Source organism: Anser anser (assembly GCF_964211835.1).
Source record: "Anser anser genome assembly, chromosome: 2".
NCBI classification, from domain to species: domain Eukaryota; kingdom Metazoa; phylum Chordata; class Aves; order Anseriformes; family Anatidae; genus Anser; species Anser anser.
Window position 1 is genome coordinate 67814395 of NC_139721.1, and position 58743 is coordinate 67873137.

Consider the following 58743-nt stretch of genomic DNA (forward strand, 5'->3'; position numbering starts at 1 on the left):
GGTGAAATTGTATTTTAAGTATGTGGATTACAATCCCTTAACTTAAACATCTCTCCTTAGCGATTGTATATACTTAGACAAAAAGCGCATCGGTTGCGGCTGCTTGTCTATATAGTTGTTTGTGTTGGTGATTTGTTATATTGCTTTCTGTAATTGCTCTAAGGGTATTAAGAGCTCCATGTAAATCAGTAATGTTAGAAATAGAAGTCAGAAGTAAATCTCTAGAAGTGATAGATTTTTTTTGTATCCTGGAGGAGGACCAAGACTAAGCATCTGCTTACGTTTAATTATGTACTATATAACTTCAGTGTTCAGCATCGTGTTGAAAGTATCAGGCATCTGTTCAATGGGACCACTTTCTAAACATTTTTGTAATTCCCAGCACCTACCCAGGTGTGCAAGACATTTCTAATTTGATCACAGGTACTAGTTCATCTTTTCTGAAAGAATAAAATGCAATATCAACAAGCTGAGAAATAATTCATAAGAAGTTTTTGATCTCTTGAATTACTGTTAAACTTGCATTGAGGACATAATTTATACATTTTTTAAAAAGTATTGCTATGTTTTTGAACACACTTGAGAATTTAAATGCAAAAAAAAAAACAAAAAGTTAACCTTTTAATGATCACAGTTTGGGATTTTCTCTCTCCGCTACTGAATCCAAGTTAGGCACTGCCATGAAGAGGATGCTTTTAGTTGAAAACCCGTGCTGATAGAGCAGGAAGTACAGTTTTGTAGGAACTCGTTCGCAAGGTATGATGTGCTTGTTCCATCAGTGGTACAGCTCCTGTTGACTTCAAGGCTGTTCAAGCAGTCGGTTTAAAGATGCATATTGGCTGCAAGCTTTTTCTTATAGCCCTTGGATATGCAGTGTAAACCTGTAACAATATATAGTGCTACTGGATGATGATAACGACCTGAATGCATTTTTTCTGCTGTATATTTCCCTCCTATGGCTCCTAAGGTATGTGTATATAGACTGTCTTTGCACTGAGCTGACTATACTTTGTAACTGAAAGGCAGGTAGTGTACTAAAGATGACTGTAGCTTGTGGTTCCGATTGTGGAAATACTTTCACAAAACGCAAAGTATAGCTTCAGTGCTACAAATTTTGATTTTTATATTTTTTATTAACATGCATGGAAGACTACGGATAATATTTTTAAAAGATGAACTTGGTTTTGTACATTTTTCAATGTTTAAAACTATATGATTTAACATTACCTCTGAATACCAGTGATCAGTAAATTCTTAAAGGAAATACCTCAATTTGAGTATTCTTTTCTTGCTAGTTTTTGTTGATAAGTTGAAATGGACTACAGTGTGTGATGAACTAACTGAGCCAAATAGCAATGACGTAAAAGCTTCAACTCTGCTGTAAGCTGTGTGATTTACTGAAAGGGAACTAAATGATACACTACAAGTGTTGATGTTGCAGTATACAATCACGGCTCGTTCTGCCCAACTGGACATTTTCTTTATGACTGGCTTGTAAATTGAATTTTCAGCGTGAAGCCAAATTAAAAATGAAAGAAAAAAATGTTCTGTTTCCTTTGGATTTTGTTCTTAGACATTATTTCAATAAACACCAAGGTAAAGGATACAATCATAATTGTGAATAAAACCAAGTCCATACAAGTTTAGACGTGCTTTATTGATGCATGTCCTCTGTTGGCCACGTGTACAGGAGACCAACATTTACCTGACAAGTGGGAGTATGAAATACAGAAAGGCAGGGTTTTAAGTTCTTTTTTTTGTTTGTTTTTGTTTTGTTTTTTGGGGGGATGTCTCTTTTTTCCCCTTTGGATGACAGATATATTGAATCCAATTCTATCTATCATCTGTGCTTAAAGAAGAGTATTGGAAGATCAAAAGAGATTCAGAAAAGGGGCTCTAGAGGCCTGGAGAACAAGACTATCTAAACTACACTGCAGTAGTTCAGGCTACTTCGTTATCCAGGGAACAGGCAAGAGGTGAGGTGACACTGCAGTTACTACACATGTGAGAAATGCATAACAGAAGGTGGGGAAAAAATGTATAATTAGGTCCAGTGGATATAAGCTTGAACTAAACCTACGGATGTTTTTGAGAATGAGGGAAAGGTGAAGTTTACCAATGACACATTCTTAATGACGTGAAGTGTTCAAGTGAAGACTTGTTAATGCTTTTCTTAAAATTAGTCACTAATTTCAATTTATGGTGTGCATGCAGGTTTTGAGTAATGTTCTCGGGGTTAGTCATGCAGTATGCATGAAGAAACACAGTGTGGAGGGCAGTAAACGCATTGTCAACCTGTTCAAAGGAAAAAAGATCAAACACTTTGATAATCACTTGTCCAAAACAAAATTTATTTTTTCAGTGACAACCTAATAGACATACACATTTAGTTATGAAGAAATGCTTTAAAACCTGAACCATTTTTGCTTGAATGTATTTTTTTTCATTTTCCCTCACACCCTTTTTGCTTCAATATATTTCTTTCGTTTTGCTCCAATATGCAAATAACGCATTTGTTTTATTCTTGTGGGAGTGCATTACATTAATAATGCTTTGGTTTTATACTTGTGGGTGTAGATTATATTAATAGTGCTTTGTTTTTTATACTTGTGGGTGTAGATTATATTAATAGTGCTTTGGTTTTATACTTGTAGATTATATTAATAATGCTTTGTTTTTTATACTTGTGGGTGTAGATTACACTATAAAAGGTTAAGGAAAAGAAGGCAAGCAGGGCAGCACTGCTCCAACTATCTGCTGGGGTATCTCCACTGTTTTCTTTAAGGTCTCTGTATTTCACAGAATCATCTAGGCTGGAAGAGACCTCCAAGATCACCTAGTCCAACCTCTGACCTAACACTAACAGGTCCTCCACTAAGCCATATCACTAAGCTCTACATCTAAACGTCTCTTAAAGACCTCCAGGGATGGTGACTCAACCACTTCCCTGGGCAGCCCATTCCAATGCCTCACAACCCTTTCCGTAAAGAAGTTCTTCCTTTCAGCTAAAGCTTACAGAAGCTTAAGGAAACCCTGAAGAAAACAGAGAGGCTTGGGGTTGGTGTTTTGTTTTGTTTATTTGTTTGTTTTTATAAAACTATCATCGCCCGAGTAGTGGGCCCCGGCAGGCCGCAGCGCCGCGCCGGTTGCTAGGCAGGGGCGCCCCGCCCCTTCCGCCTCCGCCCTTCCCGGAAGTGACGGGCGGGCAGCGGCTTCCTTCCTTCCTTCCCCGGCGGCGGGGGGGATGCGCGGGCGGCGGCGGGGCGGTTGCGGTTGTTGCCGGGGGGGTGGCGGCCGGGCAACATGCTGAGCCGCAGCTCGCTGAGCGGGCTGGCGGTGGGGCTGTTCGCCATCTACGTGGCGCACACGGGCTGGGTCATGTACGGCATCGTCTACACGCGGCCCTGCCCGGCCGCGGGGGCCGCCGCCGCCCACCCCGCCTGCGTCTGGCCCTACCTGGCGCGGCGGCCCAAGCTGCAGGTGGGAGAGCGGGGGGCGGCCGGTAACGGGGGGGGGGGCGAGGAGGAGGTACCGGGGCGTTTTCCCCGTTTATTGAGCCCACCGGTGCCCTGCCCAGCTTGTGGAGCTGGGTCGCGAAGCCCTGCCCTCACCTCGGTGATGTGCCAGCGTTGTGTTTCCGTGCCCTGATTTCCCGGTCGTCTTCTCCTTCATTCCAGCTAAGCGTCTACACTACCACACGGTCGAACATCGGAGCTGAGAGCAACGTAGACCTGGTTTTGAACGTGGAGGATTTTGATGTCGAGTCTAAATTCGAAAGGTAAGTGGCAATGCTGATAGTTTTTTGGTTAGTTCTGGAGCGTGTAGCCAAATTAATAGCCATTCACGTCAAGTACATAAATTGATAGTCACATAGAAAGAAATACGCATGAAGTAAGTAGGTATACTCTTGGTGACAGTATCGTTGGAGGAGCTGAGTTGTCTTTGCATTGTTTGGTTCCGGGTTGAAGCTATTGCTGCACGCTCTGTGGGCCATTCAGTTTGTACTTGTTTTCCATATTCTCAGTGCCAAGGCAGGAAAGCTGTCAGTTGGACTTCAGCTTTGGAGCCAAGGACAAAGCGCTACGGTAGATAAAAACTAGTTGTTTGTTTGTTTGTTTTCTTAATGGAAGATTCCTAGAATATTTCGTGTATCACAGATCAGTATAGCACCTGCCTTGACAGAAACGGTGTACTATGTTCTAAGAGCAGCCTCTTAGACAAACTTCTCTTACGTTGAATGATCGTCTCTCAGTGGCAAGAAAGAAATCTATGCTGAACAAAGATGTGCTAAGAAATATGTTTCTCGCACGTATATCTTACAGGCCTTGAATGCTGTCATCTGTTGTCTACTGTAACTTTCAGATCCCACCCTAAACACTTGTATTACAAGCTGTGCTAGATTACTTTAGCGTTGGTTGGTTTAAATCAACGTACTGTTTTAAGTCATACAAACAAATACTTTACAGAAGCATGCTTTGCTTGTGATAGTAAAAGTGGCTTTCCCTTGTGAAGATGTAAGTCAACACGTCTGGAAAATCTTTAAGACCTTTCTCTAATAACGTGCAGCCAGAATAGCTGTGGCTTCAGACCCTGAATAGAACCTGGAAGTTGTAGATCCCGTGTTCTCTCTTCTTGTATTGTAACAACGTGCTTTGGTATAACTGTTTCAGTGCCAACAATAGTAAAAGTAAACCTTTTTCTGGTGGTTTACTGTTTCAAGATTTTCTGAAGGGATGGTGGTGCTAAGATCATGCCCTTAGATGAATTTCTGAATATAACACTGCACTCTTTAATTATAAAGAGACACACATGATGGTTAGAACAACTGTATTAGCTGCTTCATTTTTTTTGTTGTTTAAAGTTGTTATCTCGTATCTGAGGTCAGAGGTTCACCCTGGCTCTTTCACATTCTGCATGTTTCATAATTAAAGAACGTGAACTTCTGCAGTGCAGGTCACGGTAAACTTTATCTCTGGCAGACATGAAAATAGAACTGTTTTACTGACGGTCTGCTGGGCCAGTGAGAGTATCCAGACAAAATCAACCTGATCAAATTAACAGGATGCTTCCCTGGCAGGCACAAGGGGAGTGACTTTGTGGTTGGAGGCTCTGTAGAGTTGTGAGCTTGGCATGCCGTAGCCGAGAAGATCGTCCTTAATGCAAAGTGCTTGGCATAACTGAATTTCCTTCTAATCTTTTTATCATGTATACGCTCTGTCGACATAGTGCGTGGAAGGTTATTTTCTACAAGTTCTGTCATAATTTGGCAGTATGACCTGTTGGCTGGGTTACAAAACTGATAACTCGGTCCTGTGTTATTTAGGATAATAAAAGATGAATTGGACAAAGATGAAAGTGTCTTAAGATAGCAGTAAAACTTTGGTAATGCAAATATTACATAACATACCAGAGTACATAAATTGAGCCACCTGGTCATGGCTCAGTAGGGCACATTAGCCCCAGCATGTTCTTGCTTGCTTTCAGAACATCTTAACATCTTCAGCGATCCTCATATGTAACAGCTTGGTATTCCAACATATGTCACCTCGTAACGTACTTATTTTGTGTTTTAGGACAGTGAATGTCTCTGTACCAAAGAAGACTCGAAATAACGGCACGTTATATGCATATATATTTCTTCATCATGCTGGCATTTTGCCTTGGCACGATGGTAAGCAGGTGCATATAGTAAGCCCTCTGACCACATACATGGTCCCTAAACCAGAAGAGATTAATTTGCTCACGGGAGAATCAACCACACAGGTACGTGGGTTTTCTATCTGTAGAAAAACTGGGGAAAAAATACATATAGTTTTACTGAAGAACCAAACTGTTTCTGATCCTCAAGTTAATACAAGCTTTATAGACACTTGTGGTTTTAGCAGCTGCAGCGCTTGCATCTTTAGAGTAATAATGATATTTAAAAAGTGGGGGGAGGGCGCAACCAAAACACCTCTTTTTGCTTGATTATCAGCTGGTACACTAATAGTAGACCTTTCAGCACAGCAAATGTGGAGCCCTCTATAATAGTGTCTGCTATTAAAACATTTCCCTAGTTAACATTAATTTCTTCAAGGATTCATTCCTTGTGGGAGAAATACTGTATTGTTCTGTAACAGAATGATGCTGCTTTCTATAATGAGTTAGATTCATGTGAAATAATTTACTTTGCTTTTGTAAAATAGAGATACTAACTCACATCGGTGAGTGACCAAAGAGTAGATTGCTTCTTTTTCTGTCGGATGTTCCTACTTTCCAGTTCAATTCAAGAGAATATGATAGTAGTATCCTTTGACAAATGCTGAAATAACTCACCGGAGGAAAAAATGCGGTGTTGTTTAACGAAACGCAATGGCTCTTGTATTTCACTTTCAAGGGGAGTTAGAGAATTTCACCTTGCTCTTCTTTGGAATCTGAAATACACTTGTAGCTCTCAGTGCTATTTCTAAATGTTGTTATAATAAAGTTGAAAACGAGTTGAAGCTAGAGTCCAGCATTAAAAGGTGATAGCAGGTGGTGGTCATCCAAGGAAAAGCGAGTAGGATGCCTTGGGGGGCAAGCATCTACTGAAAGCTACGGAAACTGTTTCAGCACTGCTTTCCACAGCATTTGGAGGCTCAGAAATTCAAAGCAAATGGTCAGATCTTTTTACTCCCCCAGATTAATACAGTCAATCATCCTTTTGACTGTTTTGAAGTAATATCTGAATACTCCACTGTTCTTACTTTCAAGTGACTGTTTTCAGAGCGTGCAGATGCATAAGGAATTAAAATAAATAAGCTGAATATTCATTCTTGATGAACGGGACTTTGAATAGGCAATGAATTGTTCAGTATCAAATTGCGGTTGGCATTTACAATATGTTCTGCTGTATTTGAGCAAAATACTTGGTCTAGTCTAAATTAAGGTAAAGTATTTCTTAATGAATGTCTGTTTTGTGATACAGCTAATGACTCAGTAGTTTCTATGAGTTAGAGTATTATCCTGTTCAAAATTCTGTATTGTTTAGCAGTATGTGTGTTTGTTGTATTTTTAAAGCAAATTGAAGCAGAAAAGCAGACCAGCGCTTTAGATGAACCCGTCTCTCACTGGAGGTCAAGGTTGACCTTAAATGTCATGGTGGAAGATTTTGTGTTTGATGGATCATCCCTCCCAGCTGATGTTCACCGTTACATGAAGATGTAAGTTGATGACTTAATTTTGCTAGATTATAAGCTTAATTGGTTTTTCTACAAAAATCTTGCCTGTCCTTTAGTATTTTATTTTTATATCGGAGCTTAGGAGACAAAAATAGGCACTCTTTAATGCCTGCATTTCAGTAATGACAGTTAGTAAGGTATTATGTGCTAGAACGCCTTGTTGGAAATGTCTTGTTATGGGCAGTTCAGAGTTTAAAATACCTTTTTGTATGGGAGTTACCAGGGTAACACAAAGCAGAACTGCAAAGACACAAGTAAAATGCTACAGCAGGTTTCACACCTTCTTGTTCTCAAATCATACTTCTGGCCTTTAAAGCAATTATTGTTCCTTGACCTTTGCAGTTAACCTTCACATCCAGTTGTGTCCAAACAGCAAGTGCTTAAGTGGCACGGCTGATCTCCCATCCCATCTTTTTCCCCCCTCTATGACTGGTTTTATTTCCCTTTGACAATGCGTTGTCCTACATAATTTAGTTTTCTCAAGAAAAACATAAAAAGCGAGATTTTAGGCAGGCAGTAGCTTCTGTTCACAGCTTGCTTAAATTTCTTCCAGTGTTAACCGTATAAATAGCGCTGTGTTGGCTGGTGCTGCCGTATGTTGATGCCTTTCTCTACAAGTATCCTGTTAAATCCAGAAGCAGTTGCTTAGTCAGCAGACTCTGGGGTTCTGGGATAGCTTCCCAAGCAGAATAGATAAACTTAGCAACTCCTGAGACAGACCCAAAACAGGAAGGGGTTGATGGATCTTTTCTGGTCATATCTAGATGCTCTTCAGTGCTGTTTTATCATCGCATTACGCAGAAAGTAGTTTGGATGCAATTCCACTAGCAGTAGCTTTGATTGTAATTGTTATCTAGAAATTTAACTCTCTTCAGTTGAAGAATCAAACTATTTCTGATCCTCAAGTTAATACTTCTCTGTATTACTGTTGCCCCTTGAGTATTTACTATGTAGTTACCGTACATAGAGACTTCTTCCTTTTGTGAACTACTAAAATTCAATTTCCAGACTTGAATAAGCTCAGTTGTGCTAGCTCCACAGACTCTTACTGAGTATACTATAGTGTAGATAACTGCCTCTCTAGTGAAGAGCTTTAAGAATTTGTCTCTTTCAGGGCCCTAGGCTAAATACTTTTCCAAAATACCAACAAAACAATTTTCCAGTGGTCGGTTTTGTCAAGGCCTCAAAGGTTGTTATTACTGGTTTTGTGCAGGCTGATGAGGTGGTAGAGCAATCCAAACAAGTGTTTCTGTTCAGGAAAAGGCAGCGAATGTAGATGCTCCTTGTGCACTCTCATCAGTAGTATCTAGCCATCTTGTGTGCATAGCAGCCAGTGTTTACATGGTCCCATGCTAGGTAGAGCATGTGCTATTGCTGAGCTAGTAGGTGTCACTGGGGCTGGAGAGGAGGGGGGGAGATGGTGGAACGTTGTCATTGCAGGAGGAGAGGGATACTTGAGACAAAGGATACAAATATATGGTGGTAAACCTCATCGTGTTTCTCTTTGGCAAACTTTTAAATTTCCTCTACCCTTGTTCATGCAACAGCTTCAGCATCATCACGGCTAATTTCATTTGTCTTTCATTCTTTTTTGCTTATTCTTTCTACTGAAAAGTAAAAACAAACTGAAAAGAGAAATATAACACGCACACTTCTTATGCAGACATCTCTCAATGAGAGATTCCAGGCTAGCAGTTGCTTCTTTCATGCTGTGTGTTAAAGAATAATGTGCCTGAAAAGATGGTGGGAAATACCTACACGGGTAGATCTGAAAGTGCTGATTGAGTGCTAACTTGAATAAAAGTAGTTTTCTTTTTAGATCACTACAGTTATAAAATCCATGTTTAAACATCCTAGGGTTCAGTTGGGGAAGACAGTGCATTACCTTCCAATATTATTTATTGATCAGCTAAGCAACAGAGTGAAAGATTTGATGGTGAGTAATAGAAAACCTTTAATTACATTTAATAGTTTTAACAGTAATCTTCAATGTTGTTATAATTAAGATTTTCTTCATAGGTTGTTTAATGAAAAACTATAAAGTCACGCAAGGACTATCAATGACTGTTGTTTAACTTAACGTGGTCAGTTGTGGCAACTGCAGAGTCTGAATCTGCATTTTGAAATATCTGCCAAACGCTCCCTTCTGTTCTGTCAAAGGATATTTGGATTCCATCGCTCCTGCCTTTTGGGTAGATATGAAGGAAATCTGCAGCAGCAGCTGTGGTGGGAGCAAGCACATGAGCAGTTTGACTCTTTAAACCGTTTGATGAAGTTGTGTTAGCGTTCCAGAACTACTCCTAGTATCTTCTAGGGAAATGAGCACACTGAATACAGCTGGTACTGCAGTAACATGGGGATAAGAGAATAGCCACTGACTTAGTTCAAACAGATTCACTTGTGGTTAAATTTTCCAGTGGTACCCTCTATCATATTAGAGTAACTTGAGCATACCTGCTGCCAATACACTAACAGTACATCTAACGAGTTTATGCACTCAGATCAGGACTTGAAAATGTCGTTGACAGAATCACAGAAGGATGAGGTTGTTAGGGATCTCTGGAGGTCTCTAGTCCAGCACACGTGCTCAGAGCTGGGGCACCAAGAGCAGGTTGCGCAAGACCTTGTCCATTTGGGGTTTGGATATATTCAAGGATGAATACTCCGCAACATCTCCGGGCAACCTGTTCTAGTGGTCATTCACCCCTGCAGTAAAAACAGGTGTTTTTTCATACATTTAAATTGAATTCTCTATTTAGCTTTTACCCAACTCTTCAGTTGGAGGATATCATGCAGTTTTGTTACTGCAAGTCATACATTGCAGCCCCCTGCATCTAAGCCATGTTCATCCAGCACCTTTTAGTTAAGCCCTGCATTTGTTTTTCAGTTACACCGACTAGAAATTAGGAATCAGTGACTGAGAACAAAAACCTTGAATGCTTAAGAATGTCTCAGAACTGTTAAATGAGCATATCTGGATTCAGCATCTTCTAGGTGGGAGCTTTGGTAGATGCATACTTTCCATAGACCTTATAAATCGCCTTTCCAATTCATAAACTTCAGCTTAGACAAAGAATTTTCTTCCTGAATGCTGGGGAGAATATCCTTTAAGAACATTTCTACCCCATCCCAACCTTGTTTGGCAAAATAAACTCCTCCGCATTTCAGTTACAAATTTTTGTACCAGATAGTTCTGTCCAGTATTTCATTAGATACTCTTGTAATGTCTTTACAAGCAGTCACTGTCCTTTGTTTTGAGTTTCTTACCACAGCTCATTGTTAAGTTCAGTACATTCATATGAGTTTCCAACCGGTCATGTGCCCTGTTTACAAATAAACTCAACGTTCTCATGTGGCTAAGAGCATTCCCACAGCTGTCATGCATGTCATGGTCAATGCTATTGCAACTCGCAGTGATAAAGATCTTGAGAACGTGCTGCAAAGACTAATCTATCAAAACTAGCAAAATTTCCCTTCAGCGCTGGCTTATGTAACTTTTCAGTAGCGAGGCAAACTGCTCGCAAGCCCTACAGAAAGTCTGGTCTAATGTTATGTGTCCCATGAGTTAATGAGAGGGGTATTTGAAGAACAGGAAAGAATAAGGGAGGAAGGTAATACAGCTTGTGTGTGGAGTAAGGCCAGCAGTTGACTGTAAATAGGGTATGTGTGTTATCTGCTTGGTATGCCTGACCTCGTCATGGTGCTGAAGATGGATTTTCCCTCGTTCTGCTAAGTTGTGTAGGTTTTGAACTGACTATGATTTTCACCCAGCTGTAGGTCTTAGAAGTACTAGAATTTAGTACAGTATGATGACTGTGTTTCTCATGTTGACTACTACATAATGCAGTGAGTGAACAGTGGGCTGATGGGTCAGGCTCAGAAGGTTTTACTAACTGGGGTTACACCAGGCTGGCAGCCAGTCACTAGCGAGGTTCCTGAGGGATCCATTTTAGGGCCAGTTCTCTTCACTGTTTTTATAAACAACCTGGATGCAGGACTCAAATGTGTACTAAGGAAGATTGCAGGTGATACTAAATTAGGAGGAGCTGTTGATTCCCTTGAGGGTAGAGGGACCTTACAGAGAAATCTTGACAAACTAGAGGGCTGGGCAATCAGCAGCAGCATGAAATTTAACAGGAGCAAGTGCCAGTTTCTGCACCTGGGATGGAGCAACCCTGGCTGTACGTACAGACTGGGGGACAAGAGGCTGGAGAGCAGCCCTGTGGAGAGGGTTCTGGGGTTCTGGTCGATGGCAAGTTGAACATGAGCCAGCAGTGTGCCATGGCAGCCCAAAGGGCCAGGTTTAGCCCTGGGGTGCCTCAGGCACAGCGCTGCCAGCCGGTCAGGGGAAGGGATTGTCCCGCTCTGCTCTGCACTGGTGCGGCCTCACATTGAGTGCTGTGGACCGTTTTGGGTGCCCCAATATACGAAGGACATGAAACTATTAGAGAGCATCCAAAGGAGGGGCTACAAAGATGGTGAAGTGTCTAGAGGGGAGATGTATGAGGAGCAGCTGAGGTCCCTTGGTTTGTTCAGCCCAGAGCAGAGCAGGCTGAGGGGAGGCCTCATGGCAGCCTGCAGCTCCCTCACGAGGGGAGCGGAGGGGCAGGCGCTGAGCTCTGCTCTCTGGGGACAGCGACAGGACCCGAGGGAACGGCATGGAGCTGGGACACAGGGGAGGGAAGTGTGAGATCTGTAATCTTATAGACAAAATAGGTTTAATTAACAGTGTACATAGATGAAGTACTTGTGACCACGTGAGAGTCAAAGAAGGGAATTCTGGAAGACAAGAGGTGTGGAGGATGAGAGTCACCGTGGAGCCTGAGGCATAGATAAATAACGAGATAAGAGCAAAGACTGCTACAAGGCCCAGGGGAAAAGAAAAGTAACAGAGCAGTACCAGAACCAGGCACAGGATCAGGGGGTTGCGAAAAGGTACGTAACAGCCCAAGAGATACATCAAGACAAAGATCAGCAGATGACAAGACAAAGGGACCAAAGGACTGTAAAGAGGGGTTGGAAGGTTTTTGAAGGAAAACATCTGGAAAGAAAGTGTATAAAAAGAATGTAGCCAGGTTGCAATAAAGACTCTTACTTCATCGCACTAAGAGTCCATGCAGATAGTCGCCGCAGGGAGGGTCAGGCTGGTTGTTAGGAAAAGGTTCTTCACCGAGAGGGTGGTCGGGCACTGGAACAGGCTCTCCAGGGACATGGTCCCGGCACTGAGCCTGCTGGAGTTCAAGACGCGTTTGAACGATGCCCTTAGATACATGGTTTACATAGTCCTGTGCAGAGCCAGCAGTTAGTCAGTGATCTTTGTGGATCCCTTCCTACTCAGGATATTCTGTGATGCTGTGTTCTTACACATTCTCCCCAGTACTCTGGGTTTGGGGATTACACAGGATTCTGAAGTAGTAAAGGGAATGCATTAAAATTCATACTGCAGAACTTGTTTGCTCTGTTTACACACTGCTTTGTAGCACTGACAGAGTGCTAGAAGTAATATGTGATGTTCTGAGGCCTTACTCCAAGAACAGGTTGTATTGCAGAGGATTGAAAACTTCCTAGTTTTCAAAGGCTTAGCAAGCCTCACGCACCTCAACTAGGTTGAGGCAACACTTGTAGGCTTGTAATTGTTCCTTAAGAAAGAGTTCATTCTTCTGATCTTGACAAATTCATTTAATTTGCTTTTGGTGTTCAAGAATTTCTGTCTTGTGTGGCAATCTAGTTGTCTCCCTGCACAACTCCTATCTCCTTAGTACTGCATTGTGTGCACAGAATGTTACTTGCCTATGTATTTGCAAAATTTGTGTGTTCTGTCTGTCCTGAATAGATAAAATTTCTTTCCATTTTCTGCCAGACATGTTGATGTTAATTTTGATAGGCTGAGAAATTGGAATGAGAATGGAGGGATTACAGGCATCCTTTAAAAAGGAGAAGCCTGGAAGACCTGCACGTAGCTTTTGATAAAGAGCACTAGAATCTTGCTAGCACCTTCAACCTTCAGCTCTAACCTAGTTGTTTTCATTCTGTTTTTCTTCAGACTGTTTGGAGATGCCTGACAGTTTTCTTTCTGCTGGATTTATAAAACTCTCACAACTTCCATTTCTTTCCCTCACATACATTTGTGTTCTGCCCCTCCCCCCCCCCTCCCATAGGGTCATGAGATTAAGAATCATTTGTACACACTGGAGGGAAGAGGGAATGGAATGGGAGAGTGAACAAAATCCCCGATTCACATCTGACTCTGATGTATGGGGAGGCTGAAAGCATTTTCAGTAACATTAGGATCAGAAGAAGCCCATTCATCTCTGATAAGCGTCAGCTAACTGATTACTGTAGAAACATACACAGTGTAGAGTAACAATTCTGAAATGGGAATTATGATTGAGTAGTAATTAGCATCTTGAACTGTTACCATTCAGAGTGCCTGCCTGTCTGTAGTCTTAAACTATCCTTGAAAGTTTAACACATACTGTGTGATCTTGTGCCTAAGTAGCTGTGGAGAGTTCTAACATCTCTAAGGACAATATTTTTTTCTTTTGTTTTAAAACTATTTCAGAGACAGTCAACAAAAGGAGCTGTGGCAATTTAAGACTTTTTTTTCAACTTAAGGAGTCCCCAGATAGTTCTCATTGTAATTAAAAGGTAGATGAGACAGGAGAATTAGGTTAAACTTACTTGTGACACTGTGTATGTCATGTTTTACACACAGGGCATCCTGCTTAGCTTTAGCTGTGGTGTTTTCAGCATTCTGAGCAGGCAGCAACATCTTGCTTCACCATCTTTTGTTTTTGTATGAATTGTTATAATCTTCACTTCTCTCAAAAACAGCCACAGATTAGTAAATTTAGTAAAGGTGTGACTGGGGCCTTCAGAATATGTTTTGCTTGTCTTGTCTTCTACCTTATCATAATCTTATCATATACATCCAGAGAAGAACTATCAGAATGGAAAACTACCTTAAGCACACTTTTCCCACTTTAGCTGAGACCAGCAGAGGGAGCTTAATGTACACAGTAACAGTGAGGTTGCTATAAGATCTTGAACAGAACAAACTGTTGATTTAGCACCTCTTGGAAAAAAAAACAAAAGCAAAGATTTCAAGACTTAAAGAGGTCAACTTCTTAAGTTGTGTGAAAGAATGAATGGAAATAATTGTTGCAAGGTTCTTCTATTAAAAATAAACTATTTCTTTTTGAAATTCAGGTTATAAATCGTTCCACAACGGAGCTACCTCTTACAGTGTCATATGACAAAATATCTCTTGGAAAACTCCGATTTTGGATCCACATGCAGGATGCCGTGTACTCCCTCCAACAGTTTGGTATGTTTTCATCTTTAATGAGTTTAGGTATCAAAAAAAGCACCTTTTTTTCTTGTACATATACAGGTGACATTTAATTGTGCCTGTTTTTTGGTTAGCTGGTGAAAATATTTAGTGCTACAAAACTTAAATTGCTTTACCTTAATAAGGTAAGGTTGGAAATAAAGTGTTGACGTGGTAGGAAACGAGTGCAGAAGTTAATTAACTTTTTGTTTAAGTATTAACTTTCGATTTTATTTGGATAGTACTACTGTGAAAGCATAACAGGTCAAAATAGAGGAGAATATTTCACCCACAGGTTTCCCCTATCATCCATGGAACAGAAAAGCTGTATCAGAGTTATATAAGCTTTATATTAGCTATTTATAGCCCGTCACTCTGGCCATATACCTGTGGTGAAATACAGCCAGGCATAGCAAAGACTTTGGGCTCAAGCTGAGTGTAAGGAAAGAATCTTGGTTCCAATCATACTACTTCTGACACTTCAGAACTGGCTTTCCTCTCACTTTGGCTCAGGTCAAGTACCTCAGTTACAAATATATAGGATAATTCAGATAAACTGGAGGCTAAACTGTTAAATTCTGTATTTGGCTTAAATGGAATGGCTTGGATTTGGATGGTGTTGGGGATTTTTTTAGATTTTTTAACAGGTGAATTGGTCGGACAATTTTTACTGCATTTTGATTTTATTTGGTAAGCTCAACTTTGATCATAACGGGCATCTGTGCTGAATTAAAATAAAACAAAACTCCTAAAAAGAGATGAAGGAAAGACCTAGAGAGAGAGACTGTTTCAGCTTCCAGTTACTGGAGTAAGTGTACGCTTTCACTGTGCAGTTCTTACACTCTGTGTCAGTGATGGTGTAGCAAAGCTTTTACTGCCTTTAAATACCTGTTCCATTGATGCAGACCTTTAGGAGTCTAATCATCCTCCTTAAAAGTCTACATCTTATTTTCAAGGTCATTTTCGCTGATTTAGTTTTCTCTCACTAGACTCTGGTTGGCTTCTTTAGGCTAGGGTAAAGAACTGTATCAAAACTGAAAACTGAACTGGTGTTGATGTATGCAAATGGTAGGGCTCTTCCTGATCATCGCTTTTTAAGTTCTTTAGACAGCAACTTGAACTTTTTTTTTCAGGCTAAGAGATCTTGTAAGCTTCCATGCTGGATTAGCTTAGTGATTCTTAAATCCTTTGCAATTCATCTTTTTGTATATAATTCAGGTAGGTGTGGTATTTTGCTGGTTTCCCAGGTGATGTACATAGGGGTGTTGCTGCATCTGTACTACTCAATGTTCTTGTTCACCAAAGTTTAGTCATTTTAGTAAGAGTGAGGAGTTGGTTAATCATTATGATCTGAGTTAGTATTTTACGATGGATGACATTCATTGCATTGATTCCTGAAAAAAAAAGATAGATACACATATTATATATATACGTACACGTGTTCTGATTCAGTCATATATATCATACACATGTTCTGATTCAAAATCCAAAATTCCAAAAATAAATAACCTGTGAGGACAGCTGATGTGACAAAATAAATTGGTGCTGAACTCAACAGTGTTATAACTCGAGCAAACTATTCAAATGTCAAAAAAGCATTACATTATGGTCTGAAAAAGAAACTTGGACAAACACAGCAACTGACTGGAGGGTATAATTGGAATAGAAGACCCTCATGGGATCAAAATGGATTTCAGGAACTTGACAATCTGATGCTGGCCGCAAGAGCTGTTCTGCGATCTATCTTAATGCTGACTGAAAGAGATCAAAAGCATACTGTATCATTTGGAAAACACAGTCCTTCATACTGGCAACCGTATTTATCACAGACAGCTCTAACTCTTTGAATTAGCGGTCGTCCAATAAGTAACAAGATGGCAACATTCCTCCTTTTTTGATGTGATAAGATGGTAAAGAATATGTACGCAGCTTACAGGTTGTGATTTCTGCAGGATGCTTTTCCTTTTACCATTTATCAAGGAGAAGCTGCCAAGTTAATTCAGTGAGCGCCAGCAAAAGAGCTGATGCCTAATCCATTCTCTGGGGTCTGTAATGCTGCATATATGGCCAAGTTTTTCACTGACCGTTGTTGTCTTCCACAGTGTACTCCTTTTTTCATTTTTCAGTCTTTATTGTGAAGCTCACTTTTCTTGCATAACTTCAGAGTTCAGAGTGAAAGTTGAGTAATCCTTATTCTTCTTACTTGGGCTAGAATGACCTCCCGTGTCTTGCCATTTGTGTCTCTGTTCAGCCTAGGTTGTATTTGTACAACGTGTTAAGAGAACACCAGTATGCTTGTAAATGATGGTTTTGTTTAAGGCTACCCAAATAACTAGCCAAAATATATGTAGATCGGGTTCTACCAGTAAAGCTGCCATCTTGTTCTGGATTTATGTTTTCTTACCAAAACCACATGCAGGTTGAAATAAGATTCCTTTCATACTGGACCTAACAGCAATTAACTGTCAACTACTTCTTGTATAATTACTTGTTCTTTCTCTTAGGGTTTTCAGAAAAGGATGCAGATGAAGTAAAAGGAATTTTTGTTGATACTAACCTCTACTTTCTGGCTTTGACATTTTTCGTAGCAGCATTCCATGTAAGTGGAAAAACTTGGGATTTTAGATACTATAGCATATAAGAAAAAAAAGAGGGTGTTTGAACTTCAGCTCTGTCATTTATTGAGAACTGTTCTTAAGAGTTGTAATTTCAATAGAGCAATAGAAGTGGTGTCTGGTGCAAGTCGGCTGTTATTTCCAGTAATACAAAAATCTCATAGAAGATAGGAATGTGAGATAACTAGGTATAAACTAACAGTCTTGACTGAAATATACAACATTTAAGTTTATTATAACATCTTTTAGTCAGAGTTCAACCGGAGACCTAAGAATTAATCACCTGTTAACAGTGGTTCAAGCTTTCTGCAGAGTTCTCACAAGATGTACCACTGCAGCTGCATAGACGCAGCACCAGTAGTAGGGTTTGAATCTCTAACTTCTAACCCCAGCAGAAATTTAGATCAGTCAAGCTAAATTACTTCACAAATTTACTGCTGTAAATCATGGAACTTGTGGTTATGGGCATGGTTGTTTCTTCTTGCTGTGTCCCTTGCCATTGGCATTGTGGGTGTGTTGGTTTAATGTGACTCTTTGTTACAGTGAACAATTTTTTTAGACCTCATTGTTTTACTTTAAACATTTTTGTCATCTACAGTTATGTGGAATACAATTCCAGTCGTCTGTGAGAGATGAGAATTTGCTGGGCATGTTATTTTACTTTATATTCCCATTAGATAAAATTAATTTGGTTGGAAAGTCATACGTTTCCCAGCCATATTCTTTTTTTTTTCTCTGTTATCAGATTGTAACATATCTGCAGTTTGGGACTAATTTTTTTTCTGAAATTTTTTATTTTGTGTACCATTTACCCAATTTAAAAGAAAAAAAGCTTTTTCATTAAAGTTCACTGACCCAAGAATTTCTTGAATCTGTGATGCCTTTTTTTTTTTAAAGTCAGTGAATAGATCTGTGCAAAGTATTTGACACTGTCCCTCACGATATCCTTGTTTCTAAATTGGACAGACATGAATTTGACAGATGGACCACTCAGTGGTCCATAATCTGTCAGATAACTTTCCTTACAGGGTGCAGCATTGTAGTAGTAGCAGTACATGCACTTCCTCCTGTCTTTTTACAGCGCTTTTGAAGCTTTGGGCTTTTAAAACAATTTTTCTTTTTTAGCTTTTATTTGTAGTACTTAATCATTTCTCTTGTGGGGCTATCTTAAATTTTAAGATTAACATTTTTAACAGTTCAGCTGACAGTCTTTTATTACTGTCTGTTTTCAGCAAATGAGATTTTTTCTTGCTATTTGCAGCTTCTCTTTGATTTCCTTGCATTCAAAAATGACATCAGTTATTGGAAGAAGAAGAGGAGCATGATTGGGATGTCTACAAAAGCAGGTATAGCCCAGCATGCAAAGTGGTATGTGTGTGTATAATATATACTGTCTGTTTTTATTCTTACTCGTTCTATGTATGAAAAGACAATGGCTAGCAGGCTGGTTCCAACTTTGTTAGTGTGATGCTCAAGTATTACTTCTGTCACTTCCAAGGTTTGACTGTCTTGCAATAGAGAATAAGTTTAAGTCAGTTACCATATTTCCCTTGCTGAAGGAACAGAAAAATGCTTTAAGAAAAGAATGAGGAGAGTGGAAATATCCTGTGGGTGGAGAGAATGTGCCGTCACGTAATTTTGTCCTGCAAGTCCTGTGTGTTCCTTGTAGATAACTACCAGAGAATTTCAGATTTAAGTTCTAAATGCCAGTTAAATAAGTGAGTAAAGTCAAATCGGAAAGACTGGGTGACAAGGCGGTTTCTAATCTTACTATCAAAGTGTCAGTCTTTCAGTCTTCAGTAATTGGTGGTTCCACTCTCTCATTAGCAAACTTTAGTCACCTTTCTGTATGTCTCTCTTGCCCTGAGTGAAAACTGACAGGCAATTGCTCTGAAATAGTGCAGCGTAATTGTTGATGTTTGAGTGTGTTGTAGCTCTTCCTCTTCCCAGTCCCTATTCAGTCTAATCTAAGAACTACTTGGTAGACATTTAGAAGCAGTCAGGATTTTGCAAAACCTGAAAAATAACCCTAAAATACTGTTCTTAAAATTTGCAAGCATTGAATTAGTTGTGTGAGGTTCAAAGACTGTCGTTATCTCACAGCCTTTCAGCTTTCATAAACTTAGTTCATAGTAATAGAAACACACGGTTGAATTGTCAATTTTCCTTCCATCTTTTGGGATAAAGATTTCTTTTTTTTATTCAGTATTTATTTGTCTCTTTATTTTATCTGTCTGGATATATAGATCACTGTCTGTTTCTAGGACTGCTTGATATATCAAGATGTGTATCCATAGAAGTTCATGCTTAAACTGCTTAGGACGGAATTACAATAAATAGGCCAACAGTCATCTGTCATCTCAACTGTTCATTTAAATATTAATAATCTCCTTTTTTTTCTCCCCATCTAGTACTTTGGCGATGCTTTAGTACTGTAGTAATATTTCTTTTCCTTTTGGATGAACAGACAAGTTTATTGGTACTGATCCCAGCAGGCATTGGTGCCGTGATTGAGGTGAGTTGTTACAGCTCTAGAGCCAAGTAGCAATATTCTCAGTAACATCCACCACCTGTGTCTGGAGTCTTCCAGCATTGTTTAGCAGATTATTTCATGGCTTGTTGTAGAAAAGGAATGCTAAAGTAGTTAGTGTTAAAACACTGCAGTAGTATGGTGTTGTAGCAGCATTGTTCATGTGGCTTTCAGTGGTAGAGAAGTCAGTGTCCCTTTATCAAACAACTAAGCTGGGAGTATCAGGTTTTTCTGGGACAGGCCAGCTGGTACGGTGGAAACCAAGCACAGAGCTGTGCTGAGGCTCCTTCCTGTCACATCAGCTGATATGCATCACTTGTGACCAGGCATGTTTATACATGTGAAAGGTTGTGTCAGCAACCTTTCACAAAACCCTTTGTCAAAGAGCAGGCCATGTACCATCAGACAATGCCTCAGGTCTGCAATTTACTCCCTGGCCATGCCTGAGGTGCTTGAGGAAGAGGGAAGGCCTGACGGCTGTGCTGGTTACTCTGGCAGGCTGTGTCCAGTCAGTGGGCTGCAAATGCTGCTTAGGAGCCTGCTTATGTGCAGTGAGGGACAAAGTCAGCAGTAAGGAAGGGGAGATCTCTCTACCTATACTGCTTGAAGATCTATGTATTTCTCAGTATTTAATAATATATTTGGGGCTTTCAGGTGGACTTTTTGACTACACATGTGTTGTAGTTGCAGATAGCCCCTGTGAACACAAAACAGTTCTGAATTTTTAGATAGCGATTAAATTGTTGAATACAAAGCCACAAGGTGACCCTTAAAAATTAGTGTATAAAACAAAATAAGCTTTTGCAAAAACTATAAACAGCAATGCTATGTAAAAAATTACTTGGCGGGTGGTTACTGGAGGGTTGTCCAGTCACCTTCCCTAAGGTGCATGCTGAGAGCAGCTGACTCCCACCAATGCACCACAGTTCAGATGTCGTGGAAAGACTGTTATTTCACCTCAGCTCGTGTGGGGACTTAATAGTGCAGTTCCACAATATTGTACTCATCTGGTGACACAGCATGTGGTTTGTATTGACATGCAGACGGTGCTGCAATCGGGCTGTTGCTGCTTTATACACACAGGGTGCTTAAAATATATATTCTAGGGTCTTGTTTCTGATTTTATGAATCTTGCGTAAGAATTTCCTTTGGGTAATTCTTTACGTATACATTTTGTTTTTGTTAATCACAGCTCTGGAAAGTGAAGAAGGCTTTGAAAATGACAGTCAAGTGGCAAGGCATATGGCCCAAAATTCAGGTACTTTATTGGTTTAACAGTTACCACTGTGAGATTTCTGCCTCTTACAGTAGCTACTGTAGAGTACTGTACTGTGCAACTTGGCTTTCAGTGATATGAAGATTTAAAAAACTGTTTAAGGTTCCAGTGTAAATTATGGATAGCTTAATACAAAAACTGGGTGAATAGTTTCAAACTTAAGAATTTCTTCGATCAATTCTGTAGAAGCAGCAGCAATTTGTATGTATTTGTGATCTGAGAAATCTCAGAATTCCTCTGTCTGTCCTGCTAGATCTTGACAGATAGACCTGGGCTCCTACCACTGAGTTGGAATCTTTAACTGATACTGTGATTTGAACTAAGGAACTGAATTTTCTGTGAAGCTGTAGGCATAACTTCTCCATTGTGGAACTAATGAATGTTGTGACATGTTCAGGGGACGCGGCAGTCTTTTACAAATCCTCTGAGTAATAGTTTAAGTCTAAAGACTGTCTACAGGGCATGCTGTGGCAGCAGGGATTGAAATTAATGCAGATTATAGTTCCTTTTTTTTGTTTGTTTGTTTACATTAAAAACAATTGTACAATCTGCAGTGTTTACTTTGTAAGAAGAACAGAGTTCTGTGCTGCTTAACATCTGTACATCTTAAGCAGCTGATAGCTCTGGTTGCTCCTTGTTCCTGTTCAAGGAAATGTGTTTGTTTTCTTTAAGATTCAGACATTTTTTGTAAGACTACAAGAACACTGTTGAATTGCCTGTCTAGGTCGCTAAGAACGATATTATTTCAGCCTGGAAACAGAAATTGGTTAGCACTCATATTACCATTTGAAAGCATCTGCATGCTCAAAACACAATAACTTGCAGGATAAGAAAAACCAATTCATCAGATGTTTTTCTTTTAAGATGCGGTATTTTCACAGTAGTTGCACTTTGCAAGCTACCTTGGCACTTGCTGAATGTTGATCCTTTACCTAAAAGGTGGTGAACAGTGTTTTCAAAAACAGTATTGTTGGACTCTCTGTAATTCTGATCAAAATGCTGCTTTAAAAAAATAAAATGTTAAATTCTTTATTAACCTTTGAGGAGACTATTAGTAAATCGGTAGTTGAAAGTGGAATTTAAGAGGAGATAATCCATAGCTGATGTCTTCATGCATGAAATGATAGTGTCTTTTAATAATTGGTTCCTCTAACTTCCAAATTCTTCACGATGTGACTCTGGTTTTGCTTTGAAAAGCAAAACTGAAAAGGTGAGCTGTCTCAGCACCATTTTCCTAAGCTAAAAAGACCAGGATGTTTGTTGTAAAATATGAAGAAAAATACTAAACTTCTTGGCTACTGTGTATTAGCAGGCTGCATCGGACGTTTGAATGACTCGGTTATATAGAAGAACTGATGAGATCTTTGAACTATTCCTGTTACTTTGACTGTCTAAGCAGTTCAGTTTGCTATTTAAATCTCAACTTAGGGAGTCAAACAGCAAATGCTTTTTTCCCCCAGCTCTGACTTAATTATACATTTTATGTGTATTGCAGTTTGGTACATACAATGACTCTGAAAAGAAAACCGAAGAATATGATGCACAGGTAAGAAGGAATCCTGGGACTTCTGATCTATAAAGTCGATATATCTGGTCTTCTGATTGACTTATTTTGCTCGTTATTCATCAGATCTCCTTGGCTAAAAAAAAAATAAATTAAAAAAAAACACTTCACTATGATTTATCTTTATTATTTTTAGATTAATATTTAATCATGTCATAAATGTCATATATGAAGAAATATGTCTTGAAGACAGATGTGAAGAATCTATTTAGTTTTACTGGGATTCCCTACACTTTTGAGTTCTGTTTGACGTCATCTATTAACTTTACAAATGGAGATGGAGGGGAGGCAGGCATTGGAAATTTGTTCTTCAGTTCTTTTTGGCCTCCTGTGTGTTATTTTTAAGTTGCTGGACTTCTTGCAAGCTTCGTGATAGTCAGGCTTTTTGATCCCCCAAAATTGTCTCCATGTTCCTCTCAATAATTATGTTTAGCCATTCTGCCTGGGGACGTCTGAAGTCTTCTATTATTCAGAAAGTAGGCCTATTGTTATAAAAAGAATTGCACAGTAGTTACTTAATAACAGTTTGTAGGTGGACCTGCCTTGAGATTGGGGAAGTCATGTTTTGACCAATCATATCAAGTTTATATATAATATTTTTTTTATCTTGATGGAACAGAAAACATGGTCAATTGATATCATCAGAAAAAGAAGTGGCAGAATTATCTAATGAATCATGGAATGGTTTGGGTTGGAAAGGACCTTTAAAGACCATCTAATTCCACCCCCCCTGCCATGGGCAGGGACACCTTCCACCAGACCAGGTTGCCCAAAGCCCCATCCAGCCTGGCCTTGAGCACCTCCAGGGATGGGGTATCCACAGCTTCTCTGGGCAACCTGTGCCAGCGCCTCACCACCTTCATAGGAAAGAATTTCTTTGTAGTGTCTAATCTAAACCTACTCTCTTTTAGTTTAAAGCCATTCCCCCTTGTCATATCACCACACTCCTTGACACAGAGTCCCTCCCCAGCTTTCCTGTAGACCCCTTTTATGTATTGGAAGGCTGCTATCAGGTCTCCCCAGAGCCTTCTCTTCTCCAGGCTCAACAACCCCAACTCCCTCAGCCTTCCTTCATAAGAGAGGTGCTCCAGCCCCTCAGTCATCCTTGTGGCCCTCCTCTGGACTTGTTCTAATACTTCCATGTCCTGCTTGTGCTGGGTGGGGGTCCCAGAGCTGAATGCAGTGCTCCAGCTGGGGTCAGTGTAGCCCAGGGTATGTTTGGCTTTCTGGGCCGTAAGCGCCCATTGCCAGCTCACGTTGAGCTTCTCATCAACCAGCACCCCCAGGCCCTTCTCCTCAGGGCTGCTCTCAATCCATTCTCCACCCAGCCTGTATTTGTGCTTGGAATTGCCCCAGCCCAGATGCAGGGACTTGCACTTGGCCTTGTTGAACCTCATGAGGTTTGACCAGGCCCAGCTCACAAGCCTGTCCAGGTCCCTCTGGGTGGCATCCCTTGCCTTCAGTGTGTCGAAATTACACAGTTTTAAGGAACACTATCTGTTTTTTGTACTGGAAAGATTCAGACGTTATGACATTAGTTTGATCTATGGTTCGTATATAGGAATTGGTGCATTCGTAACAAGGACTAGAAATTTTGAAATTTGAAGCTAGAATCTGGTTGAAACATTTCTCTGAGAAATAGAATTGTAAGTGACTTACCTGAAGAGAAGTATCTTAAAGGGTTACCATTTTTATATTTTCATTACAAATTTGAAAATCAGTATTTGTACTTATGACGGTGGAATGAGTTGAACATAGGTAGCAATACTGGTGTTAAGCTACTCTTACACTGATCTTCATAGCGCTTCTTGCAGCTTATGCTCCAAAGTCCTTGGTGGTCCTTGGCTCAGCGTTGGAATTTTCACTATCTCTTGAAACAGAAGCATACTGAAAATAATAGTAGACATTTAAAAATATGAAAAGATTTTCAGAGAAAAAAAACACGTAGCCTCCAGTTGAGGCCATGAGAGATCTACTGTATCTATAATGTAAACTAACAAACTATATTCTTTGTCTATTAGGCTATGAAGTACTTGTCATATTTGCTCTATCCACTGTGTATTGGAGGTGCAGGTTACTCCTTGCTGAATGTCAAATACAAAAGGTACTGTAAATCTATAAACAGTCTTAAACAGGATAGAAACATTCCCCGTTTTTTCTGTATTAATTAATTGGAGATGATGGAATGCAGAAATCGGTTTGTGTGATTTCTAAGCTAGGAACTGAAAAATTCAATAGGATCTCAAGCTTTAAAATCTATCTGTCTTTTAACATCCTGTAAGCTACAAACTGTTTCAAGCTATGAAACATGTTGTGCTTTTTCAGAACTAATCTGATATTACTGTAGTATTCAATAACTTGCATACAAGATTAAGTTGTCAATCAGAAGAAGAAAGCTGCTATTGATGTTCAAGAACAGATAAGATGACAGGAGAGAGAAGAGGTGTACAGTGGTTGAACCTTTCCAAAAATGGAGAGAAGCAAAAACTGTCCCAAAATTATTTGCTCTCACCAGGGGATTCTTATCCTAGAATAGAATATCCCGAGTTGGAAGGGACCCTGTTCCTAAATATGTTGGCTAGGATGGCAAAAAAGCAAAAGCATTTTTAAAGAAGGAACCTGTGCTCCGTTAGAGGCGTGGGCTTACTGTGGTACAATACTAAAGATTCCACATTTCAGGAAAAGGTGAAACTCCTGTCCACTTTCACTCAAAATATAGCTAGTTCATTTTGTATTGGAGAGATACAGACAAGTAAATGAAGTAAATTACACACACGAAACTTTGTTTCAAAAAACAAACCTGCAAACACAAGCATGGTGATGGCTGTGTAGGCATATTTTTCAGAGTCTCTAGGCGCAGAAGAGATGAGAGGGAGAATGTGCAGTACCTTAAAATAACAAGAAAGAACTGTTGCTGTCTACATGGGCTGTAGAACTTGTACTAGAAACTGGGGCAATATCCAGGCTATTAGAAAAATAGCTTTTTCAAAAGGTTCTTGTCTCAGAAGTTGACAAACATACAGCATTTTAAAATACTGATTCTCTTGCAAAATTCTTAATTTCATTCAGTACTGCAAAACGCTATATGCCAGGTGTTCTGGGAGCTGTAGCTTGAAGTGAAAACATGTCATAGAATGTTTATCACTGTTAAATCTCTTTGTAAGGGAATGTGATGGAACAGATAATCTTAACAGTGGATTATCCTTTAATCTTCCAGGCATCTTCTGATGTATTTTGTAGATGCTTGTGAGTTAGTGAAATGCTGCTATGGCTGTAAGGTTGCTATTAACAAGTCAGTAGTGCAGCAGTGCAAGTTTTGTTTTGAATAATATAATCTGAGCATCACGATTATTAGCTGTTCTTACTACTGCAAGCAGAAGTAGGGAATTGGGACCATCTGGACCATCTGTAACACTACTAACGATGGAGCTAAGGTTGTCCTTGTTGAACGTCTGGGGAGGGGTTGTTAGATTTAAGGAGAGAAAAATGTAGGTTTCTTGCGTTTGCCTTCTTTTTATTATTATTATTAAAGTGCTTGCTATAGTGGTTTGCACTGAACAATATTTGTTGTCAGAAATTTAATTCCTTACAGTGTTGTGTGTCTTTATTTACATGTCATATGTCTTTATTTAGAATATGGTGCTATCAACAGAGACAGCGTTCAGTGCACAACATTACCTGATGACAATTTGCATGCAGAAGTCTTACAACATTCTGAAAAAGTATAAAAAGCAGTTGATAAAGCTCTCCAGAACTGTTGGATGCACTGATAATCATCCATCTCTTAACTGTTAGCAGCTTCTCTGGAGCCCTCCCTAACAAAGGGAGAAGTGCAGTATTTAGTTCATGCATAAAGTAATCCACAACGTAGCCACTTCTTGGAGTAGTCAGCATACTGCCATGTAGAGGACGTATGACAGGCATATATTTTTGGCTGAGGTGAAAAAGTAACTGGGCTGCCTTTCTTGTTTGTAGCTGGTATTCCTGGTTGATTAACAGCTTTGTCAACGGTGAGTCCCTTCTTATTTCTCTACTATTCATATTTCTTCAAATGGAGGCCAAGACTCAAAAATAGGAAGTCACTGATACCAGCTAGATCAGTGTAATCTAGTACAACAATAACTCGACTGTGGGTTCCAAAATTATCATGGTGATTGAGAAAGGGAGAAGAGCCAAGAAAAATCGAAACAGAAGGATTTAGATGCATCTTCTTTTTAGGATTATGTGTAAATCTCTAACTGTGAAAGTATAGTTGCATGGTGTACTTCTGTTATGCGTATGTCTATAAAATTTTCCTTATTTTATCTTTAGGAGTGTATGCTTTTGGATTCCTCTTTATGCTGCCCCAGCTGTTTGTAAATTACAAGGTGAGGTTGAAAAGCAATAAAAGGCAACTTTTCTAGTCTCTCTGTGCAGACTATTACTAACTGATATTTTTCTGATCCTAGATGAAATCTGTTGCACACTTACCATGGAAGGCTTTCACATACAAAGTAAGTAAAGCTCTCATTCGAAGGCTATTGCTGTCACTTCGGAAATATTTTTTGTGTGGATCAGCTTAGTAATACACAGCTTAAGGCTGTGAGTGCTTTTCTTCTTGTATTAAGAACTAAACTGCCTGTAAAATCAATGTTTTTTTGCAACTGTCCTTAAAAATAAAAAAAACAAACCACAATTTCAATTTTACATGATGACTTCCATATAATGAGAATCTCATCCAATCTAGGATGTAGGTAATACTGCTTTCTGTGCTGTCACCTGTCTCAGTTTAATACATTATTACATCAAAAGAAGGGTTATATCAACAAAGCATAATTCTCAACAAACCAATAGGACCACTAAGAAACCTTATTTTGGCAGGCTCCAGGAGCTACCAGAGACAGGAGTAAAGTACACATTTGTGCCAATGTATTGCAATTCTCCAGAACATAAGTACTTTAAAAGAAAGTGTTAAAAGCTGCTCTGGACACTGTCCAGTTCTGAACAGATAATCTGAGGCAAAAGAAATAAAACGAAGTACCTTTCATAGCTTTTCCATTTCTGTGAGCCTACAGCAATAGACCAAATTTCTGATGCTGTAGTATCTTTAAGGAATAATGAGGCATCTAAGAAAAACAGATTGAAATATAGCTGATAGCAAAATAGCAACTAAATGGTATTCAATATGGAAATAAACATCTAGTTTTTTAGACAGATACTAGGCAAATTAGCATGTCTCTTAATAAAGGGGAGTAAAAGGTACATTAGTGAAGTAATTTCACAATACTGCGTTGGCAACAAAATACAGTAACTGAGCAGAGACATCAGCAGCTAAATAGGTAACAAAAGGACAGTGTTCAAGCAATGGGCAACCACCTTCAAAGCAGAATGTTCTTGCTGAACAGCCTTTTCTTGCAGAGTGTTTATGGTTCCTGTTAAAAGATGCCAGAAGCCAACCACAACAAGAGCTTTTGTGTGTGTAGAAAAAAGTGTATGATGCTTTCAATTATGTTCAACTTCTTGCGCTTTGGAGAGAGTAATTTGCTTTTTCCTAGTGGATATTTAAAGTTCTTTGCTCTCCGCACTTTCCTTTAGAAAGGATAGTCTGAGGTCTTTTCTGGGATTTTTGGTGGTGGTGTTTTGGTTTTGTTCTATTTGGGTTTTTGTTTTGTCTGTTTGTTTTTGAAATAAGAGGTTTTTTTCCCCTAATTCAGACTTTTTTTTGTTTTGTTATAAGACTGGCAAAAATGAAAATCCTCCTAAATTTTCATTTTCTGTAGCTTTTACGTTTATGCCCTGTATACTTCAATGACGTGTACCTTTAAATGAAGTAATCTCAAAAGAAAACTAGCTAGACTTACTACTGTTAGATGAGCTGCCTTGATGTATTCAGTTTCAGTGGCGTTTGTGGACTGCCTAATGCCTGAAGGAAGATGGCTTTAGCTTTTTCTTCCTTTCATCATGGTAGGATCACTAACTTGGAAAGGCCTACTTTTTCAGCTTGCCAAGTTTGTTTTTTTTTTTCCGCAAAAAATCTTTGCATAGGCTTGAGAAGTGCCATCCGTATTCTTTGATCACTTCAGATTGATGAATTTGTTTTGACTTGTCAGAGGCAACTTTCCTGTTGTAACTAATCACAACTTTTTACTGTCAAACACCCCAGTGTTCCAGTGATGCTTTGTTTCATCACATGTGTTTATTTTCAGGAGCAAGTCCTTTTCTGGTTAGAGAATACATGATTTTCTTCCCTTCTTGTGGCATGGATTCATGTACAGTGAAGTCCAAGTAACAGCTTGCTAATAGTGAAAGGAGAAGCCCTATGATTGACTCGTGACGAGATTGTTTGCTATCCCAACAGTGAATATTCTTTGCTGAACTTTTTTTCCATATGTTTTTTAATGAGTTAAATCAGGTTATTGCACCATCTGATGAGTACTGGAACTGGTACGCTGTAAGAACTGACTTCTAGCCTTCCTTGTAGACTAGAAACCAGTCCAGAGGAGTTGCCCTACTCTTTATTTCACTTACCTTCTCTGTCAAAATATTGTCATCTTTGCATGCTCAGAGCCTCTGCACTGCTTTCCCAGCAAATGGCTGTGAGTTTAAACTTTCTCACTCAGGGAAAAGCAGTGAGAAAATATTGCATAATTGCTTCAGAAATAGAGCCTAGAGTATGCCTAGTTGAGTGAAAATGGCGTAGAAAATTACATCTCAGGTAAGGGGTGGATGATTGCTTCCAGGAGAGTGCTGGAAATGTTTTAAAATCTCCTCAAGGCTGCCAAGCTAATGTTCTTAAGAACATAAAATGAATAAGTTTTTACACAAATTTCAATTTCCCCACAGAAAATGAAGGTGACCTGTAACATTTTGTAAATCTTAAATCATTTGCATGAAGGCTTTTTGCCAGTTTCTTTTAGAGATCTCACTGGAGTTGAATCCGTATTTTTCGCTTCGCTTAGTAGTACACTCACTTACCTGAAGTAGACATAATTCCTTTTTACTTGTAACAGTAGTGGTGTGCTCTATGACAGTATGGCCTTCATTAAAGGAAAGCACTTAAAGTTTGCAATAGTTAGTTTTCCAGCAAAACCCTCAAATAGCTTTATAAATATGAACGTCTGTGTACCTACTGAAAAACGCTAGGAAGCCTGTTTCCTGTATCACTGTATGACAGATGATTTCATTTCTTCAGAGCCTATTAAAATGTTCTTTTGTTTTATTTGTAGGCATTCAACACCTTTATTGATGATATATTTGCTTTTATCATCACAATGCCAACGTCTCATAGGCTGGCGTGCTTTAGAGATGATGTTGTGTTCCTGGTCTATCTTTACCAAAGATGGTATGCCTTTCTTTAATATGCATAAGAGGTTTTTCAACACTGTAGGTGGTTACAGTCTTAATGGTATAAGAACTAAAAAAATAGTTTGGGATAGAATTTTTAGTATAGAGTATGGTCTGGATAATGGTAGTTGAGCAAATGCCAAGCAAATGGGAGTGTTAGAGCAAGGAAGCCTGAAAAGAATACTTAATAAAATAAGAGGAGCAAAAGCATCTTCCCATAACTGATGTATTTTTCTGGACCCTTTCTAGCATGCGAAGAATGTAGTCAAGTAAGAAATTCCTCTTTTCACAGAACTTACAGAATTCTTTTCTGTTACCCCTTCCCCCCCCTACTCTCCAAAACAGCAATCCTCCTTTTCAGTAGATAGTTTGCTAGTTGGGAGGAAAAAAAAAAAAAGTAAAAATAAATAAATAACCTGTGAAATGAAGACCTGAAGTAAGACAGAGGAAAGCAATTCTTAAGATTGTATTCACAAACCTGGTTCAGAGTTCCGGGCTTCTAATCCTCACTGAGGGGCTACTTGTCTACTGTATCTGAGGCACGCTTCCCAAGTTGCGAGATGCTAATGAAGGATGTTTTTTGGTGAGGAATTGCCCTCCTTTGTTTTCTTCTTTATCTAGTTTCCAAACACAAGTTAACAGGTTCTCTTGTGAGTTGAATATCTGGCAAGTTTCTGATTCTTTAAGTAAATTCACATGGGGAAGAAGGCTATACGCAGTAGTCATTAAAATATTATTCATAAGTTAAGCTACGGAAAGTGTATTCTTGTTCCCAAGAACAAATATTTCTCTGAGCTAACAAGAATTCTAAGCTAAGTTCACATTATACCAGAATTCTAAATGTGAACTTCACTTTTAGGTTTATGTGATTGCACATAAAAGTAGTAAAATAGGTCTCCTTCCAAGGTATTTTTTCCAAAAAAAAAAATAAAAGCACAACAACTTCTGATAGGGGCTATAACCTGGATTCAAGTTGGAGAAGTGTCCTGGATTGCTTAACACTCCAGCCAAGCTTTAGGGAAGCAATCATGAGGCCTTTTTACGAGACAACTGGTTAAGTCTTAGTATGAAGAAGTTTGTGTGTCTGTATCTAATGTATCTAATTTTTAAGACTGTCGTGTTTTTAGGCCATAAATGGATATAGAGAATACAATAAGAAAGGAAGTTCCTTTTAAAATTAAGTAGTACAAAACTGCTTAAATATCCTCCTGGTAGCAGATAGTATTATATGTAGCTAATCTTTTTTTTTCTTCCTTTTTTTTCCTGCCAGGCTTTATCCTGTGGATAAGAGCAGAGTGAATGAGTATGGAGAATCTTATGAAGAAAAGCCAAAAAAAAAAGCTCATAGAGAATAATTAAGAATTGAAGAATATTCTGACCCCTGGACTCCTACTGGTTACGTGTATTATCTGGTCTAAGGAAGGAAAAACTTATTTAATAAGAGTATTTTTAAAGCTTATGACAGAACTACATGGACTATACATCTTCTATATTGCCAAAATCTAGTTTTGATATCCTCCTATTTGAAGATCCTGTTTTGTCCTCACAAGGTCCACGGTCTGCCAGATGTCATTAGATAATCTTCCTGCATTTAATCTTCTCTTCAGTGAAAACCTTAAGTGTCTAGACCATTGTAATTAATATCCAAATCTGTGTTTTTAAGACAACTTGGTAAGTGGAAGTGTGGTGCCATGCCACTATGAAAAGTGAAAAAACAAGCCAGTGTGTTGCAGCAGAGTCAAGCATTACTGCCAAACTGGAAGCTGTCAAAAATAAAGTGTATAATTACTGGACTGTACACTAATTACAATTCTTTCTAGTTTGAGAATGGAAATCATTGAGATTATTATAAAAGTTGTATGTGGACATTTGATTGAAGTTCATAGCTTAAAGATAATTTTGTTGGAAATAAGGATGAGACAGATGGGATTGTTAAAATTCAAATTGTGGCCATGTCCTTAGCCCACAACATGGCAGAGGGCATCAGTTGTCTTAAGCAGAATGAAGATGTGAAAAAACTATAACAATTTCTTTCAATGTGTATCCAAGTTTATATAAGTCCTTCTGCGTTGTTGACAAACCTTATGATTTCTTGGCATAGCAGGTATTCATGTAACGCAAATCATTATGTGCTAGGAAAGTCTCTTAACACATCTTAAATTCTTCATGATGTGGTATCCCGCTGACCTAATAGGCCAATTCTTTCAGGCTTCAAGTGGAGTAATTCCTTGGTCCTTCTGTTCTCTCTCTATTCTGTTTATACAATGAAACACATCATCTGGGTGCAATGGCTTTTCTCGAATGCAATACAAGTTCAACAAACTAACTGGAAGCAGAAGAAAAGAGCCTGGTAAAGAACAGATATCTTCCTTTCAAACAACTAAAAACCCATATTCCATGAGAACAGTTCATTAAGGGAGGTATTTTCATCTATTTATATCAAATTAGTCCAAATAATCAGTTTGAAGTTGAATTGTTAAACTAAACTGCACAGATATATCTAGAAATTATGGCTCTGTTTCTAAAAAGCACTTTTCTTGATGACAGTGAGTGAAATATATAATACATTCCTTTCAACAGCAAATAAAATGTGATTCAAAAAACAAAAAAGAAAGAGATATCCAAAAGGCAGAATTCTAGTTCATAATTCTAGTTATGGTTTGGTCAATAAGTTTGCAGATTAATCCTAATGATTTTTAAGCTTCTTCATTAAATTGCACCCTATTTGTGCAAGGCTATTTAGCTTCAATTTGCCATTGATTGAAAATATTAATTAAGTAACTTCAAAGAACACAGTTCTATTCCTATAGTCTTTAACTACTTTATGAAGTAGATTTTATCCAGTTTTGATGCTGAAGAAGTCTGAACATACAAATACTTGAGTCCCAAAAAAATATGGAAATGCGCCTAGCTTCAAGAAGTCCCAGACATAGTATAGTCTGTCTTATCCTGAAGTCCTTCTTACTTGCTGCTGGCAATGAAGGGAGTCTTCAAGTGAGTATTTAACTCATGTTTATCTTAAGGTCTCTTTATGTTGTTAATTGTAAATAAGGAGGACTGTAGATCTGTTGATGTTAACATTAAACATGCATAAGCCTATGCAAAGCTGGGGTTGTATTTGCTACATCTTGTATCTTTTTTGGATTTGTTTGGAAGAAGGTCTTTGCTGTTAAGCAAATTATTCTGGGACTCCTATTTCATAATAGTAATTAAATGTGTGAAAATTTTTCTTGATACAAATGATGCATATAGCACATTCCCTTTTTTGTGCCATTTCAAAACAATTAAGTCATCGGCTTTTAAAAGTCCAGAAGACCATATTCAGGTATTTCTGATGTTTCAGCATCTATTTTTGTACGTAGCTGTTGAAAAATCGCTCTTGCAACTTTACATACAGTGAGTTTATTGATCTTCTGTCTTGCATTTCTGGTGACAATAACCTCAGAATATTCCATACAGTAGTCATAAAGAATATAAAATTTTAAATCTTTAAAATGAACGAGACTTTCCTTTTTCACTGTTTTATGCATTCCATTTCCAAATAAAAGACTTGGCATATGGAAGAGTTATCTTTTGTTGCTGGAACGTTACTGAAAACTGTGTAAGTAGTGTGACTTTAGAGATATTAAACAAAATGTCTTAACTTTAGTTGTGGAAATTGTTAGCTTAAAACAAATACAGAGTTTTGTATGTGGTTAAGGCAGAAGAAAAACTTCTTCGGTAAAATTTCATTGAATGTATTGCAGCTTATGCTGAATTATCAGTCTTATCTATTGAAGAGTTCAAGAGTAACTTAAACACTTCCTTACAGGATTCAATGTGGTAAGCAGTTAGGTGACCATCTCACATTCTTATCTTCATTAGGCATGTAATAAGTTTTAAAATTGAAAGATTAGTGATTTAGGTTTTTATTTTGTTTAAGAGTTTATTGGGAAAATCATGTGCTTCTGGAATATAGCTTTGCACAGCACTTCATAGCGTACAGTAATGTAGCAAGCATGATTCTCTAAGGAGCTCCAGCATCTGTACCTCAGTGCCAGAAGTATTGACAGATAATTCTGTAGAGTTTGTTTGCTTTTAAGCATCGCATTTTCCATTTTTTTTCCATCAGATGATAAATCAGATCATTTTGATTAAGTGAAACATATTTACTAGTAATGCTGATCCTCCTTATATTGCAGCTTACTGCTTCTCATTGTCATGAGACTAGGCTAATTCAGGTGGGAAGGGACCTCAAGAGGATACAGTACGAGCACAGCATCTTTTCTTCCCTTACAGACTCATCAGGTTTTCCTGATGATCCTGTGTGAAGTCATGTGAGTGAACTGATCTAAGGTCTAGGAGCTGAGAAATAAAACCAGAGTCAGTCCAGCTTTCCCAGATGCCCAGTGACAATCTCTGACTACTTTACTTCTTACACCAGTGAGAAGTTTGGTGAGGATCTGTGAGGATCAAGGCCAGTTACCAGTGGTTACAGACCCATTTAATGCTCATAGCACAGAGAGGGCACTGTGGTCACTCCCACGTTTCATTCATCTCTGTTAAATACCACTGCTGCTTCTTGAGGATATTCTGGAGCTAATCAGTTTGCTGTAGTTATTCTTTACGTAATTCTCATGTTTCTTACTGCTGTTTTTAATATTGGGTACCCCAATGCCCTGTATTGTTTTTTTGTTTTTTTTTTTACCTAACCCCTCAACCTTGATGCATATACCTCTTTCAGAGGGAATAAAATGCTTTAGATTCAAAAGACAAACACTGACAGTGGGGAATTTTGGCTTATGTTGTCTGCCTGTTATTAAAACTTTTGAATACGATAGCGTCTCTCCACAGCTTTCTGTTTGGCAGATCCCTGTCCTTTTAGGCCTTACCATATGGTACCCATAAAACTTTGAAGCTTTTCGGGGATGGTGTGTTCCAGCTTTTCAGTTTCTGGCCCCTAAATGTTCTCCACAGTCCTCCACAGCTCCACAATCCTTACCAACTTCAAAGAGCTGTCTGAGGGTTGTCTTTATGGTGCTTTGTTGTCCTTCTGATCTTGCCCTAATGAGGTCTTGCAAGCCTGCAAAGACTTAGGGGCTATTTTGGAGTTTGAAAAGTTCACTGTATATGTTTTTATTAGACTTTAATTGCCGCTAGCAGTCTCAGCTTAGTCGGTGTTGAGCAGCCTAAGGCTCGGTAGATGTTTCATTGCCATGGTTCATTTGCATGCCCAGGCCCTGCTAACCACCTGGCTGTTGAAGCAAGAGACCTTGAGAATACGCTTTGGTATTGCAGCTACGCTTTTCACTCCCCTCAGAACATCAGTCCTGGCACAGCTCCAGCTCGGTGCTGTGTAGCCCTCAATGCTGGGCTCATGCTAGTCAGCAGTGCCTATATGGGAAGCTTTGCCTCCTTGCTGTCCCGCAACATCTGCATTGCCTGCAAGCTTCATCGCAAAGATACCATACATACCTAGTTTGGGCTGACTTCCACAGGAACTACAGGAATATAACCTCTACTTTTCCAATGGAACTTAATTTATGTTTCCCACAGTGAGACTCTCAACTTCTGATACACCTCCTGTTCAGTCCCCATCATAAGGTGTTTCACTTGCCTAGTGCCGACTGTGGGAATAGAAAGAAGTAAGCAGTGTTCCACTTGGTAAGTCAACAAACTCTTCGTCACCTTGCTTGAGAACTCCGTCATCCCAGAAGTTGTCGCAAAGACACATAGAAGGAAAAAACCTTGTACCTGGACTTTTTGTTGTTTCAAGCCTATTCTGATTTAAACTTTGGGATCTCAGAACATCTGTGCCGGAGAACATGCAATCTGAAAAATCTGAAAAAAACTCTAATCACAGAACTTAACTCCATTATTTTTGGCATGCAAGAAGCGTCGCTCTGTAGCCTCATGTAAGCTACCTATAATCCTCTTAAGCTAACCAAAGGTGCAAGGATCAGCAACCCATTGTGGATGTGTTTGCTTACTAGCAAACTCCACCACTGAACAGCAGCTTGAAAAGCAGACATGAAGATACAAGACTCTGCAAGTGGCCGTGTCCTTCACTACAGCCCTCTTCAACTTGTTGCTTCAGAGACTTCAGATTTCAAGCAGCAGCTGTTGCTTATAATAGGCGAACAGAAAAGCATTCACACCTTTGGGGCATGGAAGAGGGGAAAGGAAGAAAATGTTCCTTGGTTGCACTGTATTTTTAAACAAGTGGTTATAAATACCTCTAGTAGGAGTGCCAGGGAAATCCCTCACTCAGGATCTGGGCGTATATCTCAGGAATTCGGAAAGGATTGGGGTCTTCTGTTAATCAGTTACAGCCACTCTCAGGCTGCAACAATAGTTTTTAAAAGCCGCTCTTTTCTGCTGACCTCTGCATTTCTAAAGAAAGCACAGTCTTTGAAAGTCTCCCAGTGACAAAGGCTAATTGAGTTCATACACAAAACAGGTATTTCATTCAGGTGTTTTCACTCAAGGAACAGTTCTTACATTCAACTACCAGCAGAATTGTGTCTTTTGCTTCTTTCAGATTACTCTTCCCCAACATTTTTTTCCTAGGTTAACGTAGTTAGGTATCTTTCTTGGGACTGTGTCCTGGCATTGCAGTATTAGGGGCTGAGCTGTGAAAGATTCAGCAGGGAAGTGAAAAGATATTGCCTTCTCTAATGAAGTTGCCAATTACCAGCTCTTTTTTTAGGGTCAAACTGAAAATTTCAATCAGAATGACTCTATGACACTAAAATGAAACAAAGAATACATTTGAAAAACATCCCATATATGGTGAAAATGCAGATTACAAGGTGTAAAAGATAGTCAAAGAGTTTTTTTTACAAGAACAACAAAAAAAGTTTAAATTCACCTCTTGGTACTGCAGATTCTGCAATCACATAGTAAAAAAATACCCCAGCGAGGTATGACTTATTGGGTAAATCAAAATTTTAGGGAGTTAACTGTGCAAATGTTTTCTGCTCCACTCTTTCCACCTTACAGTCACAGATTCTGCACTCAGGCAGAGCAAGTTTGGATGCAAATGGTGGATGATGCAGGCATCTTCAGCACTCTAGTAAGAGTTGAAGTCTGGAAGCAGCGGGATAGACCATGCCAGGGCTCCAAAGAGATCTTTGCCAGAGGGAATGATTTTGTGTGAAGGTCTCAGCACTTAGGAATCTCATCTGCAAGAACAGAGGCACGTCAACACAGTGTGAGCTTTCAGAAAGCAGTAATTGAGTTGGGACTGAACCACAGAAAATGGATTTCCTCTCAACTTCTCTGTGGTGGTTTCACACTGATGGCTAGCTGAGTTCCTCCACACTGCTCTCTTACTACCCCTCTCCAAAAGAACGAGGAGAAAAAGAAAGTGCAATTAAAAAAAAGCTCATTAGTTGAGATAAGAATAGGGAGATGACTTGCCCATTGCTCTTAAGGGCAAAATAGACTCAGCATAAGGGAGATTAACATAATTTCTAGTTTATTGCTAACAGAATAGAGCACTGAGAAACTAAAAGCAAAATCAAACCACCTTCTCCCCCATCCACTCTCTTCTATGTCCTCCCACCAAGAACCACGGGGGAATGGAGGCTGCGGTCAGTCCCTGACGCTTTGTCTCCGCCGCTCCTTCACGGTCACTCCCTGCCCCTGCTCCCCATGGGGTCCCTCCCACGGGATGCCGTCCTTCCCAAACTGATCCGGCATGGGCTGCCCACAGGCAGCAGCTCTTCAAGGACTGCTCCAGATATGGGTCCTTACCACGGGCTCCATCCATCCCCCAGGAGCAAACTGCTCCAGCACGGGTCCCCCACGGGTGGGCGGCAGCTCCCCCCAGGCCCCCTGCTCCTGCGTGGGCTCCTCTCCACGGGCTGCAGCTCCGGCCCGGGGCCTGCTCCTGCGGGGGCTCTCCATGGGCCGCAGCCTCCTCCAGGCCACATCCACCTGCTCCACCGGGGGCTCCTCCACGGGCTGCAGCGTGGAGATCTGCTCCGTGTGGGACCCATGGGCTGCAGGGGGACAGCCTGCTCCACCGGGGGCCTCTCCACAGGCCGCAGGGGGACTGCTGCTGCCTGCCTGGAGCGCCTCCTGCACTGACCTTAGGGGCTGCAGGCTGGTTCTGTCTCATTTTGTCACTCCTCTCTCCCACTTGCTGTTGCCCAGCAGGGTTTTTTTGTGGCTCCTCCTGCCCTCCTGCTGCACTGGCCTTGGGGGCTGCAGGGCTGCTTCTCACTCCTCTCTCTCTCCCTGTGAAGCAGCCTTTTTTGTTATTTTTTTTCCCCTTTCTTAAATCTGCTCTCACAGAGGTACAAACAACACAGCTTATTGGCTCGGCTCTGGTCAGCAGCGGGGCCCTTATCTAATATGGGGCAGCTTCTGGATTCTTCTCACAGAAGCCACCCCTATGGCCCCCTGCTACCAAAACCTTGCCACGTAAACCCACCAGAGCAATTCTTTCGGCGAAGAAATTCTTCCTAATAGCCAACCTAAACCTCCCCAACTCCTAAAACTTAAGGTTTTTTGCTCTTGTCTTATCACTTGGGGCTTGGGAGAAGAGAACGATCCCCACTCCTCTGGCGCCTCCTTTAAGGTTACTGTAGAGCACAATAAAGTCTCCCCTGAACCTCCTCTTCTCCAGGCTAAACAACCCCAGCTCCCTCAGCCGCTCCTCACAAGACTTGCTCTCTAAACCCTTCACAAGCTTCAGAGCCCTTCTCTGGACACGCTCCAGCACCTCGATGTCTTCGATGAACACAGTACTCGAGGTGCAGCCTCATTAGGGCCCAGCACAGAGGGACAATCACTTCCCTAGTCCTGATGGCCACTCCATTTCTGATACAAGCCAGGATGCTCTTGGCCTTCTTGGTCACACTCCTTGACCACATGTTCCACAATAACAATTTTCATTTTTGAGGGTGGAAAAACCGCCATTCAAATAGAATAACAGAAAATCTCACTGCATTACACCACAAGTACATTTTCACATGTTAAAAATTAATAATAATAATAAAAAAAAATCTTACCAGTATACGTATATCATCTTTTTTATTTTATTTCTTTACATACGGTAACAATAATAATGGTAATGGTAATAATAACCATAGCAATGCAAACTACTGTTCGTACTACATTGTTTTTCTTTATGTTATTTCTCAATGTCTGAGAAAATCACAATTGTTGGATTTGGAATAGTTGATGTATTACAGCATTAAGTACTAATTGCTTTCCCACTCAGTAACTTGTCTAACGTAGGAGAAGCTGAAGAAATGAGGTCTTCACAAAGACGGTGAGCGAACTCTGAAACAACAAAAGTGATTCTTGCACATGTGATAAAACTGTTTCCTCAGCTGAGAGTGTCTCTGAGCTCCATCTTCCCTTGTGGCTGTAATGACCATTACTGAGGTAGAGATTCAGTCTCCCTAAGCTCGCTGTCCACAATAAAACAGAAGAAATCCGTGTGTACTTGACAGAAGCATGAATGATGTATTTTGTTAGAATTTGGAGATTTCTGAGGAAACGGGAGCCTCCAAAATACGGACTGGTTCAGAAGAAATGAACCTGATCTTGCGAGAGCAGTCAGTTGTGCTGGATCATGAAGAATGCTATCAGAGCAATCCTGGCTTCACTCCAATGTTTTGGGTATTGCTGAGAATCACAGAATCACAGAATTGAAGGGGTTGGAAGGGACCGCGAAAGATCATCGGGTCCAACCCCCCTGCCAAAGCGGGTTCCTTAGAGCTGGCTGCCCAGGTAGGCGTAGGAGAATCACCTCCGTCGCCCTGCTGCCCACTGTGCTTTTGATGCAGCCCAGGATACAGTTGGATTTCTGGGTTGCAAGCGCATATTGCTGGCTCACGTTGAGCTTTCTGGCCGCATTAGTCATGTTTCGGGGTGCATTAATATCCATGTCCCCCTTCAAAAGTTCAAACAATGGTGCTAAGGTTTGATTATCAATGCCGCAGAGCGTTCGTATCCAATTTATATTTCCTATAAGCTTCTGGACATCATTCAGCATGCGGATTTCCGTTGTGATGGCTACATTTTGGGGTTGAATATTCTGTTGTAATATCTTCCAGCCTAAATATTTCCAAGGTGCTTCCGTCTGGATTTTTTCTGGCGCAATTTGTAAACCTCTTTTTTGCAACTCCTGCTGTAGAACAGGCAGCACTTCTTGCGCTAAGCTCTTGGATGGGCTGGAGAGCAATATATCGTCCATATAGTGATAAATGTACACGTGAGGGAATTGCCTTCACACAAGGTGCAAAGCTTCTGCAACGTACGTCTGGCATATAGTTGGGGAATTTTTCATCCCTTGGGGTAGTACAGTCCAGTGATATCTGTCTATGGGTTCACTCCTGTTGATTTTTGGGACTGAAAAGGCAAATCGGGGAGCATCTTCAGAGTGAAGTGGTATAGTAAAAAAACAAACCTTCAAGTCAATAATTAGTATATTCCAATTTCCAGGGAGCATAGTAGGGGAAGGCAATCCAGGCTGGAGAGCTCCCATGTCTTCCATGATGTTGTTTATCTGGCGCAGGTCATGGAGCAGTCGCCATTTCCATTTTTCTTTTTATCACAAATATTGCTGAGTTCCAAGGACTAGTTGTGGTGGTGATATGGCCTAATTTCAATTGCTCTTTAATAAGTTCTTGGAGCACAGCGACCTTTTCCGCTGGAAGCGGCCATTGATCCACCCACACTGGCTTCTCAGTTTTCCAGGTGAGTTTCACGAGTGGTCGCTTGTCAATGGCCGCTATCAAAAATTTTCTGGAGAGCTCAGGGTGAAATTGCCCTGCCCCATCACATCTCTCCCCAGGAGGCTGACAGCTATTGGGGCAGCATATGGCTGAACCTTTGTGAGTTTTAATGGTAACCATATATTTACTTTGGCAAGTATTGGAAACACCACCCACCTCCATGAGGCCTTTTGCAGTTGAATCCAATGGCCATCCGCTGGGCCAGTCCTTTAGGGCTATTACTGTTACATCTGCCCCTTTATCCATTAACACCGTGACTGGGGCATTCAGGGGGTCAGTGGTCAGGTGATGTAGTGTCAGGGTCAATATAGGTCTTTTGGTGGCAATGGTCGAGGCCCAGAAGACTGATGGGGATCCTGTTGACCCAAAAGCCCTGTCACGTCGCTCGCACTGTTGTGCTTGGGGAACCGTTGCTTTACATAATATTAACTGGGCAATTCTGGTATCCTTTGGCACAAGCACCGGTGGCGAGGGAGTCCATGCCATGGCTTGTATGACCCCTTCATACTCAGCATCAGTAACTCCAGGCAGTACAAAAAGTCCTGTCAAGGTGGTGCTTGAGCGCCCCAACAGGAGCGCGCTATATCCTTTACCTATTGGTCCCTTAATGTTCAGCATTATTTTGCGCACCCGAGTGTCCCAAAGCGTGCAGTCCTCTACTGTGGAGACATCCAAACAGGCGCTTCCTTGGGTTTTGGCAGTGAGGGAATCCACGGTAATATATTTGGCGAGGCCACTGGAGCGGTGCTCTGCTGTTGTTGTGATCCGGCTGTCATCATTACTCGAGGTGGGTCCCATGAGGGTGGCCTGCCCACCGTCAAGGACCGGGGCACTTGTGTCGTCGCGCGGCCCCGTCCTGCACTCCGCCTCCCGTTTCCCTGCTGCGATTGCAGGGACCGACCTTCTGTGTTACATCTCGAGCAACACTGGCTAGCCCAGTGCCACCCTTTTCCACATCGGGGACAAGCAGAGGGGGGAGCAGGGTTACTGCGGCCTCCCCCCATGCCCCGCTGAGGGCATTCAACAGCAAGGTGTCCTGTAGCTTGGCAGCGGAAACAACGTTTACCCACGATTTGAAGCGCTGCCGCAAAGGCTCCAGCTAAGGCGGCAGTGTGGTGCTCCACCGATCCAACTCGGTTACACGCCTCTATCATCTGCACTAACGTAGTATTAACTGGTAACGCTTGGAGTATCTTTTTACAGTCCGTGTCTGCGTTTTCTACAGCCAATTTTAACATCAATGCCTCTTTTGCCTCGCGATTGTCGACCTGTTTATCTACAGCGTCCCACAATCTATCGATAAATTGCATGTACAGTTCGCTTACTTGTTGTTTAATATTCGTAAATGAGGGTTCAACTTTTCCTACTTCCGATAATTTCAACATTGCCTGGAGAGCCAGAGACGCAGACTGCTGCAAGACGGCATCATTGAGCCTAGCCTGCAATCTCGGGTCCAGCAATGGCTCCGTCCCCATTAGTTGTGGGATCCCGGCTCCCATAAGAGGGTCGCCAGGCTGTCTCTCCAGATTTTGTAAGGCGGCTGTTTCGCAGCCTTCTTTCCACTTTTGTTCCCACAGCAACTTTTGTGTTGGGGTTAAAATCATTGTGGCAATCTGGCGACAGTCGTAGGGCACTAACAATTGACCAGTCATGACGTTCTCTAACAAGGACTGTGTAAACGGTGCGTGCAACCCGTACGTAGTCACCGTCTTTCGTAATTCTTTAATTAAATCCCATTGAAAAGCGTGATACTCATTTGGACTGTTGGCACGCACTTCTACCAGGAAAGCCATTCCTATTGGGTCCCCATCCTTTAATGCTTCCCAGCGCACCTGCTCCCATCGCTCCCGTGTATCAAAAACTCGAACTCCATTGTTAAGGTGGGGCAATGTGGGAGCCGAGGGGGCTCGCGGAGTAAGGCTAAGCAGTGCGGGTTCGCGACCCTCTTCTTGATCGTCCCCCAGGTCTGTTAAATTGTCATGCTGTGGTGGCTGATCAGACTCCGATCCCGGAGCTGCTATCAGGATCGCCGGGGCGGTGGCGCTCTGTACCTTCTTTTCCGCCTGCCACGCTCTTAAAGTCTCCATTACCAGGCGCTACGTGGTCGTAACCTCAGCGGCGGTCGCATCCCCGCTTGATGCTGCCTCCCACACTTTCTCCCCCACTTGTTCCCAAGTCTCTACATCGAATATAGCTGAGGCCGTCGAGGTGACCCCTTGTTTTTGCAAAAACTTTAACAGTAGCTTTATCTTAAATGGGTCATATTTTACACACCTTTTTGTTAATAATTGTGTTAATAATGTTACTATTGCTTCTTCTTCTCTTGAGAGATTGGTTCCCATTGCGATTGCCCAGCCCCTCACCTGTCCTTCAGGCGTTGTCCCGGAGTTGAAGCTGCAGTCCAGCTGAGAGCTTGATTCGTTCGGCTGGGTTCCCTCCGGATGCTCGTGCAGCGTTGCTCTGCCCCTTATCACGTCGGGGTCACCATTTGAAGGGAATGACGACACGGACTCCAAGATAGTTGAGAAATGGAGACCCTTTATTGTCCCAGTGCCAGATCTTATATAGTTTTTCTGAGCCCCTACACGCGCTGCACGTGGCTGCCAAACATAGTTACAGACTTCTGGTTGGTGCATTCCTTTTTATCACGCGTAGCCCTCTATAAGCCTGTCCGAGCCTAACAACTCCTTCTTATTGGTTCCCACTTTCTCTTATTCTAGCCTGGTTACCACTCTATGCCTTAGTGCACTGCCGTATCAATCAGCTCCTGTTTGTCACCGAACGGGTCACCCATAATTCCCCCTTTTTTTGTTTCTACAAGCCAAATCATGCGCAACGAACATTTAATCATTTTTTGCAAACATTGCAACAGGCATGGTATAACTATTAAAATTGGAACAAACGCGATAAACAAAATAATCATTATCTTTTACCAACTCTGTTAGCCACACGATTATTCCTAATCCCTTTAGCCAAGACTCCAATCCCAGTGAGCTTGTTGTTAGCTTATCAGACAACTCATTCAGTTTTTTAAGTTGTTGAAATATCGTCTGGGCTGGATTGAGACTCATGCGGCGCCGAAACTGCAGAGGTGGAGGAGGGCAGTGGTCCCAACCAAGGCCGCACGCCACGGACTGGCACCCATCGTGGTCCTTGTCCTGTGGAGACACAAGTGTACCCTCGCCCCCAAGTTATTAGCTGGTATGGTCCTTCCCACTCCCCTGGTATCCAAGTTTCGCATCATAACCATCGCTTTCCCTGTTTTAACTGATGTTAGTCCTGATTCCATTATTTTAAAATGCTTAAGGGGTGGTAAATCTTCGTGTTGAAAAGGTAGTGTTAAATGATTCATAACATAGATTACTTTAGCTAACCTATTCTGTGGTGTCTCTTGGGTCTCCCCCTGTTTTTGTTTTGCTAGCAGGTCCTTTATTGTGCGGTGTACTCGTTCTACTATGGCTTGTCCTGTGGGTGAGTGTGGGATGCCTGTCTTGTGTGTGATACCCCAAGTGTGGAAAAATGCCGTTGTAGAGTAGCTGACATATGCATGGCCATTATCTGTTTTTATTTCTTTTGGGATGCCAAGGGTTTCAAAGGCTGCACAAAAATGTGCTTGGACATGGTGGCTAGTCTCGCCTGCCATAGCCGTGGCCCAGATTGCATGTGAAAAGGTGTCTATGGATAAGTGAACATATTTTAACCTTCCGAATTCGGGAATGTGAGTAATGTCGGTTTGCCAAATCTGGAGGGAGGAGAGGCCCCTAGGATTGACGGTAGTCACTGGGCCTGTCTGCTGTTGACAATCTGGGCAGGCTTGGACTATGAGTTTTGCCTCTCCTATAGGGATGGCAAATTGTCTGGACAATACTTTTGCTGCCTGGTGAAAGAATTGGTGTGACAAACGAGCCTGAGATAGTGTATTTGGTACTGGGACTTGCAATGTTACGTTAGCTAGGTGGTCGGCTTGGGCATTCCCCTCTGTAAGGAAACCTGGTAAGGTGGTATGACTCCTAATAGGAATTATGCAGTATGGATGGGTACGTTGCTCAACAAGGAATAGCAATTCCTTGAATTTTGCAAACAGTGCTTCATTCTGAATGTGCCTGATTTGAGATCGTTCAATTTGTTGTACCACTTCCACTGCATATTGTGAATCTGACACAATATTCACTGGGACCTGATGCCATTGTTTAAATGCCAATATTATTGCATGCAATTCTACTATTTGTGGGGAGCCTTGAATGTTTCCCATTATGTGATTCCACTGGCCCCCTTGTTCCCATGTAACTACTGCTTTTCCCGTTCGCCCTGACCCATCAGTGAATACAGTTTGTCCTTGGACAGGGTGCCATCTATATAGGGGTTTAACCTTGAGTTGTACATTATTATAAAAGGTGAACAATTTGTGAGAAGGGAGGTGTATATCTAATTGACCATCAAAGCCCGAAAGGGCTGCTTGCAGCTCAATGCTATTCTGGAGGCACCAGTCGAGGTAGCCCTTTTTTCATCTGCTGTAATAAAAATGATAAGAAAATCTGTTTAATATGCAACAAATTCAGTTTCGATGATCAAGCTGGGGATTGGTCTGCATGACAACGATACAGAATCTGTGTTAGATATTTTAAAGAAAAAGTTAAGTAAGTCTGGGTTGTTGTGATATCGTTGACGCTGTCTGAAGAAAGTTATTGACCAGGAAGTTTCTTAAGTTTTTCACGGGTGTCTTAATTCTCAGATTGCATTGCTTTGCCAGAGAAATGAACTTTAGGAAGAAAAGAAAAACCAAGGGAAGTGAGAGCAGGAAGGCTTATACCGTGTCGAAAAACTGAATATCCCGGGATAAATGCTTAGTTCTACAGACGAAATGAAGTTTCCGTGCAGGGAAGTTGTTTGCCTGAATTTTCTGTAAGAGTTTCCCAGTGACTGAGGAAATTAATGGGAAAGGACTCACTTGAGAATGCACTTTGTTCTTACAGGTCCCATTTCAAGACATACAATGATACGTCCAGAGGTATGTCTGTTTCATCCTCATTTGGTTTACTTTGCTGTGAGTCTGACCAATGGAGACACAGGACAGCCATGCACAGTAGTCCTCCCAGGTAAGAAAGCGTTCTCCTTCCAACGGGGATGTTAGAGTGAGCTCTGTAGGGAGACAGGGAACAAGATAAAGGGTGGCGATTCCTAGGTCTTAGCTAGCACAATTGTGTCTTAGAAAATGAAGTAGAATATTCTGAGATCGACAAGCAATTAATTGAAGATGTAAACGGAAAGTGTTACCTACAGGTTTAACACAAATCACTGGGACGTTTGGGGAGAAGATTGGGAGAAGACGGTAAAAACCTGCAATAAAAGGTTTGCGTGGAAATTGCAACAAGGGACAGTGACTAATAAGGAATAGAAATGATAAAAAAAGGGGGATAGGAAATCAAGGAAATGGGCAATACCCGGAACAAAGACGTTTTAAAGAAAAGCCCCCGTGGGTGCATACTGCCACATTGGAAGGATACTGTCGGAACTGGGGGCACAGAAAGCAAGAGGACTCTCCTGAAGTACTGCAGTCCAGTATAGTGGCCACTATACAAGCTTGAGGATGGAGCTAAATGGCCACTTTATGGAGCAATCGGCTGTAACGCTATCCTGCAATTAGTGTTGCTTTTGAGGAGAGAAGGCAAATGGGATGAAATGTTGTATACTGATATGTTGCTTCAGCATCCTGGAGGGAAAAAGGTATGGAATTAAGTTGGCCCCTGACTGAGCCTGTGGTGAAAGTACAGGCTGGAGAAAGACCAAAAGAAGCGTTAAAAGGGTTATTGAAGGTACTAAAGGTGTGGCATGTAGCATTTGACAGAGCTGTTTGAAGCGGAATGAGCAGGGAAAGAGGATACCAAAATCGCAGGTGTGAGCCCTCTGGGGCCTCTGGTAAATACCAAACTCTGGTTAAACTGGGAACTGAGAATCTGTTCCAACAAGGTCCAAAAGAAACCCCTATGGAATTTTTGGACCGGCTTTGAAATGCAATGAAGAAAAAAAATATACCAGTTTGGACCTGGCTTCGGAAGACAAACAGAGGCAATTGGCTAGCCTCTTTCTAGGACAATCGGCCCCTGGCATCAGAAAGAAATTGTCTTAGGTTGCAGGATAAAATTGCAACAGTCGGAGCAGGAATGACGGGGACCTGGGGCATCTATGCGAGCAGATCCCCTGGTTGAAAGCAAGCTAGGGAATGAAGAGAGAGGCATGGATTTTAGGTTGGATATGGGAGCTTCTTTCTCTGTGTTAATCCAAAAATCGATTCTGGAAAAGCGCTAGGTCTGTAAATGTAGTAGGAGCGACTGGCCAAAAGGCAAAGGCATTTTTTTGCAATGCTGGAAACTGGAATTGGGGAAAAATGATGGGAATACGTCAGTTTTTATACTTAGCCAATTTGCTAAGGCCCTTCTTAGGAAGGGACTTGCTGGAAAAATTGAATGCAAAAAGTTCTTTTGACCAAGGGAAAATGGAAATAAAAGTAGCACATTAAACTCTGAAGTCTATCTATCCCTGGCAAGTCCAGAGAAAGCTCCAGATAGGACTCCCTGCATGGATGTAATTATGAACCAAGTGTATCTGGGAGTTTGGGCTACAGGAATACCTGGGGGAGCAAAGAATGTAGTACCTGTAAAAAAAATGGATTTAAAGGAAAATGCTCCCAAGGTATGCTAAAAGCAATACCCACTAAAGGTGAAAGATAGAAGGGGAATGGCAGGAATAATCAATAACTTTCTTAATTATGGACTAATCTACTAAGAGTAGAATGTGAGTCACAATATAACACTCCGTTGAACACTGGTTCACGGTACTAGATTTAAAGGATGCCTTTTTCTGCCTGCCTGTGGCACCTGAAAGCCAGAAACTCTTTGCCATTGAATAAGAAAATCCTAACAGAGGACGAAAAAATCAGCTTACTTTGCACTGTGTTACCACAGGGGTTCAGAAATTGCCCCACCAATTTTTTTATTTTTATTTTTTTGCTTTAATACTGTGAACCCAGCCTCTTTCCTTAGTAACAGAGTTTATTGCATCAAGAGCATGGACACGGTATACTCCAGCCGACCACCCCTAGAAGTTGCAGAGGACTGGTGTACAGACGGCAGCACCTTCGTCCGCCAGGGATATGCGGTACCTCACAGGATATGCGGTAGCAAACGTCAGCCCAAAAGGCTGAAATCATCACCTTGGTGAGAGCTCTTGGGCTGGCAGAAGGGAAAAGAATTAACATTTGGACAGATTAGAAATATGCCTTTGGTGTGGGGCACGCATATGGGGCAATTTGGAAGGAGAGAGAACTCTTATCCTCAATTAAACATGCAGAAGAGCTAAAGTTGCCATTTTGCACTGTAAAGGACATCAAACAGGGGATACTGACATTGAAAGAGGAAATAGATTGGCTGATGCAGAAGCCAAAGGGGCAGCAGAATGGGCATCTGGGAGTCAAATTTTGGCTCTAGTACCAGGAACAGGAAACCAGGCATTAACAAAAGTCTTAGAAAATGAAGTAGAAGATTCTGAGATCGATAAGCAATTAATTGAAGGTGTAAACGGAAAGTGTTACCTACAGGTTTAACACAAATAACTGATGGGAGAATTGTGATACCGTATGATATCGGGGGGTAATTGGAGAACATAAGAACGCATGCTGGGGAGCTGAAATAGTATAACAGTTTTTAAGTAGGAAATGGATAGGACCTAATTTGTATACCGTTGTTAGACAGGCATAAAAGTAAACCTCAGACAGGAATCAAACCCCAAAGAGGAACAACAGGGAAGGGAAATGTTCCTGGGAAACAGTGGCAACTTGATTTCTTTCAAACTCCCAAGAAAAGGGGGGTTTAGATGCCTACTGGTACTAAGAGACACCTTTTCCAGATGGCCAGGAGCATTTCCATGTAGAACTAACAAAGCCAGAGAAGCGTCAAAAGTACTGTTGAATGAAATTATACCGAGATTTGGTGTACCCTCACTAATGTCATCTGACAGGGGACCACACTTCACTGCAGAACTGACCCAACAAGCCAGCAAAGTGCTGGGGCTTGATGGGCAACACCACACTCCATACATAGGCCACAGGCAAGTGGCCAAGTGAAAAACCACGAACCATTTGATAAAACAACAGATTGGTAAAATCTCTCAAGAAACCAATATGTATTGGTAAAACTAAGCCCCTTTTGAGATATTGTGTGGCAGGCCTTACCAAATGCCATACGAAGGAGAAGATCTAACACAAGTAGGAAACCAATATTTGCAACAACATATTACAGCTTTGGGCAAGCAACTAGAACAAATCAATAAGAACGTTTTAGGCACTAGACCTTTTATTTGCCTCCCAAGGGGAAGTATGCACTTTAATAAATAGTAGTTGCTGTATGTATGTAAATGAGGCAGGACGAATTGAGACTGCTCTCTCTCTCTCCATATATATATACATACGTATTTGGAAAAGACCAAGATCCTACATAAGGTAGTTCAAGATGACACCTCCTGGGGTTTTTGAGAATTATGCAACAAAACGACCTCTTGGTTACCCAACTTTTCTTGGCTTAAGCAATTGTTTAGAGGAATATTGCACTAGTATATGCTCCTTGGGAAGCCGGTTAAACTCTCTTCAAACACTGGACTACCCGTAAATTGATTGCTTCCTCTAACTGGCACTTATGCTATAGCTGGATCCTCTAAATCCCATTTTACTGCTTCTGCGTACTAAGTAGGTGACAGAAACTTTCATAGCCGGAGAGCAGAGAAGAAGGAGTTGTAGTTCTGTATAAAGAAAATATTTGGAAGGTTTGAAGAGGTTTCCCCTGCTCAGCTGCCATCCCTATGTTAATCAGTTACCTGATCTTTTGCATTACAGCAAAAGTCTTGATTCACTTATTAAGGAAGGTTATTTCTGAAAATCCTCAGCCACCTCTGTGCTTGCCAAACCTTTAATGGCACTGTGCAATACGCAGATTGCAGTGATAAATCAGGTTGTGGAATGAATGGCAACATAAATATTTGGCTCCAGAGACAAAATGTCATTTATTTGGCCATTTTATTTATGGTAGCACTCCCCGCCCCTCCCATTCCCTCCCCCTCCCCTTCCCTCCCCTCCCATTCCCTCCCCCTCCCATTCCCTCCCCTCCCCTCCCCTCAATTCCCCTCCCTCCCTTTCCCTTCATTCCCTCCCCTTCCCTCCCCTTCCCTCCCCTCTTGTTCTTTTCTCTCCTCCCCTCTTCTCCTCCTCCTTCTTTCGTTCACAAGCTTGAATGCAGAAGGGGGAGAAGTGTAACTTCAAATCGCTTCGGTTGTTCTCGTAGCTTATATCACTGGCTGATTCGTGGGAATCCATCCGCAGTAATCAGAAGCGTTCCAGCTGCTGTGTTACCAGTCAAGCAACAGTCTCATACTGGGAATCACTGACTTCTTTCTGTGGCTTGGACAGGTGACTTTCAATTCCACCCTGGCTTGAACACGTCCTCTTGCTATGTCCCCACCTGCATTGCAGTTCTGCTTAGAAGCAGAAGCACGGTTTTGAAGTAGTTCCACTACTTCCATTTTCAATGATTTAGTTTGGCTAGCCAAGTGGTTTCTGTAAATAGAACACAATCAAGAGATTTTGGTTAGAAACAACTAACTGAGTGCTTCCTTTCCACATGGGCAATGAATGTTTACCCTTTCCTAATGGAGACTACAGTGTAAGAGATAATGACAGATCATTCAGAGAGCTTGGAAATATTCCTCGGGGATGCTTAGTCCAGAGGACCAGAGTAAATCTGGCTAAAGTACACCGTGGAATCACTCTGAATTACTTCCTAATTAAATATATATGCAGATAGAGTTAAAAGAATTAAAAAGAATTAAATAAAAAAGAAAAGAATTAAATATATATGCAGATAGAGAGAGAGAGAGAGAGAGAGAGAGAGAGAGAGAAACCTAACAAATTGCTATGCAGGTTAGCTTCTTGCTCTCTTTTCTAAAAGTTATAGTGAATACAGCATCTGGGTGTGTTACAAACATTACCCTCAGTCCACCACAGGTACACACGAGAGGTCAGTCTGCAGGTTCCGGAGGCACAGAAACTGCTCTGGCTTGATGTGAAGAGCCAAGACATAAGTTGCTGTCAGAGAAAAGATGCTGTCAAAGTGTGTCACTAGATGCTAGAGCATCTCTACCACCATCTCTACTGCATCTATATGCATCTCTACTAGAGCATCTCTACTTATCCAGTCTGGGTGATCTTACGAGCATTCTGAAGACCCAGAGGAGGGTCTCTTTGTCATTTCTGCTTTTATAGCCAGTGAAAATTCTTATAATTTTACACAGAGGGGACGAAAAACACTAAGTGTACTTCCAATCTTCACAACTTCTAAGCAAGTGGAGATGAGGTTGTGGAATAACCAAATAAACTGTTGATCTAGAAGCAGCCTAAAGATTGTCTGAAACCAGGGCCTTGCATTCTCCATTTTTATAGCATTACTTGCCTTCAAGTGCACCATCATTATTTTATTACCTTTCTACCACTACAGAAATGCACCTGATTCTTTCACAAAACTTACGGGTGGTCATTGGAAATATTCATCAGCATTCATCTCGGTTCTCTTTTGGCCTGTGAAGCTTCTAAGATCAGAGATGAAGATCAGCTATAATATGGAGTTTTGGATCCTGCAAAGGAAAAGAAGAATCATACTGAAAACTCTTTTCAACCTCACTTGCAATCATCAAAGAAAAGAATATCAAAAGAATACCGCTTTATCATGGTAAGCATAAATTTGAGCCTAGGTCTCCTATAACTGAAGCGAGGTTAAACAGGTTCCAAACAAGGCTAAGGAGCACACCCATAATCATTTCCATAAAACTGTGTTTTCAAACAAATGGCTTAAAGATTTAGATTTTCTTACAAGTGAAGAATGAAAAAAAAAAAAAGAAAGAAAGAAAAGAAAATTACCAGGACATACAGTTCTCCTCTAGCTTGCTTTGCTTCACTCAGAATCTGAGTCTTGAGTCACAGTCAGGGAGCAGCATTGCACAGAAATGCCAAAGCCTCCCCAGACTTGTTGTATCTTCATCAACAAGGGCTTTGATACTGCTGCCTCCTCAGCAACATCAGCAATTTACTAGGAAAGTTGGTGTCCACCAGGTCAAATAGGAATAGGAAATCCCTCTTGCCACAACTTCACACTCACACCAGAGTTGGCAGGACAGACTGATGGACAGAGAAGTATCTATAAGAGTGTTAGAAAACAGACTTGAGAACACATTTCCATCAACCCAGGAAAAATTACTTGCTCATCCCTTCAAACTGAACTCTAAGTAGAAGTAGGTGATGCCAAGCTGCATTCCTGACATCTATGCTGCTGTCCTGAATTTTAATGTGACGGGGTACTTTTAAGTCTCTTGTTTATGCTTTAGCACTATGGGAGGACCGCAGCACACTCTGATTTGTCTACCCTTATTTGTTGATCGTGTGTAGGAAAAAGAGAACGTGCAGAGGCCCTCACCCATACATTGGATCTGTCACTCTGTGCAGCTCCATCATTGAGCAAAGTACCAAACTTCATGCTTGTGTAAGGACTTTACACAAACGACAGAATACTAAAGTGAAGCCTTCACAATAAAACCACATTTTTTTCCTCAGCCAAGCATCAAAACACTTACAGAAGGGCATGGGCCCTCTCTGTGCACCTCAAGGTGGGGTCCACAAATCCTCACGTGGTTTCATCACGTCCAGCACACTTCTCTGTCCCTCCTAGCTAAACTTGTACAGCAGCAGCTGTTCCCAAATTGCCATGGTGACATAATTCCATTCTGTTTATGACGGCATCACAGTGGGCCCCTTGCAACGACAACAGAAAATTCTCTGTTGATAATGCCTAAGTCTCAGAAACAATTAGAGAAATACCACTATACCCAAATTGACTTTAATTAGATTAGTTCAAAAATTATTCTCTGCTGCCATACATCTGTGGAAGGTGTGTGATAAATCTTTTCCTTAAGAAAGGATTACAGACAAAAAGAGCTTGATTCTGATACGTTCCCCTTACTTTTAGAGCTGTTGACCTTTTATTTCCATGTAAGAAAAAAGAAGCTGAAATCGACAATTCTCTTCCTCCGAGTTGGGAATACGAAATAACCCCAATTATCCAGGAAGCCTTAGAAAGGAAACTATATATTTCCTTGATAAACACCTTGTTTCTTCTGAAAAATTTTCCAGTCCTTTGCAACTGCGGTGGTTTTAATCGGGTGGGCAGCCGAGTTCTACCACGGCCGCTCTCTCACTCCCCCTCCTCAAAGAGAAAGGGGGAGAAAATGCGATGCAAAGGGCTCAAGGGTTGAGATAAGGACGGGGAGATTGCTCAACAATTATCGTGACGGGCAAAGCAGACTCAGCATAGGGAGAGAGTAAGATTTCGTGCCTATTTCTAACAAGCTAGAGAAGTGAGAAACAAAGGAAAGAAAGCAAAAACGCCTTCCCCCCATCTGCCCTCTTCCACCTCCTCCCCCCGAGAAGCGCAGGGGAACGGGGGAATGGGGGCTGTGGTCAGTCTATAGCGCTTCGTCTCCACCGCTCCTTCACGGTCACTCCCTGCCCCTGCTCCACGTGGGGTCCCTCCCACGGGATGCCGTCCTTCCCAAACTGATCCGGCATGGGCTTCCCACAGGCAGCAGCTCTTCAAGGACTGCTCCAGATATGGGTCCTTACCACGGGCTCCATCCATCCCCCAGGAGCAAACTGCTCCAGCACGGGTCCCCCACGGGTGGGCGGCAGCTCCCCCCAGGCCCCCTGCTCCTGCGTGGGCTCTCCATGGGCCGCAGCCTCCTCCAGGCCACATCCACCTGCTCCACCGGGGGCTCCTCCACGGGCTGCAGCGTGGAGATCTGCTCCGTGTGGGACCCGTGGGCTGCAGGGGGACAGCCTGCTCCACCAGGGGCCTCTGCACAGGCCGCAGGGGAACTGCTGCTGCGTGCCTGGAGCGCCTCCTGCACTGACCTTAGGGGCTGCAGGCTGGTTCTGTCTCATTTTGTCACTCCTCTCTCCCACTTGCTGTTGCCGAGCAGGGTTTTTCCCTCCCTTACTTAAATCTTCTGTCCTAGAGGCCCAACCACTGTCGCTCCCTGTCTCAGCTCTGGCCAGCAGCAGGTCCCTTTTGGAGCCGTCTGGAGCTGGCTCTGATCTGACATGGGGCAGCTGCTGGGCTCTGCTCACAGAGGCCACCCCTGCAGCCCCCCTGGTACCAAACCCTTGCCACGTGAGCCCCATACACTCCCTAATACTGAAAGGCAGTGTGGAAAAGTGGTGAAGAATTTGCGTGAGAAAGAGCGAAGTGTGAGGCAGTGAGACATGGCTGTCTGTCAGTCAAGAGGCTTTGAAAAGGATCAAAGTGTTTGTGGAGAAAATATTGGGACTGAAGGGTGAAAAGCAGCACTGAACATTTATTAAACAGAACTGAAATGTTCCAAGTTTGGCCAGCACTGGCTATATCTGATGCAGTAAAGACCGTGACATTGAAGAGACAGATGGAGGAGAAGAAGGAAGGGCTAAACATCTGTTTCAAGGAGCAGTGCGCAAGTAGTGAGAAGCTGAATCAAATAGAAAGATCAGGGCTGGCGTGAGAACAGAGACATGCCAATCAGAAACCATCACACATGGTATGAGACACATGGTGGCCTGGAAAAACAAAAGGTAGAGGAGGGACCACTGCAACTCTCATGGAGAGTCCTGGTCCAGAGGATTGGGATGGAAACACATGGGAAGAGACAGACCTGTGCAAGTCTGGCTGGTAATAACAAGTAACAATAATGGTGTTAGGAAGGGCACTTCTGTCCCAGTGCAAGATGAGCTCTGTGGTACAGTAAGCCAGCTACAGAAGCAAATGTCACCCCCCAGTTACCAAGACCACCATAAAGAAAACCAAGGCTGCAGCTGCAGCCCAGAAAAGAACAGAGCAAGTCACTGTCACAGCAGGCTTCATTCACGTAAAATTAAAGCCATGAAAGATGATGGGTGCCCTAAAAATGGATATTGATGCTGATTAGCTGGTTAACCTGGAGGGACATCCTCGACTAACAGTATGGGGTTGTATGGGTCTTGCTAAAGCAGTAGCCTGAGGGTGAGACTGGGAATATCAGCAACTATTCTGATTTTATTATTTACTTTTCTTTTTTTTTTTGCTACAGCTTCAAGTTTTTTGAAAGGCATTTTACTTTCATTTCCTAATGGCACTTCTCACAACAGTTTTGTTTTAGCCTTTTCAAAGGGGTCTTTAAAAGAGATAAATACACATTTGCAGTAAACGTGTGTCTTTAGATAGTCATTACTGAAGCTAGACCTAAACATTACTTTTTATTTCCTTTCACTTCAATGTTGGATTGTAAAAATGGCATTTTGTTTTTATCTCTGCACTACAATCTGCTGTTCCCAGGGTAACTTCCTTTCTGAGAGGCTTGTCAAAAAGCAGGATGTGGATAAGATTAAGTGTGCCTTGAAGGATGAAGATTGTTGAGGAGAACCGCGACTTCATTATTCATTCAGATCTGGGTTCCCCAGTATAAGGGTGATGGGTATACTGGAGCAAGCCTAGTGAACATGCCACTACAGGCCACTAAGATGATTAAGCAAGTGGAGCATCCGACATGTGAGGAGATGGTGAGGTAGCTGGGATTGTTTAGCTTCAAGAAGGAAAGGCTCAGGGGAGATCTGATTATCAATGTGTACAAATAGCTAATGTAAACAAGATGGGCCCAAACTCTTCTCAGTGGTATCCAGGGACAGGACAAAGAGGTAGTGAGCCCAGGAAATTCTACTTAAACATACAAAAAAAATCTTTTTACTTTTTAGGTGGTAAAACACTGGAGAAGTTTGACCAGACAGCTTGTGGAGTCTCCATCCTTTGAGATACTTAAAACCTGATTAGATATGGCACAAAGACACCTCCACAGATCTCTTCCAGCCTTAACTGAAAGAGACTCTTACGATTCTGTTCTTCACTCTGCTCATGACTCTGATTCTACTCTTTTCCTTATTCGTCCTTCTAAAAATAACTTCTTTTGCATGTCACTTTCCCCATCTGTTTCCTGAATCCTCTCCCTGGAGCAATGGTAGACACACAGAAAAGCAGGATGGTACCTATGAAAAGAAATAGGAGAAAAGAGACCTTGTTAGTTTGGCCACATTAGTATTCCTCTCCTCCCTTTCTCCCCCCCCTAAACACTGCTGTAGTCACTGTCACCAGGAAGGCATCAGCAGGAGACATCACCTACTTAGGCACTTACCAACAGTTGGTAGAAAGGGTCAAGATAAACAATGGCCCAAAGGCCTCCTCAGAAATTCAGCAATACCACAACCATCTGCCACGTGCATGTCAACCAGCTTTGACAACATGGATGTTCTGCTGCCAGAGCATAGGGCCAAAGAGTTGTAACTTCCCCTGCAATCACCATGTTCTCAGCTGTGGGAACATCTTTCACTGCCACCATAGTCCCACTGCTTCCTTGTCCTGGGGCTGCACCTCCCAAGGAAGACCCCCAAAGTGAAAGGTGTGGGCCAATGCTCACCTCTTCAAGAACACCCTAACTACCCAGACCTCACAGATAGTCCTTCTCATCTTCATGCCCTTCCTTTCTCCAGTGTTAACCCACTGGCTGCTGAGGAGGATGCCACTGTGGCAGTCAGGGGTCAGTTTGCTATTTTCAAGATTAGTTAACCCCCTATTAGCCCGTTTCCCCTGCCATCAGGCCTTGATCTGGAGATAACACAAACTTGAAGGCCACAGAGGTGCCAAGAAGCGGACTCCTCTGCCACAGTGATGTCAAAAGATGAGCTGTTTTCCTCCCTGGAAGAGATTCCTAGTTTTAGAAGAAGAGGTGCAGAATTTGCCCTTTCCCACCAAATTCTCCCTTTTCCAGCTCCACCCTACCACGTCATCTCATGTATGACTGTCCCACATATTTGATTGTCTGGTACATCCCTTGTGAGACACAGAGGCCAGAACAGCACAACTGCATTCAAGGTGTTGGCAAGCCATGAATTTATGATGTTAGGGGATCCTGTTATTTCCCCTAGCAGTATAGTTCTGCCCAGGCATCCGTAATTCTCTCATGAAGTCGTCTCTTATTTAAAGCAGTGAGAATTTAAGAGTATCTGTAGATCAGCTCAAGTTGGGTACCTCCAAGTAGGGACCCCGCTCGAGGCTTCCTCTGGGTTTTTATACCCGTAAAATCTTTGCTTCATCAGCTATAGTCCCATCAGTTGTTGGCACATGTACGCTATGCTCTATCAGATTGGCGGTTCTATGTTGCAGGGTGGAATGGTTTCTTTTATTTGCTGGGTACAGCTCTCATCCGGCGCAGTCCCCTGTCAGCAGTCCCCCTTGCCCCCATCCGACCCCAGCACAATGCAGCTCAGTGCTGCTCAATCACCACTACATACCACGTTCAGGTTACTGGGAGTTCACACTGCAGCCCAAGACTTGACTAAATTTACTCTGCACTCTGCTGATGTCAAGCTACTAATGACAAGCAATAGCTGCCCGAATTCCTTACATACCAGCGGCTTGTTTCCCTTCCAATGCAATGGCATAATGGTGTCCTAATATTCCTTAGGTTTTATTTGCTTTTTTGACTGCTGCTGAGTGCAATGTTGATTAGTTTCATGGAATCTCAGGATCTCACTCCTGAGTGGTACTAACCAGCTCAGAACCCATCAGTTTACATACAAACCTAGAAATGCGTTTCACCTCCAAGCCACACTTGATTTATCAGCATTTAATTTCATCTGCCATGTAATTGCTCAGTCACTCAGTTTTGTGATGTTCTTCTACAATTCTCTAGTCTGCTTGTTTTCCTGCTACTTTAAATAACTTCATCCCATCAGCAAATCTTACTGCTTACTGCTTACATACAGTATTTCTGGGTTATTATTTATAAAAGTTACACAGTGCTGACTGACATGGAACTCTAGTGGTGATCTTCTTCAGTTGAAAGAACTCACCATTTATCCTTACCTCTGTATCTTACCTTTTAAACAGTAATATATCCATACCAGCACCTTCCTTTTTAGTTTTTCCTTTCCTTTCCTTTCCTTTCCTTTCCTTTCCTTTCCTTTCCTTTCCTTTCCTTTCCTTTCCTTTCCTTTCCTTTCCTTTCCTTTCCTTTCCTTTCCTTTCCTTTCCTTTCCTTTCCTTTCCTTTCCTTTCCTTTCCTTTCCTTTCCTTCCCTTCCCTTCCCTTCCCTTCCCTTCCCTTCCCTTCCCTTCCCTTCCCTTCCCTTCCCTTCCCTTCCCTTCCCTTCCCTTCCCTTCCCTTCCCTTCCCTTTCCTCTTTTATAACATTTCCTTGCAAAGGCTTTTGGAAATTCAGGTAAAATATATCAACCAGATCACTGTAATTTCCATGTCTTCTCAACCCTTCATTGAGCACCAAGAGTATTCTAAGGCACGTCTTCCTTTTAATAGCACCAACATTGACTAGGCAACTGGCGTTTCTCCCAGCATCTACTAATCATATATTCTGTTATTTCTACTATGTTACATGAAATAAGCATCAGGCTTAGAGACCTGCAGTTCCCCAGAACTCCACTGCAACCCCTTTTAAGATTTTGTGTCAATTTGTCACCATGAAGCCTTTGGATACCAAAAAAAGTTTTGATACCAAGAAAAGTTTTTGAAAAGTTTTAGATTACACACTACCATGAGCAATTCAGATCCTTCATTCCAGAGTTTGACAAGAGCCCCAGGCCCAGCCAGCTGGTTACTTTTAGGGTTTACTCTGCTCATCTCCATCATAACCTCTTGTACAATTACTCTAATTTCAGACCCTCTACCAAAAGCAGATCCTAAGAGGGATTCCTTGGATGTGAATCCTCCTGATTTCATCCACAGGAAATCTACCTTAATAAACTAGCAAGACTCAATCAAAAACTTGATCTTCAACACCCGTGTCAACTGTAGCTCAGGCAATCCCCAAGACACACAGCATGAATTATTCACCGAAAAGACGCCGCTTAGCTGCTTGAAAAATCAAAGCCAAAGCGTCTGGCCAGACGTTGTGCCAGACACGCGTTTGTGCCGAAACCAGGGCTGGTTTCCTGCCTCTCAACCTTCCGCTTCTACCACGGTCTGCTGCATCCACCCTGCCATGCGAGGCCTCGCGCAGTGCTCAGAGCGC

At 41.6% G+C, this 58743-nt stretch overlaps 1 protein-coding gene and 1 long non-coding RNA gene across 2 annotated transcripts; one reads left to right on the forward strand and one right to left on the reverse strand.

Annotated features, from left to right (window-relative positions):
* Window positions 1-3181: 3181 nt before the first annotated feature.
* CLPTM1L (CLPTM1 like) lies at window positions 3182-33400 on the forward strand. Its single transcript, XM_083824326.1, has 17 exons — window positions 3182-3480; window positions 3678-3778; window positions 5574-5763; window positions 7039-7181; window positions 9057-9135; window positions 14409-14526; window positions 17034-17128; window positions 18406-18490; window positions 19556-19659; window positions 20867-20932; window positions 22446-22496; window positions 24536-24618; window positions 26490-26524; window positions 26826-26881; window positions 26963-27007; window positions 29720-29835; window positions 31108-33400. Exons 1-17 carry the CDS (start codon window positions 3304-3306, stop codon window positions 31190-31192), a joined length of 1629 nt encoding a protein of 542 aa, XP_083680452.1. The 5' UTR covers window positions 3182-3303; the 3' UTR covers window positions 31193-33400.
* A 16380-nt stretch (window positions 33401-49780) lies between these two features.
* Window positions 49781-52833, reverse strand: LOC310895403. Its single transcript, XR_014580655.1, has 3 exons — window positions 51139-52833; window positions 50603-50699; window positions 49781-50171 (listed from the first exon to the last, which is right to left on the reverse strand). It is a non-coding gene; the product is annotated as an uncharacterized lncRNA (long non-coding RNA).
* Between the last annotated feature and the right edge of the window lie 5910 nt (window positions 52834-58743).

Excerpts from the sequence above, each read along its gene's own strand:
- CLPTM1L (XM_083824326.1), top strand. The coding sequence starts at position 3,304 with ATGCTGAGCCGCAGCTCGCTGAGCGGGCTGGCGGTGGGGCTGTTCGCC. Across the intron at positions 7,182-9,056 it reads GTTCACCGTTACATGAAGAT|GGTTCAGTTGGGGAAGACAG; the intron begins GTAAGTTGATGA and ends TAAACATCCTAG. Across the intron at positions 27,008-29,719 it reads GGAAGGCTTTCACATACAAA|GCATTCAACACCTTTATTGA; the intron begins GTAAGTAAAGCT and ends TTTTATTTGTAG.